Here is a 70463-nt window from a genome sequence, read left to right as displayed (position 1 = left end):
CATACCTTGCTATATTTGATCTACTTAATATATTATTTATATATATGATGCATATTTTGCTCTATTTGATCTATTCAATATATCATTTACATGTATATGATGCATATTTTGCTTTATTTGATCTATCCAATATATCATTTACATGTATATGATGCATATTTTGCTTTATTTGATCTATTCAATATATCATTTACATGTATATGATGCATATTTTGCTTTATTTGATCTATCCAATATATCACTTACATGTATATGATGCATATTTTGCTCTATTTGATCTATTCAACATATCATTTACATGTATATGATGCATATTTTGTTCTATTTGATCCATCCAATGTATTATTTACATGTAAGATATATATTTTGCTCTATCTGGTCTATCCAATGTATTACTTATATGTCAGATATATATTTAGCTCTATTTGATCCATCCAATGTATTATTTACATGTCAGATATGTATTTTTCTCTATTTGATCTATCCAATATATTGTTTATATGTCAGATACATCTTTTGCTCTATTTGATCTATTCAATACATCATTGACTTATATATGATCCATATCATCCTCTATTTGCTCTATTCAGTATATTACTTACAAATATGAGATATCATTTTTCTCTATTTGATCTATCCAATCTATTTGTTTATAGAATCAGTCAGGGCTGGAAGGGACCACAAGAATTATCTAGTTCCAAACCCCCTGCCATGGGCAGGGGCACCTTAGCCTAGAGCAGGCTGCCCACAGCCTCAGCCAGCATATGCATTCGATGTATATATATATATATATATACACACTCTATATGATCTCTCTATATATTTATATGTCTGATAAATAAATGTGCCTTAAACTGAAGTAAAAATTTCACAGTGCCTATAAATTTTCCTCTCTTTGTTCTCCCTTTTACTTAATTACTTAAATCCATATTAAAAAAACAAAACAAAACAAAAGAAGAAGAAAAACCAAAGTGATTTAACAAACAGAGAGAGTAGAGGTCTTGCTCTAAAAGCTGATGAATGAAGAAGCAAGCAGCAAGCAGGCTTCACAAATCTCTTTGTACTCCACATCAGCTCTCTCCCTGAAGTGGAAGGAAACAGGCTGCAACAGGGAAAAAAAGTGCCACCAAAAGTAATGTGAAGATGTTTGAAGGCAACCGAAACAAAGCAAAAATCCACTCTTGGTTGCTGTTCCATTTCCCAACTGGCAAACTCATCCAGATGAGGTTTTTTGCCTTCCCATGGCAACTCTGCACCTAAAGAGCTGAAGGTTAGAGTTAAAAACGTGCAGCAGCACTTACTTACCTTACTGCCTCCAAGCTGCTCTCCTTAATTCCCAGAGCAGATGCAACAGGGGACTCTATCGACCAATATATGCTGTAAACAGTGTCAGGAGGTAAGAATCTGCCAGATCCTCTGTGTTACAGAAGGGGGGGGAAGAAAAGCAAGGGGAAAAGGAGGAAAAAAAGGAAAGCAAGGGGGGGAAAAGAAAGTCAAGGGGGGGAAAAGAAAGTCAAGGGGGGGAAAAAAGGGAAAAAAGAAGGGGAAGAAAAAAGAAAGGGAGGGGAAGAAAAAAAAAAGGGAGGGGAAGAAAAAAAAAGGGAGGGGAAAAAAGAAGGGAAGGGAAGGGGAAAAAAAGTCCTAGTCACGCTGTGCTCTGAAGCTGCTATGTCATCATGGGGATCTTGTGGTGTGGCACGGCCAAAAAATGCAGCCCTGATGAAGTGCAGGTGGATCCCAGATTTGGTGGTAAAGGAGAAGCCATCTGTGAGTCCTGTGGGGTGGAGAGAAGCAGCAAGTGTGTCCCCGAAACCGGAGCCACTTTATGCCACTCAGCCACATAGCTTTAGACCAGGGGGTTTTGTGTGCGTTTTAAAGAGAGGGGGCAAAAAGCAAACCCTCTTTTTGTGTGTGTGTGTTTTAGAGAGAGGAGGGGGAAAAAACCCACAAAACCAAACAACAAAACCCTAAACCTTTTAGGTTGTAAACCAAATTACAAACAGACTTTTGTTTCCCAACATCTTTTATCCTGCTAGACGTGAGCTAAGGAACAGCGCTGGGAACCCAAGGCTGCTGCGCTCCCTCAGCCAAGTGACTCATTCATTTCTCTGCCTTCTCCTTTAACCATCTTATGGCCACAGCAAAATACCCCTGCAGAAAAAAAAAGCCCTTTTTTTTCCCCCCTCTTCAGCATCAGAACCAAAGCTGTGGGATTGCCTTTGAATACCTTTTCCACAGCAGCCACTGCTGAGTTGAAAGTTTCTTCTGTGCAAGCCTTTGGGGTTTATTTGGTCTGGAGGCGATTGAGTGTTTGCTTAATAAAAGCACAGCCCAGAAACTGGTTTGGGGTTTTGGGTTTGGGGTTTTTTTTTTTGCAGCAGCAGTTACTGTAAACTCAGTTGATGTTTCTGCTCATTTATTACTTTTTTTCCTTTGCACTTCCAGCTTTCTCTTGCTCCTCAGAATCTGGAACTACTCAGCTTTACGTTGTCTGTTTCTTATTCCGTGGATGTCGTTCAAGAATGCATCTTAAGGCCCGGATGAGAAGTTGTTTTCACCAGGCAGTGCCAAGAAAAGAATGCAGGAAGACAGTAACTGTTTAAAGTGGGTCTTAAGACCTTCCCTTATCTGCAAATGCTGGATGTCTTCCCTTTTAATGAGACATAAACTCCTTCTTACAGAGTTGGCTGGAGACAAATGTGAAACATGCATGCAGGAAGCTTGCAGAAGGCATTTTAAAGCCTCTTCTGTCTTTACTTGTGTTTTACTGTGATTGTGGGTGCAGGCTGAGGGGGTTTGGTCTGTTACCAACTCTGTCTTCATGAAAAGTCATGGACTGAGCTGGATAATCCTAGAAGCTTCCTAAGAAGAGGAAGCTGGCTGTAGGCTTCCCCCTGTAATCTGCTGCTATTGAATCTGGGCCTCCATTCCCAGGGCAGGCTGCTGGGATGGGGAAAGGTTTGGCATCATCCAGCGCCCTCCAGAGAGAACAGGGAAGATGCCAGATGATTGCAGACCTCTGAGCTTCTGCAACAGTCTGAACAGCAAACAAATTGGCACAGGACCAGAGTGCCAAGCAGGAATATTTCCAGGCTGAATAACCCCCATTCTCTGAAGGTGGGGAGAGTGAGGCTGGAGGTGAGGAGGAAGTTGTTGAGCAGGAGAGTGGTGAGAGGCTGGAGTGGGTTGCCCAGGGAGGTGGTTGAGGCCCCATGGCTGGAGGTGTTTGAGGCCAGGCTGGCTGAGGCTGTGTGCAGCCTGCTCTAGGGTAGGGTGTCCCTGGGCATGGCAGGGGGGTTGGAACTGGCTGCTCCTTGTGGTCCCTTCCAACATTGATTGATTCTCTGATTCTCAGCCTGTCTTCAGGTCAGGTGCTCCAGACCTCTGACCATCTTTGTGGCCCACCTCTGGACCCTTCTCCATCAGGTCCACATCCTTGTGGTGGGGGCCCCATAGCTGGCCCCAGCCCTGCAGGTGAGGTCTCCGCAGAGCAGAGCAGAGGGGCAGGATCCTCTCTCTCCATCTCTGCCCACACTGCTCTGGATGCAGCCCAGGCTGCCATTGGCCTGCTGGGCTGCCAGTGCCCATGGCTGGCTCCTGTTCAGCCTCTCCTCCACCATCACCCCCATGTCCTTCTCTGCCCCCATGTCCTTCTCTGCCCCCATGTCCTCTGCAGGGCTGCTCTCAATCTCATCACCCCCTACCCTGCATTGAGATCTAGGACTGATCCAAGCCAGGACCTTATAGGACCTTGCACTTTCTCTTCTAGAGCTCCATGAGGTTCCCCTTAGCCCACTTCTCTGGCCTGCATCTTGCCTGTGCAATTGATAAAGCTAAATGAAACCATTCAGCCAGACAGAAGTAGATGAATGGAAGCCTCAAGTGAACTCGAGGGGACCCAGGATCTTACCATATGTTAACTGTCAAACATCCTCACGTTTGTGCAGTCAGCTCTTTGAGCATGCTACAAAGACATCCATGCTTTGTGTTTCTGATGACAGGAGGAGAAGGAGGATGCACACAGACCTACAGAAACCCATGTCACAAACATCTGGTGCACAAATAATTCAGCCAAAAACATATCCAAGCCTTTGCTCTGCTGCATTTTGCAGCCAGTGTCCAATCCTATTAGTACCTCACATGTAAAACTACATCTATCTGACCCTGAAAGATCAAAACATCTATCAGTGTGCTGCAGCAGTGAGCAGACAGAGCTTTAGGCAGAGAAAACACAACCAAAGCCTTTCCTGGGGAGTTTAACATCCTCATTGCAGCTTTTACACTCCATTGCTCAGCTTGCTGTGCTCTCCTCCCCAGGGCAAACCTCAGCACCTCCTTCATGGATCATCTCCTCCTGCACTAAAAAACCTCTGCTCTGGTTTGCTGAATGCTTCTGCTTGCTACACACTTAAGTCAAGGTTACCACTGAGGTTTGTCTTGGTGTGCTGAAGCTAAAAGAAGCAATTTTCAGCTATCACACTGTGCCTGAGAAGCTCTGTCTGGTCTCCACTTGTCCAGAGGCAGGAAAATAACAGCTTTATCCACTTCTTCATTGCTGTTCCTGACCCCCTGCACGCTCCTGCACCTCCTGAGCTCAATTCACTGCTTCTCATCACTCAAACAGTACTGCAGTTGTGGTCTGCCTGATGGTATCTGCTTCCCTCCCAGACAAACCATCAGCTGCAGCAGGCAGCTGACTGTCCTCAGACACACCAGAGGTGCTGAAGAAAGCCCCAGTGGACCTCGTGAGGTTCATTAAGACCAATTGTAAAGTTCTGCACTTGAGTTGGGACAATCTCCATGATCAGTGAGATCCTGGGGTGCTGTAAGAACAGCAGATCCAGGGAGATTCTCTTTCCCCTCTGCTCTGCCCTGCTGAGACCTCATCTTGAGTGCTGACTTTGGTTTTGGGCTCCCCAGTTGCAGAGGGACAGGAACTGCTGGAGAGGGTCCAAGGGAGGGCAGTGAGGATGCTGAGGGGACTGGAGCAGTACCTGGTGAGGAGAGGCTGAGGGCCCTGGGGCTGCTTAGTCTGGAGAAGAGAAGACTGAGAGGAGATTGAATCAATGTTTATCAATCTCTGAGGGCTGGGGGTCAGGAGGGGGGGACAGGCTCTGCTCACTGCTGCCTGGCACAGGACAAGCAGCAATGGATGGAAGCTGCAGCACAGGAGATTCCAGCTCAGAACAAGGGGAAACTTCTTGCCTGGCAGGGTCCCAGAGCCTGGCACAGGCTGCCCAGAGAGGCTGTGGAGTCTGCTTGTGTGGAGCCTTTCCAGGCCTGTCTGGATGTGTTGCTGTGTGCCCTGAGCACACAGCTCTGGTGAGGGGCTTGGACTTGATGATCTCTTTGTGTCCCTTCCAACCCCTGACATCCTGTGAGCCTGTGGTCAATCCAGGCTGGGAGATAACAAGATTGAGAGCAGCCCTGCAGAAAAGTGTGAGTGAAAAGCTGGACATAAGCTAACAATCACAGAATCACAGAATTAACCAGGCTGGAAAAGACCTCTGAGATCATCCAGTCCAACCTATCACCTTCTAAGCAACTAACCCAGGGCACCAAGTGCCTCATGCAGCCTCCTCTTAAACACCTCCAGGGATGGGGACTCTCACAGTTTGAGTGCTGTGTCCAGCTGTGTGCTCCTGAATTCAAGAGAGATGTTGAGGTGCTGGAAGGTGTCCAGAGAAGGGCAGCAAGGCTGGGGAGGGGGCTGGAGCACAGCCCTCTGAGGAGAGATATAAGAGTATAATAGATGTAAGTTGATATGATAACGAAATAGATGTTCATATAAGTGATAAAATATGAGACTGACTCCAATCTGCACTAACCAATAACTGATAAAATATGAGATTGACTCCAATCTGTACTAATTATCAGTGAAAGGTCAGATATTGAGATATAAGAGTGTAATAGATATAGATTGATATGGTAATGAAATAGGTGTTGATAGAATTGATAAAATATGAGATTGACTCCAATCTGCACTAATTAATAATGGATAAAATAGGAGATTGACTCCAATCTGCACTAATTAATAATGGATAAAATAGGAGATTGACCCCAATCTGCACTAATCAATAATGGATAAAATAGGAGATTGACTCCAATCTGCACTGATTATCAATTAAATATTAGGTATTGAGAAATAAGAGTGTAATAGATATAAATTGATATGATAATTAAATAGGTGTTGATAGACTTGATAAAATAGGAGATGAGATTGACTCCAATCTGCACTGATTATCAGTTAAAGGTCAGATATTGAGATATAAGAGTGTAATAGATATAAATTGATATGATAATGAAATAGATGTTGATAAAATGGATAAAATATGAGATTGACTCCAATCTGCACTAATCAATAATGGATAAAATAGGAGATTGACTCTAATCTGCACTGATTATCAATTAAAGATTAGATATTGAGATATAAGAGTATAATAGATGTAAGTTGATATGATAATGAAATAGATGTTCATATAAGTGATAAAATCTGAGATTGACTCTAATCTACACTAATCAATAATGGATAAAGTATGGGGTTGACTCCAATCTGCATTAATCAGTTTAAAAGGATATATTGATATATCAGAATATATAGAAGTAATATATCTGTATTGTAATAAGATAGATCTTGATGTAATTGATAAAATGAGATGGAGTCCAGTCTGCACTGGAGTTTGAAATGATATATTGATGTATCAGAAAATAAAAGACATGGGATTATATATTTATGTTGTAATAAAATTGATCCTGATGTAATTGGTACAATGAGGTTGATTTAAATCTGCACTAATTAGTTTAGAGTTAAATGTGGATGTATGAGAAAATAACATACATGGGATTATATATTTATATTGCAATAAAGTGCATCTTGATGGAATTGATGAGAAATGAGATTGACTCAAATCTGATCTATAATTGGTTAAAGACTATATATTGATAGATATCCTTTCATATATACTAATATAGACAGAAGATTCTATCTATTGTGATAAAACAGATCTGGATGTGATTGATAAAATCAGATTGACTCAAATCTGCACTAATAATTAGTTAAAGACTATATATTGATAAATATCCTTTCATATATACTAATATAGACAGAATATTCTATCTCTTGTGATAAAACAGATCTGGATGTAATTGATGAAATGAGATTGACTCAAATCTGACCTGTAATTGGTTAAAGATTATATATTGATAGATATCCTTTTATACATTCTAATATAGACAGAAGAGTCTATATTGTAATAAAACAAATCTGGATGTAATTGATAAAATGAGATTGACTCAAATCTGACCTATAATTGGTTAAAGATTATATATTGATAGATATCCTTTTATACATTCTAATATAGACAGAAGAGTATATATTGTAATAAAACAAATCTGGATGTAATTGATAAAATGAGATTGACTCAAATCTGCACTAATAATTAGTTAAAGATTATATATTGATAGATATCCTTCTATATATCCTAATATAGACAGAAGATTCTATCTATTGTGATAAAACAGATCTGGATGTAATTAATGAAATGAGATTGACTCAAATCTGCACTAATAATTAGTTAAAGATTATATATTGATATAATATATATCCTATTATATATCCTAACATAGATGAAATAGGCTATATTTATATTGTAATAAAACAGACCTGGATGCAATTGATGAAAAATGAGATTGACTCAAATCTGCACTGAGTAGTTTAAAATTAAATAGGGATATATCAGAAAATAATATACATGGGATCATAAATCTGTATTGCAATAAAATGCATCTTGGTGTAACTGGTGAAAAATGAGATTGACTCAAATCTGCACTAATAATTAAAGCTTATATATATCCATATATCATAACACATAGAAGAGGTGGTGTATTTATAGTCTAATAAAACAGATCTTGGTGTAATTGATGAAAAATGAGATTGACTCAAATCTGCACTGATAATTAAAGTTTATATACATCCATATATCATAATGCATAGAAAAGGTTGTGTATTTATAGTCTAATAAAACAGATCTTGATGTAATTGATGAAAAATGAGATTGATTCACATCTGCACTAATAACTAAAGCTTACAAATCCATATATCATAATGCATAGAAAAGGTTGTGTATTTGTAGTCTAACATAACAGATCTTGATGTAATTGATGGAAAATGAGATTGATTCACATCTGCACTAATAATTAAAGCTTACAAATGCATATATCATAATGCATAGAAAAGGTTGTGTATTTACAGTCTAATAAAACAGATCTTGATGTGATTGATAAACAATGAGCTTGATTCAAATCAGAGAGTCATAGAATCAGTCAGGGATGGAAGGGACCACAAGGATCAGCCAGTTCAAACCCTCCTGCCATGGGCAGGGACACCCTACCCTAGATCTGCACTAAGAATTAAAGCTTATATATCCATATATCATAATGCATAGAAAAGGTTGTGTATTTATAGTCTAATAAAACAGATCTTGATGTGATTGATAAACAATGAGCTTGATTCAAATCAGAGAGTCATAGAATCAGTCAGGGATGGAAGGGACCACAAGGATCAGCCAGTTCAAATCCTCCTGCCATGGGCAGGGATGCCCTACCCTAGATCTTCACTACTAATTAAAGCTGAAATATCCATATATCATAATGCATAGAAAAGGTTGTATATTTACAGTCTAATAAAACAGATCTTGATGCAATTGATAAACAATGAGCTTGATTCAAATCAGAGAGTCATAGAATCAGTTAGGGTTGGAAGGGACCACAAGGATCAGCCAGTTCCAACCCTCCTGCCATGGGCAGGGACACCCTACCCTAGATCTGTACTAAGAGTTAAAGCTTATATATCCATATATCATAACACATAGAAGAGGTGGTGTATTTATAGTCTAATAAAACAGATCTTGATGTGATTGATAAAGTGAGATTAATTCACATCTGCACTGAGAATTAAAGCTTATTTAACCAGATATCATAACAGATAGAAAAGGTTGTGCATTTATAGTCTAATTAAACAGACCTTGATGTGATTGATAAAAAATGAGCTTGATTCACATCTGCACTAATAATTAAAGCTTATATATATCCATATATCATAATACACAGAAAAGGTTGTGCATTTACAGACTAAGAAAACAGATCTTGATGCAATTGATAAAGTGAGATTAATTCACATCTGCACTAAGAATTAAAGCTTATTTCTCCATATATCATAACACATAGGAGAGGTTGTGCATTTATAGCCTAATAAAACAGATCTTGGTGTGATTGATAAAATGAGATTGACTCAGATCTGCACTAATAAAGATTTATATCTCCATATATCATATTTATAACCTGCTATATTTATGTTCTAATAAAATACATCTTGACATCATTGATAAAGCATGAGATTGACCCAAATCTGCACTAAAAACCCCTTAAATGTTGGGGTTGTTTTTTTTTGTTGTTTTGGGCGAGGTCCTGCAGCCTTTTGTAAGTATTATTTAAAGCTGACTCACATCCAAACCAGTTCCACCAAAAACAGTTCAGTTCCAGCTTCTGTAGGGGCTTATTATTTTGAGTCTATATATATAACTTTTGTTTCAGCTGCAGAACTTGCATCCCTCCAGGCTGAAATCTGTTTCCTTCAGCCCCCCCTGGGCTGCACATTTTGCATGGTAACTGGAAAGTCTTCCAGCACATACTGGAAGCATTACAGGATCTGTGGTGATCCCCAAAGCCCTTTTATTCCTAAAAAGGAAAGAACAGCTCTGGAAAATTACAAAAATGGTCAAAGGGCTACAAGCTATGAGCAGAGCACAGCAGATATTTTGGTGGAGCATAAATCCTTGGGTTTTTGTCAGGCTGAAGAATTCCTCCCTGCTTTGTTTCAAACTTGACAGGGTCCATACTGCAGCACTGTTGGGCTCTTCTTCCTTGCTGTTCAGCCTTGGGTTGTGCTAGACTAAGATTTATAGAATGGGTTGGGTTGGAAGGGACCTTAAAGCTCATCCAGTTCCAACCCCCCTGCCATGGGCAGGGACACCTCCCCCCCAGCCAGATTGCTCAAAGCCTCATCCCACCTGTCCTTGAACACCTCCAGGGAGGGAGCATCCAAACCTGGCCTTGAACACCTCCAGTGAGAGAGCATCCAAACCTGGCCTTGAACACCTCCAGGGAGGGAGCATCCAAACCTGGCCTTGAGCACCTCCAGGGAGAGAGCATCCACAGCCTCCCTGGGCAACCTGTGCCAGTGTCTCACCACCCCCACTTTCTTCCTAATCTTGAGTCTAAATCTGTCCTCCTCAAGCTTCAATCCATTCCCACACTGCAACTGTTGTGTTCAGTTTGGGGCATCGCAACAGAAGAGAGATGTGGAGGTGCTGGAGCAGGTCCAGAGGAGGGCAATGAAACTGGGGAAGGGCCTGGGGAATAAATCTGATGAGGAGTGGCTGAGGGAGCTGGGGATGGGTAGTGTGAGGAAGAGGAGGCTGAGAGGAGACCTCATTGCTGTCTCCAACTAGATGAAGGGACATTGTGCAGAGGCTGCTGCTGGACTCTTAAGGTAATTGAAGACAGAACAAGGAGGGATGGCCTCAAGCTGAGGCTGGGGAGGTTTAGATTGGACATTAGGGAAAAGTTCTCCCTGCTGAGAGTGGTCAGGGACTGGAAGGAGCTGCCCAGGGAGGTGCTGGAATCCCCCAGCCTGGCTGTGTTTCAGGGTGGTTTGGATGTGGTGCTTAGGGCTAAGGTTGAAGGTGAATCTTGTAGAGTAGGGTTCTAGGTTGGACTTGGTGCTCCTGAGGGGCTGTGCCAACTTAGATGATTCTGTGAGTCTAATTCTATCACAATAAGCCCTTGTGAAAAGTCCCTTCCCAGCTCCACTGCACCTCCCTACAGGTACTGGAAGGATGCTCCAAGGTCTCCCTGGAGCCTTCTCCTCTCCAGGCTGAACAACCCCAACTCTTCCAGCCTGTCCCCATAGGGAAAGTGCTGGAGCCCTCTAATCATCTTTGTAGCCCTCCTCTGAACCTGCTCCAGCAGTTCAAAGTCCTTTTGTACTGAAACAAGCAAGCTCATGGCTCAATTTGCCCTTTTCTGGGGCGGGGGGGGGGGGGGGGGGAGGGTTGTAAAACCAGGAGGGAAAAGCTATTTGAGGACAACTTCTGAAGGGCTTTTCAGAGTGTAATTATTCCTATTTTTCTTCTCAGTTTTTCCTCCCAGACAGAATTCCTCATCCTTTTCCTGTTTGAGAACATTGAGCTCCTCTGAAATAATGACTGCAAATATGCTGCTGACCAGATGGAGTGGTCTGCTTTGGCTACCACCAGATTCCAATCTGGTGATGAAGTTGTCTCTATCCATCATCAGGAGGCCCAGAGTGGATCTACCTTGTGCTGCATGCAGTAACTTCTCTCTTAGGCATTGTGTGGTGTCAAGAAACTCCACTGGCACTTAACTCTGGGCTGAATGCCACTGCCAGCAACAGTGACAAGATAGTTCAAGATATCACTGCAGCATATTCACTTTCCCCTTCCTTACAGAAATGATGAGTATGGATGGGGAGGAAGCTCCTCACAGGCAGAGTGGTGAAATACTGGAACAGGTTGCTCTAAGATAATGGTTGAGACCACATCCCTGGCAGTTCAAGGCAAGGTTGGATGTGGCACTTGGTGCCATGGTCTAGCCTTGGGCACTGTGGTAAAGGGTTGGACTTGATGATCTGTGAGGTCTCTTCCAACCTTGGTGATACTGTGATACTGTGATACTGTGATACTGTGATACATTCAAGATCAAACTTGTGGCCCTGCTTTAGTTGGAGGTGTCCCTGCTGAGTGCAGTGGGGTTGGCTGAGATGCCCTTTGAGGATCTTTTCCAACCTGATGCATTCTGTGAGCCTGAGAGATGTCACTGCTGGGTGCAGGGGGGTTGGCCAAGATGCCCTTTAAGGATCATTTCCAGCCTGATGCATTCTGTGAGCCTGTTAGATGTCCCTGCTGAGTGCAGGGAGGTTGGCTGAGATGCCCTTTGAGGATCATTCCCAGCCTGATGCATTCTGTGAACCTCTGACAAAACTGTGAAGGATTATTCTGAGGAATTAACAAACCTTTGGAAGCAGTTCAATTGCCTGGAACTTCTAGCACAGACAAACAATATTTAGAGTGACTGGCTGGGGCACTTAGTGCCATGGTCTGGTTGATTGGCCAGGGCTGGGTGCTAGGTTGGGCTGGATGAGCTTGGAGCTCTCTTCCAACCTGCTGCATTCTATGATTCTATGATTGGATAGGTCTGGGTGCTAGGTTGAGCTTGGAGGTCTTTTCCAACCTGACTGATTCCATGGGTTTATGTTTCTATGAGATCTTTGCTGTGCTGCCTGCTTGTGGATTCAGGCCCCTGATCATCACAGAGCAGATTCCCTGATTTTGTTAGCATTCCTTTCCTTCTTTTTTTCCCCCTGAAGCACCAAGTGCTCAGCTAAAAAGCTGTGTGCTGTATTCCTGCATGTACAGAATTCAAACAATCCTATTTCTCAGGGATTTTCCCACTCTTCCACCCCCTCCCCAGACCTAAATCCCACTTGAAGCAGGCAGTAACAGACCATTAACATTCTTCTGCTCTGCTGATTTAAGATTCCCACATGGAGGTCATCTCCAGCAGCATAATGTCCACACTGAGGTAGGGAAGAGCCTGACAAAGCAGTTTTAAGGCACCACATCTCTGTGTGTCTCAGGAAGCAAAGTGTGGAGTTTAGCAGCCTCTGCAGTGCCTGAACCCAGGCTGATCCTCAAGCCCTTGGGGTGCATTGGCAGCCCTGAACTGCAAGAGCATGAGCAAAGATAGATTGATGGCAGCTTTAAAAGTATCTATTGCTGGATCCAGCTGTTTGAGTCTTTCTGGCAGTTTAAGTACTAAAGAAGTTTTTAGGCCTTTTATGAAAGAAAGGGAAAAAGGAAAAAGGGAGGAAAAAAACAAAACAAACAAAAAAAAAAAGAGAGAAAAAATGGGGGAAAAAAGAAGAAGGAGAGGAAGAAAGAGAGAAAGAGAGAAAGAGAGAAAGAGAGAAATAGAGAAAGAGAGAAAGAGAGAAAGAGAGAAAGAGAGAGAGAGCAAGAGAGCAAGGAAGAAAGAAAGAAAGAAAGAAAGAAAGAAAGAAAGAAAGAAAGAAAGAAAGAAAGAAAGAAAGGGAGGAAGAAAAAGAGATTGGAAGGAAGGAAGGAAGGAAGGAAGGAAGGAAGGAAGGAAGGAAGGAAGGAAGGAAGGAAAGAAGGAAGGAAGGAAAGAAGGAAGGAAGGAGAAAGGGAAAAAGAGAAGAAATGGGGAAAAAAGGGAAAAGAAGAAAATGGAAAAATGAAAACGTGAGGGAAAAGAAAAAAAAGAAAAAAGGAAGAAGGGAAAAGTAAAAAGGGATAAGAGGAAGGGGGAAATGGGGGGGGGGGGAAGAAAGAAGGAGAAAAAAAGAGAAGAGGGTAAGGGGGAAATGAAGGAATAAATTTAAAAGGATAAAAGGGAGAGAAAGGGGATGGAAAGAAAAAGAGGAAAAATAGAAAGAAAGGGGAAAGGGAGAAGTAGAAAAAAACGAAAAGAAAAAATGGAAAGGCAAAAAAAAAAAAGAGGGGAAAGGCCAAAAAAAAAAGGAGGGGAAATGCAAAAAAAAGGAGGGGAAAGGCAAAAAAAAGGAAGGGAAAGGCAAGAAAAGAAGGGGAAAGGTTAAAAAAGGGGGGAAGGTTAAAAAATAGATGGTTACCCCTCTAAGGGTAAGGTAAGGAAAAGAGAAGGAGACAAAAAAAGGGGGGGAAGACAAGAAAAAGGGGGAGAGGAAGAGAAAATAAAATATATTTTAATAGGGAAAGGAAAAGAGGAAAACTTAGAAAGCAGGAACTGAAAAAGTAGAAAAAATGAAATGAAAAAGGGGAAAGGCAAAACAAGGAAGTGAAAGCAAAAAAAAAGGGGGGGGGGAGACAAAAAGAAGGGTGGGGGGGAAGTGGGAATAAAATATTTTTTAAAGGGAAAGGAAAAGGGGAAAATAGAAAGCAGAGAGGAGAGGGAAAGCAGGGAAAAATGAAAATAAAAAAGGAAAGGCCAAAAAAAAGGGGGGGAGGGAGGAAGAGAAAACAAAATCATTTTAACAGCGGGGGAAAAGAAAGGAAGAAAAAGAGGAAAAGGTGGGAGAAGATGTTAAAAGCAGAGAAGTGAAGCGGCAGAACCAGAACATGAGTTAATGTTGCCTTTTTCTTTGCGTAAAGCTTCCTACAGACCTTTGGCTTCGGTGCCGCGGGAGCGGCGGTGTGGCCGCTGTGCCGCAGGGCGCCACTAGATGGCGCCTCAGAGCAGCGGTGCGCCGGCGAGGCTGAGTGAGCCGCTCCCAGCGCGCCCGCGGCTGCTGGGGTAGGGCTGCGCGGAACCAGCGCTTGCAGCCTGCCAAAGCAGCAGCTCAGCTCTCTGCTCATGCCGCTAATTGCGAGGCAGCAACGCGCCCTGCCTGGGAAAAGCAACAGTCAAGCAGAAAGGTTGACAGGGCACAAGCCCTGAGAGGAGAGGCTGAGGGAGCTGGGGGGGTGCAGCCTGCAGCAGAGGAGGCTCAGGGCAGAGCTCATTGCTGCCTGCAGCTGCCTGCAGGGAGGCTGTAGCCAGGTGGGGTTGGGCTCTGCTGCCAGGCAGCCAGGGACAGAAGAAGGGGACAGAGGCTCAAGCTGTGCCAGGGCAGGGTCAGGCTGGATGTGAGGAGGAAGTTGTTCACATCAGTGATGACTGGCACTGGAATGGGCTGCCCAGGGAGGTGGTGGAGTCGCCGTCCCTGGAGGTGTTGAAGCCAAGCCTGGCTGAGGCACTTAGTGCCATGGGTTAGTTAATTAGAAGGGTTAGGTGTTAGGTGTTAGGTTGGACTCGAGGTCTTTTCCAACCTGGTTAACTCTGTGACTCTGTGATTGCTATCTAAAACTAGCTGCAGGGACATTGTGCAGAGGCTGCTGCTGGGCTCTGCTCACAGCTAACTGGAGACAGAACAAGGGGGAATGGCCTCAAGCTGAGGCTGGGGAGGTTCAAATTGGACATTAGGAAGAAGTTTTTCACAGGGTGGTCAGGGACTGGAATGAGCTGCCCACGGAGGAGGTGGAGTCCCCCAGCCTGGAGGTGTTCCAGGGTGGTTTGGATGTGGTGCTCAGGGCTATGGTTGAAGGTGAATCTTGTGGAGTAGGGTTCTAGGTTGGACTTGGTGATCCTGAGGGGCTGTGCCAGCCTGGATGTTTCTGTGTTCACCCTTAAACCACATCCTCAAGCACCACATCCTAACAACTTTTAAACACATCCAGGACTGGTGACTCCACCACATCCCTGAGCAGTACATTCCAATGCCTGACCAGCCTTGACAGGAAAAAAAACATAGATTCATAGAATGGTTTAGGTTGGAAGGGACCTCAAAGCTCAGCCAGTTCCAACTTCCCTGCCATGGGCAGGGACACCTCCCACTACAACAGATTGCTCAAGGCCTCATCCAACCTGGTCCTGAACACCTCCAGGGAGGTCATGGAGCACAGAAGCACAGAATGTGATCAAAGAGCACATCTTCCTTCCTCCCTCTCTCTCTCTCTCTCTTTCCATTCCTTCTTCCTTCCTCCCTCCCTCCCTCTTTCCCTTCTTTCTTGCCTCCCTACCTTCTTCCCTCCATTCCTTTTTCCCTCCTTCCCTCCTTTACTCCCTCCCTGTTTTCCCTTCCTTCTCCTCTCCCTTCCTTCTTCCCTCCCTTCCTTTTTCCCTCCCTCCCTGTTTTCCCTTCCTTCTTCCCTCCCTTCCTTCTTCCCTCCCTTCCTTTTTCCCTCCCTCCCTGTTTTCCCTTCCTTCTTCCCTCCCTTCCTCTCTTCCCTTCCTTCTTCCCTCCCTCCGTTTCTCTTTCTCTCCCTCCCTCACTCCGTTTCTCTCTCCCTCCCTCCCTCGCTCTCTCCCTCTTTCTCTCTGCCCCTGTTCTTGGGTGGGTTTGTTCTGCAGAGGCAGATGCATCTGTTCTGCATTTCCACGAGAAGCTCATTTGAAGTCTGGAGCTCCCTCCTGCTTTGAAGTCCTTGCAGCTGCAGCCCGCGGATGGGCTCCTGTCAGCCAGACCCTGCAGGTATGGCTGCAGAGTTCAAGGAAATACAGCAGTGTGTTCACCTCTGGAATCTGCCTCGGTCCTGCTGAGCTCTCATCTCACAGGATTTGCTTATTCTGTGTTCTTGGGCAGGCCTGGGGATAAGGAAAGTCCTACAATATCTCTGCAGTGTCAGTGGGAGGCTGCTTCATGAGGAACAGCTCCTGATTAACACAGGAGGAAAGCAGAAAGCTTGCTATGGGACATACCAGGGGGATTACAGAAGAGGACCAAGCTCAGCTAATTTCTTCTGGACATAAAATTAGCTTCAGAATTGAATGAAAAGCCTCAATGTGGAGAAATCCAAAGCCATGGCTGCTAAAATGGGGCATGAAGTTGCTTCTGAATTGAGTGAAAAGCCTCAACATGGAGAAATCCAAAGCCATGGCTGCTAAAATGGGGCATGAAGTTGCTTCTGAATTGAAAGCAAAGCCTCAACATGAAGAGATTTAAAGGCAAGGCAGGAGAAATGAGCAGGTTGTGCTTATATTTAAGTGGAGTTCTATGCAGTAAGCAGTTGTCCTGATGCATTGTGTAAATCTCTCCCTGCAAGTTCCATCTGTGCCTGCTCATTTGAACATTTCACAGTCCTCTTTTGACTGGCAAAGACCTTGAAGGTTGTTGAGTCCAACCACTCTCTAATTTGCCCAGGTCTGGTGCTAAATCATGTCCCTGTCTGCCTCTTTGAGCAGCTCTTGCCTTGCTTTGCCTCTGAGCAGAGTTTAGCCCTGGCAGCAGTGCCTTTGAGAGGCAAGCAGGGCCAGGCAGGAAGGTGATCTGCTGCTGTCTGAAGGCAGTGGGGAGGGCAGGATTTGTGTGTAGGGTGTCCCTGGGCACGGCAGGGGGGTTGGAACTGGCTGTCGCTGTCCCTGGGGCAGTTCAAGGCAGGACTGGACGTGGCACTTGGTGCCATGGTCTAGCCTTGAGCTCTGTGGTAAAGGGTTGGACTTGATGATCTGTGAGGTCTCTTCCAACCTCGATGATACTGTGATACTGTGATCCTTGTGGTGCCTTCCAACCCTGACTGACTCTATGATTCCATTCCATGATTTGCAGACATCAGTCAGATCCCCTCTCAGCCTTCCCCTCTCCAGACAGAGCAGCCCCACAGCTCTCCAGCTCTCTTCAGCATCCTTGCAGCCCTCCTTTGGACTCCCTCCAGCAGATCCCTGTCCCTCTTGAACTGAGGAGCCCAGAACTGGGTGCAACTTTGCAATATCTGCCCTCAGCAAGGCAGAGCAGAGGGGTTTTTTTTGCCACATTTTGTTATGCTATCGAGAAGAGAAAATAAAGACAGAGGCTTGAGGGGGGAGGTTGCCTGTATTAGATTATTCTTTAATATAAATGACATATAAGTTTTACAAATTAAAGAGGTTGACCTTGGAGCATTAAGAGGCTGCAGAAGAATCTTTTTAAGGTGACTTTTTTTTTTTTTTGTTCTTTTTTTTTTACATTTTTTGACACTTTTACTATTGAGTATATGTTCAGCTTGGTAGGTTGGGCAGTAGAAATGGGCAGCCTACCTTCGGGAGGATGATGATGATGATGATGATGTGCTTGCTTGCCCGAGGGTATGGCTTGAAGAATCCCAGCTGGCAGAAGGGCTGCAAATCACACTTTGCCTGAATCATGGCCCAGCAATGTCCAGCTAGGCCTGGCAGTTAGATCACTTTGTGGTTTTTGCTCAGAATCTACATCCCATTAATTCAGGGCGGGTTGGGGAGGGGGTGGAGGGGAGCCTGAATATCTCTGCTTGACAGGAGAAACCTTACTCAAACCCCCACACCAGTAAAGGAGGCTGGCAAATGGGCACTGCAGAAGAAGGGGAGAGTGAACTGCTCTAGTTTGAGGGGTAGAGCTCTACCTGGCTCCTTAGCAATGACTAAAGCCCAATCCCATGCTCTGCAAGGCAATCTCCATGGAGCCACTGCAGTGACTAAAGCCCAATCCCATGCTCTGCAAGGCAATCTCCATGGAGCCACTGCAGTGACTAAAGCCCAGTCCCATGCTCTTCAAGGCAATCTCCATGGAGCCATTGCAATGACTAAACCCCAATCCCATGCTCTGCAAGGCAATCTCCATAGATCCATTGCAGTGACTAAAGTCCAATCCCAAGCTCTGCAAGGCAATCCCTCTGAAGCCATTGCAGTGACTAAAGCCCAGTCCCATGCTCTGCAAGGCAATCTCCATGGAGCCATTGCAGTGACTAAAGTCCAATCCCAAGCCCTGCAAGGCAATCTCCCTGGAGCCACTGCAATGACTAAACCCCGATCTCATGCTCTGCAAGGCAATCTCCATAGATCCATTGCAGTGACTAAAGCCCAGTCCCATGCTCTGCAAGGCAATCCCTCTGAAGTCATTGCAGTGACTAAAGCCCAGTCCCATGCTCTGCAAGGCAATCTCCATGGAGCCATTACCACTGTTTCCCTGGGACTAAGGTGAGATTTGCCTTGCCAGAGGCAAGCTCCAGACACAGGTTGCAGGTTTGGGTGGTTTTAATCTTTGTACTGCAGACTACTCCTCCTTTTGTTCCACAGGATTGGGTTAGGCTAGCCCTGAACTGCATTGCTCTAGAAGATTGGCAAACTTGAAAGAACTACTGTGCACCATAGGAATTCCTTTTTCTCCTCCCTCAAAATCATGCCATCAGCAACAGCTTGATTTGCCTCTGCTAAATAGATTGCATTCAGAACTAGCTCAGTGTTAGAGTGGATATTTTAAACCTCCAGGGCTCAAAAGATATCTGAAGGAGGTGACCCTTCCCCTTCTCAAGTCTTAAGATGATCTGAGAGTCTTTTTTTGGCCCTCTACTCTTCTGTGTGTGTGGCTATAAAAATAACCTCAATCATTAACTTCTCTTTTCCTCTCTTTTTTTTCCCCCTCCCCCCCTTATATCATACTTTGACCAATATTTACTCCAAATCTCATATACAGTGGAATCTGGCAGACCTGTAGCATTCAGCAGGCTGAAAAACACCCCAGAAAGCATGCTGGAAGAGAAGGCTGAGCTAAGTCACTTTAAAGCACAGTTGGCAGTTGGGTTTGGTTTTGGTTTGGGTTGATTCTTTTTCCCTTCGGGGCTATGCTTGACCTCCTACACCTGCAACGATTCCTTTTACTCTACGGCAGCGGATTCGCCTCCGCTGGCAAGTGAAGCTGCTGGTATTTGGCATTCGTTTCTCTTTGGAACAGGCCTATTAAGAGCCACTTTAGCTGCAACACCAACCGACACACCCACCCCACCCCCTCCCCCGCCCCCTCCCCTTCCATCTGTACAGCTCCTATTTGTAGTTGCCGATCTGTACTGCGGAGCGTTCGTGGATGCATCGGAAGGCGGAGGGTGGGATCTCCCAGTACTGCACGGGGTTGCTGAAGAGGCTGACCCCAGAGTAGCTGGCCTTCCTGGTGTTGTAGCCTGGGGGGCAGAAGTCGTTGATGCCAATGGAGGCAATCTTGTTGTTGTGGAGGTAGACCACCTGAAAGGGACAGGAGGCGCAGAAGTGAGACCTTAGAGTGACTTGGCCCTGCTGGAGCGGCTCCAGAGGAGGCCGACAGGGATGCTGTGCTGGTTTGAAGCTGGCTAGAGTGTTTTGGTGAGAAGGACTAGATTACAGGCTGTGCAAAGGAAACAGTGGTGATGTCTACTTTGCTCATAGGCTTGCTGAGATGTATAAAAACTTAGGTCAAAACGTAGATAAGACACTCAGCATCGCTCTCACTCGGGCTGCTGGCTGAGCAGCATCTCTCCAACCTCACCCTCCAGTTTGGACTAAGCACTTTGCTTCCTAACCCCCCTGGCCAAACCTCCATTCTTCCTTGGGACTGGGGTAGGGGGAAGGTGCAGGGTGGTTGAGAGCCCCTCCTGGGGACTCAGGTTTCTGGGAGGGGAGTTGTGTTGCTGTATTCCCTTTTACCTTGTGTATTTCTGTCTGTAACTGTATAAACTGTAAATATCTGCTTGTACATTGTGCTAGCTGTAAATGTAAGCTTCACTCAATTTCCAGAGCTGACTGAGTCTAGTCTGGGTGATTTCTAAAGTTGGGGGGGGGGGGGGGGGGGGGGCAGGGAACACCCAAACCATCAGAGATGGGCAAAGGGTTAGAGCAGCTCTGCTACGGGGATAGGCTGAGGGAGTTGGGACTGTTCATCCTGGAGCAGAGAGGACTCCTTCCTTAAAATGCAGCTTGGACTTGGTTGGTGATCCTGAGGGGCTTTACCAGCCTGGATGGCTCTGTGGTTTTGTGTGATTCTGTGATCAGAGGGCTGGGGAACCTCTGCTGTGAAGACAGCCTGGGGCTGTTGGGGCTGTTCAGGCTGGAGATGAGGGACCTTAAAGCTGCATTTCAATATCTGAAGGGGACCTACAGGAAGGCTAGGGAGGGACTGTTCAGAAGGGCTTGCAAGTGATAGGATCAGGGCAATGGTTTGGAACTGAAGCAGGGCAGAGTTAGGTTGGACTTCAGAAGGAAGTGATTTGCCGTTGGAATGGGCTGCCCAGGGAGGTGATGGAGTCACTGTCCCTGGAGGTGGTCAAAAGAAGACTGGATGGGGTGTTTAGTGCCATGGTCTGGTTGATTGGCTAGGGCTGGGTGCTAGGTTGGATTGGATGAGCTTGGAGCTCTCTTCCAACCTGGTTGATTTTCTGATTCTATGAAGTTCTTTGCCATGAGAGTGATGAAACACTGGAACAGGTTGCCTGGGCTGAGCAGCAGTGGTGGGGTTGTGAGCTCTGGCTGAGTGGTTGGACTTGATGATCTCAAAGATCTCTTCCAACCTCAGCAGTGCTGTGTTTCTATCTGTAGACCTCCACATCCACATGGAAATCAGAGTAAGGCAATGCAGCTGTTCCGTGCCTCTGCCAGAGGTTATGAACCAAGCCACCTCATGCACAAGCTCTTGGCTATGCCTCTGCTTGAGGCTGCATAAGCACAACACAAAGGTCACTGGCATGGCCAAGCTTACCTGGACATATTTGTGGTCTGCCAGCCCAACAGGCACTCTGGGAAGCTCGTTGTTGTTCAGATGGAGCTCCCTCAGGTAAGGAACGTTGTTGAGAGAGCCGTTTTCAAATGAGGAGATGCTGTTGAAGCTAAGCCCCAATCTGGAAACAAACAAGCAAGCAAGAAATGTTCAACTTGCCCACATGTTGGGGGGCTGGGGAGCAGCTCTGCTATGAGATCAGGCTTTCTTTGTACAAACAGCTCAGAGGAGCCCTTGCCCTGGACATGCACCACTCACAAGTGAGAACAGCTGGAAAAGTGTCCTTAGGAAAGACCCAAAGTGTTTTGCCCTCTGAAATCAACACCCAAAGCTTCTCCTGCTATGTGCTGCTCCCCTAATGATAACAAAAAGATGGAATTCAGCTGTCTGGTTGTCAGTGTGGTGGTTACAGTTTCACCTGAGGTATGAGAAGAGGACACAAGTTCTTACTTTGCCAAGTTAGTGAGGCCAGACAGACTTTCAGCATCAATTTTGCTGATTTTGTTGCCATCCAGGTGAAGCTCAGTGAGAGATGTAGGAAGGCCTGGAAGAGAGAATATTATCAAATTACTTTTGGATCAAAGTACATGAATTGTTACATTAACTGTTATATATATATTATATATATAATGCTGTCCTTGTGTTATACTGAGGCTTTTTTTGCAGTAACAAAAATGGACCTTGAGTGCTGGGTCCAGTTCTGGGCTCCTCCATTACAGAGAGATGCTGAGGTGCTGGAAGGTGTTTGGAGAAGGGCAGCAAGGCTGGGAAGGGGCCTGGAGCAGAGCCCTGTGAGGAGAGGCTGAGGGAGCTGGGGGGGTGCAGCCTGCAGCAGAGGAGGCTCAGGGCAGAGCTCATTGCTGCCTGCAGCTGCCTGCAGGGAGGCTGTAGCCAGGTGGGGTTGGGCTCTGCTGCCAGGCAGCCAGGGACAGAAGAAGGGGACACAGCCTGAAGCTGTGCCAGGGCAGGTCTAGGCTGGCTGTGAGGAGGAAGTTGTTGTCAGAGAGAGTGATTGGCATTGGAATGGACTGCCCAGGGAGGTGGTGAAGTGCCCACAAGCAGGACATGGAAGTGTTGGAGGCAGTGCAGAGGAGGCCACCAAGATGCTGAGAGGGCTGCAGCAGCTCTGCTCTGAGCACAGGCTGAGAGAGTTGGGGCTGTGCAGCCTGCAGAGGAGAAGGCTTCCAGGAGAGCTTGGAGTGGCCTTGCAGGATGTGAAGGGGGCTGCAGGAGGGCTGGGGAGGGACTATTGACAAGGTCTGGTGATGAGAGGAGGAGGAGGAATGGGTTTGAAGTGGCAGAGGGGAGATTGAAAATGGATGTGAGGAGGGTGGTGAGACACTGGCACAGGTTGAGGGTGGTGAGACACTGGCACAGGTTGAGGGTGGTGAGACACAGGCACAGGTTTCCCAGGGAGGTTGCAGAGCACAGAAGCACCCAATGTGATCAAAGATCACATTGGGTGCTTCTGTGCTCTGCAACCTCCCTGAAGGTGTTCAAGGCCAGGTTGGATGAGACCTTGAGCAACCTGTTCTAGCAGGAGGTGTCCCTGCCTATGGCAGTGTGTTAGAACTGGCTGAGCTTTGAGGTCCCTCCCAACCTAAACCATTCTGTGATTCTATGTCTGAGGCAAAGAGCTTCCATAATCATCTCTTTCCAGTTGCCTATAAGCCACTTTCTTACACCTCTGCCAGATGAATTGGGTGCCTTACCTTTGGGGATGCTGGTGATGTTGGTGTCAGCGATGCGGATGTAGGAGAGCCGCTTCATGCCCTGGAAAGCTCCGTTTTCCACACCTGAGCTCTTGATGGGGTTGGTGCCCAGTTCTGCCAACAAAACCTGCTGGTGAGCTGGGCTGCAGGGTAGGGATCTACACCCTTCAGGTCAAAGCAGAGCCACCAAAAAATAGTGAAGGGAGTGGAACATCTTCCTTACGGGGAGAGCCTGAGGGAGTTGGGGCTGTGCTGCTTGGAGAGGAGGAGACTGAGAGGTGACCTCAGCAATAAAAATGTAAAGGTGAGTGGCAGGAGGCTGGAGCCAGGCTCTGCTGGGTGATGCCCAATGCCTAGGCAAGGGGCATGGGTGGAAGTTGAGAGCTAGGAAACATGAGGAGGATTTTTTTTTCTCTGTGAGGGTGACAGAACCTTGGGACAGGCTGATTAGGAGCACTGCGGAGTCTCCTTCTCTGGGGATCACAGCTCACAGATGTTAGGGGTTGGAAGGGACCCAAAGAGCTCATCCAGTCCAAGCCCCCTGCCAGAGCAGGACCACACAATCCAGCTCAGGGCACACAGCAACACATCCAGACAGGCCTGGGAAGGCTCCACAGAAGGAGACTCCACAGCCTCTCTGGGCAGCCTGTGCCAGGCTCTGGGACCCTTCCAGGCAAGAAGTTCTCCTTGTGCTGAGCTGGAACCTCCTGTGCTGCAGCTTCCATCCATTGCTGCTTGTCCTGTGCCAGGCAGCAGTGAGCAGAGCCTGTCCCCCCTCCTGACCCCCAGCCCTCAGAGATTTAGAGACATTGATTCAATCTCCTCTCCGTCTTCTCTTCTCCACTCCTGACACCCAGTCCTGCCTGGATGTGTTCCTTCGTGACCTGCCCTAGGTGATCCTGCTCTGGCAGGGGGATTGGACTGGATGAGCTCTGGAGGTCCCTTCCAACCTCTGACATTCTATGATTCTGTGAAAGTTAATTTGGAGGCAGAATTCATTGGAGCATCCCTTGGTTTTCTACATCAAACCACTGCCTGAACTGAAACCAACTTCAAAAGAAACCAAACCAAACCAAATGAAATCAAACCAAACTGAACCAAATGAAACCAAACAAAAACAAACCAAATGAAATGAAATCAAACCAAACCAAATGAAACCAAACCAAACCTAACCAAACCAAATGAAATGAAACCAAATCAAACCAAACTGAAGCAAATGGAACCAAACAAAAACAAACCAAATGAAATTAAACAAAATCAAACCAAACCAAATGAAATAAAATCAAACCAAGCCAAACAAAATGAAACCAAAACCAAACTAAAGGAAACCAAACCAAACCAAATGAAACTAAATGAAACCAAACCAAACCAAACCAAACGAAATGAAATGAAATGAAATGAAATGAAGATGAATGAAACCAAATGAAATCAAAACAAACTGAATCAAATAAAACCAAGTGAAATTAAACCAAACTGAACCAAATGAAACCAAACAAAATCAAACCAAATGAAACTAAATGAAACCAAACCAAACTAAATGAAACCAAACCAAACTAAATGAAACCAAACCAAATGAAAGCAAATGAAATGAAATGAAATGAAATGAAATGAAATGAAATGAAATGAAATGAAATGAAATGAGATGAAACCAAATGGAATCAAACCAAACTGAACCAAATGAAACCAAGCAAAATCAAACCAAATGAAACTAAATGAAACCAAACCAAACTAAATGAAACCAAACCAAATGAAAGCAAATGAATTGAATGAAATGAGATGAAATGAAACCAAACCAAATGAAACCAAACCAAACTAAATCAAACCAAACCAAAGCACAGCTTTGATCTGGCTTTAGATTCTCAAGCTCATACCTAAGACAATCACTTGGTTGAGCCCATTAAAGACAGCTTTCCTCAGCTTGGAGATGTCGTTCTCATGAGCCCTGATTTCCTGCAGAGACTTGGGCATGTTCTCTGGGAGTTCCTTCAGGTTGTTCTTGGACAGGTAAAGCCTTTCCAGTTTCTTCAGAGGAGCAAAAGCCATGGGGCTGATTTTGCTGATTTTGTTGTTGACAAGGATCAGAGCCTGTGGAGCAATAACGGAGACAGATTTGGGGTGAGCAGCAGGGAAATTACATTGGGAATGAGACAGCTGAACCTTGGATTTCTTATCTGTTGGCTTTTGATGGCCCAGCAAGGGAGTTGGAATGCAGTGCAGGTATAAAACAGCCTAAGAACTTCTGAACCAGTGCAAGAAAGACACAACCCACATAACAAAGACAAATACTAGTCCATTCCAGATGTGATTGCAGCTGCTGTTAACATCCATCAGTTGGAAGCAAGAATAAAGACAAAGCTCCCAGGTGAAAGCTGTGAAGAACAGGACAAACACATACAAAATGAACCCTATTAGTTCTTAAACACAGAGAGAGTGATTGGCATTGGAATGGGCTGCCCAGGGAGGAGGTGGAGTGCCCATGGCTGGAGGTGTTGAAGCCAAGCCTGGCTGGGGCACTTAGTGCCATGGTCTGGTTGGTTGGGCAGGGCTGGGTGCTAGGTTGGGCTGGCTGAGCTTGGAGCTCTCTGCCAACCTGCTGGATTCTATATGATTGATCCTGATTAGTTTATTGTGATGCATTTGATTTGATTGATTTGATTTCCTTTCTATGAATTTATTCCATTTTATTTTATGGGTTTTGTTTTATTTCCTTTTATTCTTACTTCAGTTGATTTGTTTACTTTTAATTTCATACTTCTATTTCTATATTTCTTTGTGTTATGTTCTTTATGTTATGATCGATTTGATTCCTTTCAGTTTAAGTGTGTTGATTTCAAGTTGTTGCTTCTATTTTTATTCACTTGATGTTGTTGATTTTATTTGTGTTTATTTTATTTTATATTATTTAATGTCTTGTGGTTTAATTTCCTTTTATTATATTACTTTTATTTTCATTGCTCTTATGTGGTGATATTTATTTTATTTTAACTTATTTTAATGTTATTTGATTTGATTTCCTGCAGTTTAATTTCCTTTCATCTCACTATATTTATTTTTATTTCTCTTATTTTATGGTATTTATTTTAACTTCTTTTAATCTTATCCTATTTGATTTCCTGCAGTTTAATTTCCTTTCATCTCACTATATTTATTTTTATTTCTCTTACTTTATGGTATTTGTTTTAACTTCTTTTAGTCTTATTTAATTTGCTTTCTTGTATTTAAATTTCCTTTTGTGTCACTGTTTTTATGTTTATCTTATTTGATGTTATTTATCTTATTTTAACTTCTTTTAATCTTGTTTGATTTGCTTGATTTTAGTTTAATTTCATGTTATGCATTTTATTCTTATTTATATGATGTCATTTCTTCTATTTTAACTTATTTTATCTTATCTGCTTTGCTTTAATTTCATTTAACTTTATATTATGACTCTTAGTTTTATTTCTTTTTTTAGGTTATTTTATTTGCATTAATTTAATCTTCTGTGATTTGATTTATTTTATTTTAATTTAATGTCATTTTATGGCACTGCTTTGGGGTTCATTTATTTTATTTTACATTATTTTACTTATTTTACCTTACACAATTTGATTTATTTTTACTTTTACTTATTTTCCTTTACTGGATTTCATTTATTGTAGCTTAATTTAATTTTATGCTATTAATTTTATTTCTATTTCTTTTACAACATGATGTTTATTTTATTTTAACTTATTTTATCTTCTATAATTTTATTTCTTTTCTTTTCTTTTTCTTTATTTTATCTTCTACAATCTGATTTCTTTTCTTTTCTTTTTCTTTATCTTCTATAATTTGATTTCTTTTCTTTTCCTTTATCTTCTACAATTTGATTTCTTTTCTTTTTCTTTATTTTATCTTCTACAATTTGATTTATTTTCATTACTTTTCCATGTTTTGTCATCTACAATTTGATTTCTTTTCTTTTCCTTTATCTTCTACAATTTGATTTCTTTTCTTGTTCTTTATTTTATCTTCTACAATTTGATTTATTTTATTTTATTTTCCTTTATTTTATCTTCTACAATTTGATTTCTTTTCTTTTCCTTTATTTTATCTTCTACAATTTGATTTCCTTTCTTTTTCTCTATTTTATCTTCAAAAATTTCATTTATTTTCTTTGCATTTTCTTTGTTTTATCTTATTTGATTTGATTTATTTTAGCTTAATCTCCTTTTATAGCATTACTCTTATTTCTATTTATTTTATGTTATATTATTTCTTTTAACTTACTTTATACAATTCAATTTCTCTTCTTTTCCATTCTTTCATCTTATTTGATTTATGTTAGTTCCATTTCATTTCATGTTATTACTTTCCTTTCTATCCATTTTTTGTTACATCCTTAATTTTATGTTAACTTATTTTATCTTCTATATTTTGACTTATTTGATTTATTTAATTTATTTTCTCTTATTTGATTTGATTTTAGTTCAATTTAATTTTCTGTCATTACTTTTCTTTCTATTTATTTTACATTATGATATTTATTTTGACTTCATTTTATACATTTGATTTCTTTTCTTTTTATTTATTCTCTCTTATTTGATTTGATTGGTTTTAGCTTAATCTAATTTTCTATTACTACTTTTATTTCTATTTCTTTTACAATATGTTCTTTAGTTTATTTTATACAATTCCATTTCTTTTCTTTTTATTCTCTCTTATTTGATTTGATTTCTTTTAGTTTAATTAAATTTTACATTATTACCTTTATTTTTATTTCTTTTATTCTATGTTCTTTATTTTGTTTTAACTTATATTAAACAATTCAATTTCTTTTAGTTTTTATTTCTCTTATTTGATTTGATATATTTTAGTTTAACTTTACATTATTATCTTTCTTTTTATTTATTTTATTTTATGTTCTTTATTTAATTTTAACATAATTAAATTTCTTTTCCTTTTTTATTCCTCTGATTTGTTTTATGTTAGTTTAAATTAATTTTATGTTATTACTTTTATTTCTAATTATTTTTATGTCCTTTACTTTCTTTTAACTTATTTTATCTTCCACAATTTGATGTATTTCATTTTAATTTCAGTTCATTTTATATGCTTACTTTTATTTCTCTTTATTTTATTTCATGTTATTGATTTGATTTTTATTTATCTCATCTTATTTGATGTGATTGATTATATTTTTATTTCAATTTATTATTTTTATTTCTTTTGTTATGTTACTCATTTTATTTTTACTTCTTTTATTTGATTTGATTTAGTTTAGGTTTATATTAAATTCTATTTTTATTTGTTATTTTTACTTTTAATTATTTTATTTTGTTTTGTTTTATTTTGTTTTATTTTGTTTTGTTGTATTTTATTTTATTTTTTTTTATTTTAAATCATTTATTATATATAAATACTCCCTTTTTTTTAATATATCTTTTTTTTTTATTCCAATTGTATCAATTTTTTTTCTTCTTTTAATTATTTCCTATTTTATTTCCTCCCAGGACACTTTTATACCTGACCCACCACCATACAACCATGTTAACCACTTTTTCCTGACCAGAAAATTCTTCAGCTCATTACATCACAGCTCAATAAAAGCATCCACATCATGCTGGCTGCCTGGCAGCAGAGCCCAGCCCCACCTGGCTACAGCCACCCTGCAGGCAGCTGCAGGCAGCAATCAGCTCTGCCCTGAGCCTCCTCTGCTGCAGGCTGCACACCCCCAGCTCCCTCAGCCTCTCCTCACAGGGCTGTGCTCCAGGCCCCTCCCCAGCCTTGCTGCCCTTCTCTCAACACCTTCCAGCACCTCAGCATCTCTCTGCAATGCAGGAGCCCAGAACTGGACACAGCACTGCAGGGGTGGCCTGAGCAGTGCTGAGCACAGGGGCACAAGAACCTCCCTTGTCCTGCTGCCCACACTGCTCCTGAGCCAGCCCAGGATGCCATTGGCTCTGCTGCCCACCTGGGCACTGCTGCCTCCTCTGCAGCTCCTCTCTGCCAGCACCCCCAGCTCCCTCTCTGCCTGCCTGCTCTCAGCCACTCTGCATTACTCATTGCTGTCTGCACCTACCTGAAGGGACATTGTGCAGAGGCTGCTGCTGGGCTCTGCTCACATCTAATTGGAAACAGAACAAGGGGGAATGGCCTCAGGCTGAGGCTGGGGAGGGTTAGATTGGACATTGGGAAGAAGTTTTTCATGCAGAGAGTGGTCAGGGAGTGGAATGAGCTGCCCAGGGAGGTGGTGGAGTCCCCCAGCCTGGCTGTGTGTCAGGGTGGTTTGGATGTGGTGCTTAGGGAGATGGTTGAAGGTGAATCTTGTAGAGTAGGGTTCTAGGTTGGGCTTGGTGACCCTGAGGGGCTGTGCCAGCCTGCATGGGTCTGTGACTCTGTGGTCTCATCAGGGCAGAGCAGAGGGGAAGGAGAAGGTGATGCTCTGCACTGCCACACAGCCGTAATGAAGCAGAGCTACACATCAGAGCTTGCAGGAGAAGCTTTGCTGCCTCCTGGAGCAGCAGCAAGTGCTGGGGTGAACCCAGCAGCAGAGCACCTGGCAAGCCAAACCCCTGAGGTCCTTCCCCACCTCACAATAGCTCTGCTCTAGGCAAGCCTTAAAGAGCCAAGTTATTGGCCTTGGAGCGGTGCTGGTTTGCTCTCCTCAGAAATGTGCCCCTTGTGCTTTGCCTGTAACAAAAGCTAAACCCAAACAAAAATAAGAGCAAATTAAAAACTCCTCAGGGGAATGCTGAGGTCAGTGAAAACAGGAACTGGAGGAGGCAAAAACCCAGGGAAAACAGCTGCAGGCAGAGCTATTGACCAAAGGATGTCAGGCAAAAACATGCCACATGGCCTGGCTGTCCTGAATCAAGCCCAGATGGCAGGAGGGGGCATGAGAGCAAACCCTCTTAAAGGGCAAGGAAAGGTTTTGTACAGGGGGAGGGGGGAGGGAAAGGCCTTTTTTTTCATTGCTTCCATTTTCAGTGGACACAACAGATCTGTTCCTGCTGAAATAAATGTCCTCCCCTTGCATCCTTCCCCCTCCCCACCGAATGTCACCAATGTGCAATCCAAAAGGCTGAGATTTCAGCATGGCTGCAAAGGTATTTAGCCATAGGCAAGGCAGGAGGCAAGGGGGGGTGGGAGGAAGAGAACGTAAAGAGGTACAAATAGATAAAGCATTAAGGATATCCACTTAGGCTGAGAGAGTTCATAGCCATTTCTGAGCAGAGGGCTGCAGCAGCTCTGCTGTGAGCACAGCCTGAAAGAGTTGGGGCTGTGCAGGCTGGAGCAGAGGAGGCTCCCAGGGGACCTTCTTGTGGCCTGCCAGCATCTGAAGGGGGCTCCAAAAAAGCTGGGGAGGGACTTTTGAGGCTGTGAGGGAGTGGCAGGAGTGGGGGGAATGGAGCAAAGGTGGAGGTGGGGAGAGTGAGGCTGGAGGTGAGGAGGAAGTTGTTGAGCAGGAGAGTGGTGAGAGGCTGGGATGGGTTGCCCAGGGAGGTGGTTGAGGTCCCATGGCTGGAGGTGTTTGAGGCCAGGCTGGCTGAGGCTGTGTGCAGCCTGCTCTAGGGTAGGGTGTCCCTGGGCATGGCAGGGGGTTGGAACTGGCTGCTCCTTGTGCTCCCTTCCAACCCTGACTGATTCTGTGATTCTGTGGGTAAGAGAAAAGTGTCAGCTCCTATCCTCTTTTTCTCCTGAGATAGACTTTTCCCCTTGTGATTTAGAGCATGTTAAACACTGACTCCATTCCAGGTGTAGGGCCACATCTGGAGTACCTAATCCAGTCCTGGGCTCCCTGGGTCATAAAGAACAGGGACTTGCTGGGGAAGGTACAGCAAAGCAGTGCAAAGATGATGAGGGGACTGGAACAGCTCTGCTGAGGAAAGGCTGAGAGAATTCACAGCATCACAGAATTAGCCAGGTTGGAAAAGACCTCTGAGATCATCCAGCCCAACCTAGCACCTAACCCTTCTCATTAACTAACCCATGGCACTGAGTGCCTCATCCAGCCTGCTCTTATAAAGCTCCAGGCACAGCCACTCCACCCCCTCCCTGGGCAGCCCATTCCAATGCCAATCACTCTCTCTGACAACAACTTCCTCCTAACATCCAACCTAGACCTGCCCTGGCACAGCTTCAGGCTGTGTCCCCTTCTTCTGTCCCTGCCTGCCTGGCAGCAGAGCCCAACCCCACCTGGCTACAGCCTCCCTGCAGGCAGCAATGAGCTCTGCCCTGAGCCTCCTCTGCTGCAGGCTGCACCCCCCCAGCTCCCTCAGCCTCTCCTCACAGGGCTGTGCTCCAGGCCCCTCCCCAGCCTTGCTGCCCTTCTGCAAACACCTTCCAGCACCTCAGCATCTTTCTTCGTGCTGTTTAGTCTGGAAAAGAGCAACCTGAAGGGGATCTCATCAATGCTGAGCAATGCTTAAAAGGCTGGGTGCAAGGAGGCTGTGTCCAAGCTTTGTTCAGTGGTGCCCAGTGCCAAGACAAGGAGCAAAAGGCACAGACTTGAACATCTAGGTTGGACTGGATGATCTTGGAGGTCTCTTCCAACCTGGTTGATTCTCTGCTTCAATCTAAACTTGTGGGTGAATTTCTTTAACTTAAAGGTGATGGATCACTGGAGGAGGCTGCCCAGAGAGGTGGTAAAGTCTCCATCTCTGGAGACATTCAAACTCCACCTGGATACTTTCCTGAGTGACCTTCTCTAGGTGATGCTGATCCTGCTTTGGCAGTGGAGTTGGATTTGATGCTCTACAGAGATCCAACCTCTGCCATTCTGGGATTCTATTCCAATCCTGCAGAGCCCCTTCCCAGGAGCCATGCTGAGAGAGGAAAGAAAGCAACCCAAGCTTTGCTCCAAAGCTGTTTTTTCCACTGAAACACCTCTGCTATGAGAGCAGTTAGGAAAAAGCAGAGTAAGAACTGACTGCAGGACAGGAATAGCTGCTGGCTCTGCTCGCTGCAGCCAGTGGGACTCTTGCCACTTTAGCTCCCTTTGGCCTGCTCTCTACCTCAAATATTTATTCCCCAAACAAAAAGGAGGATTCAGAATTCAGGGAAATTTTGGAACACTGCTTGGCAGCCTTTTGTCCAAGTAACACCCTGGCAGGCTGCAGAGGGAGCGTGTGGCAGTCGTGCAGCAGCTACCACAGAGCTCTTCTCCTTGGGCTCAGCAAAACTTGCAAGTTTTGTCCTGGCTGGGGTGGTCCCAGGGGATTGCCTTTTATGGGTGTGGGTGTGGGGTTTAAGTGCAATTTCAGTATGTGAGGATCTCAGAGGGTCGTTCTGAGGCTGCATCTGGAATCTTGTAGCCAGTTCTGGGCCCCTCAGCTCAAGAAAGACCTCAGGGAACTGCTTGAGAGAGTCCAGCCCAGAGCCCCAAAGCTGCTGCAGGCAGTGGAACATCTCCTGTGAGGCCAGGCTGAGGGAGCTGGGGCTGGGAGCTTGAAGCAGAGGAGCCTGAGGGCTGCCCTCTGTGCTGTGCTAAAGATCATGGAATCAGAGAGTGGTTTAGGTTGGAAGGGACCTCAAGGATCAGTCAGTTCCACCCCCATGCCATAGGCAGGGACACCTCCCACTAGAACAGGTCACTCAATGTGCAGGGCTGGAGCCAGGCTCTGCTCAGGAATGTCCAAGGACAGGACAAGGGGCAGTGGGGGCAAGCTGGAGCAGAGGAGGTGCCAGGGGAGCAGAAGGGAAAGCTTTGCCACCATGGGGGTACTGGAGGCCTGGAGCAGACTGCCCAGAGAGGTTGTGGAGGATCCCTCTCTGGACACATTCCAAACCCACATGGATGTGTTCCTGTGTGCCCTGCCCTGGATGATCCTGCTCTGGCAGGGGCAGGTGGGGGAGAGGTGTTGGACTGGATGAGCTTTTGAGGTCCCTTCCAAGCCCTCCCATTCTGTGAGGGGTTTTCACCTCTATTTCTTTTCCCTTAGCTGAGAACAGTCTGAAGCCATAAGACAGAGGTGATGCAGCTGGGGATGGTCCTGTTACCTAACTCAAGTCATGAATGATGCACGAGTCCCTCAGGGTCTAAAGGGAAAAGTCAATGCAGTGCCCCAGTGGAATGTCTTTAATTTCCTGGGTTCTGTGTGCCATTATTACCTGGGGTTTATTAAAGCTCTTCTACCAACAGAAATTGATTGAAAAACAATTTGCAAGCTGAGGATTCAGGCTTCCAAATGGCAATGAGAACAAATTTCATCCTGCTCTGTTCACCTTCTGTTTTCAGCTATTCAGTCAGGATCATGACCTGGACAAGGGTTGAAGGGCTGAGGGAACTGAGGTTGCTTAGGCTGGGGAAGAGGAAGCTGAGGGGAGACCTCATTACTCTCTACAGATCCTTGGAAGCAGATGGGAGCCAGGTGGGAGTTGGTCTCTTCTCCCTAGTCTCACAGAATCATAGAATCAGAGAATGCAGCAGGCTGGCAGAGAGCTCCAAGCTCAGCCAGACCAGCCTAGCACCCAGCCCTGCCCAACCAACCAGACCATGGCACTAAGTGCCCCAGCCAGCCTTGGCTCAAACATCTCCAGCCATGGGCACTGCACCACCTCCCTGGGCAGCCCATTCCAATGCCAACCACTCTCTCTGCCAACAACTTCCTCCTCACATCCAACCTGAACCTGCCCTGGCACAGCTTGAGGCTGTGTCCCCTTGTTCTGGTGCTGGGTGCCTGGCAGCAGAGCCCAACCCCACCTGGCTACAGCCTCCCTTCAGAGCAATGAGGTCTGCCCTGAGCCTCCTCTTCTGCAGGCTGCACATCCCCCAGGGATTGGAAGAGGCTGCCCAGAGAGATGGTGGAGTCCCCATCCCTGGAGGTGCTCAAGAAAGATGTGGTCATGGAACCTGGGGAGGTGGTTTAGTGGCCATGGTGCTGCTGGGTTGATGGTTGGGCTGGGTGATCTCAGAGGGCTTTTCAGTTCTGTGATTCTATTGATCAAAGATCACTTTCTGAGATTTTTGTCCTCCACAACCTCCCTGGAGATGTTCAGGACCAGGTTGGATGAGACCTTGAGCAACCTTTCTGCTCCCCTGGCACCTCTTCTGCTCCAGCTTCCCCTAGTGCCCCTTGTCCTGTTCTTGGACATCCCTGAGCAGGGCCTGGCTCCAGCCCTGCACATTGAGTGACCTGTTCTAGTGGGAGGTGTCCCTGTCTCTGGCAGGGCTTTGGAACTGGATGAGCTTTGAGGTCCCTTCCAACCTAAACCATCCTATGACCTCTTTGGTGCTGGTCTCTCCTGCCATGGCTCTGCAGACTTCTGCCAGCTGCCACTCACCGATGCTCCCTTTCATTTCAGACCAGTGATGCTTTTTGTCTCCTCTCCCTGCCATCAACCAACTCCCCCTTGGAAAAACACCACCAATTCCTGCTGTTTGTGCTGTTCTGGCAGTGATCTAACCCAAAGCAGCCTCTTTGCTGGTTTGCTTTGGCTTTGCCACACAGCATCCAATTCCTTGTGCTGTTTTCCATAGCCTCCTCCTTACACCCTGCAGGAGAGCTTACTCATGGAGTACTTTCTCCTGTGTGCAGCAGGTCAGAGTAGTGTACTCTCTCCAGAAGTCTCAGTCTGCCTGGAAAATTCTGAGAGCTTCACAGTAGACTTCATTTCTCCCCCCCCCCCCCCAGCCCCCACCTCCCCACTGGCTTTTTCCAGTAGTGCCTCTCTGATTGTTTTGCCACTGGTCTAAACCCTGAGCAAGGTTTCTGAAACTGCAAAACTCATTCCTGTGCCCTAAAATAAAGCACAAACACACACACACAAAACCTGTGGCAGGGTTCTTTCCCCCCCTCTATTCTCAGCAGTCCTCTGATGAAAAAGAAAAGGCAGCACACCAAGTAGGTCTGCATGGGACAGGTTGAGGGTGCTGAGACACTGGCACAGGTTGTCCAGGGAGGTGGTGGTGCTTCTGTGCTCCACCACCTCCCTGGGCAAGCTGTGCCAGTGTCTCACCACCCTCACTGCAAATAACTTCTTCCTCACATCCACTTTCAATCTCCCCTCTGCCACTTCAAACCCATTCCTCCTCCTCCTCCTCTCATCACCAGACCTTGTCAATAGTCCCTCCCCAGCCCTCCTGCAGCCCCCTGCAGATCCTGCAAGGCCACTCCAAGCTCTCCTGGAAGCCTTCTCCTCTGCAGGCTGCACAGCCCCAACTCTCTCAGCCTGTGCTCAGAGCAGAGCTGCTGCATCCCTCTCAGCATCTTGGTGGCCTCCTCTGCACTGCCTCCAACACTTCCATGTCCTGCTTGTGCTGGGGGCTCCAGAGCTGCCCCCAGGACTGCAGGTGGGGTCTGAGGAGAGCATTAGAACAAGAAGTTAAGAGGAAATTTGGAAGCAATTAAGGAGATAAAGTTCTACAGGATGAATATGCTGGTTTCTCCCCAAGTATGAGTGGCTGAATGCAAACCCTTGTAAGTGATGATTGTTTGGATGATGCTGTTGGCATCACAAATGGATAAAAAGTGGCAGTTGCCTTCTTGGTTGTCAATGGAAACAATAGAATAGAATGAGGCTGTAAAGAGCCAGGAGAGCAAAGTCACAGGATCACAGAATCATAGAATCAGTCAGGGTTGGAAGGGACCACAAGGCTCAGCCAGCTCCAACCCCCTGCCATGCCCAGGGACACCTCACACCAGAGCAGGCTGCACACAGCCTCAGCCAGCCTGGCCTGAAACACCTCCAGGGATCAGGCTTCCACCACCTCCCTGGGCAACCCCTGCCAGGCTCTCACTACCCTCCTGCTGAGCAACTTCATCCTAACACCCAGGCTGAATCTCCCCATTTCCAGCTTGGTCCCGTTCCCCCCAGTCCTATCCCTCCCTGGCAGCCTCAAGTCCCTCCCCAGCTTTCTTACAGACCCCCTTCAGATACTGCAAGGCCACAATAAGGTCAAGTAGTTCAGGTTGGTTATAATCTAAAAGGAGCAAGGGGAATCATGCAGAGAAGAAATTAGGTAGGTAAAAGGCTGGGGAAAGGATGTTCCCAGAAACATGCCTGAGCTTGGGTATTAATTTCAAAGGCAGGGCAGTTAACAGCCTTTTTTCTGGTCTGGAAAGAAAGAGATTCTTCACCAAAGCTGAGGCATGGCTATGAGGTGTGATTTTTAAGATGCCAATGTAACATATAGAAATCTGGGAGGAGAAGCTCAGACAGAGCAGCAGGAGTTTGGGAACACAGGAAGGTAGCTGTCTGATGGAAACTTGGACAAGAAGAGGTGAAGCAGAGGGGGGGAAAAAGAGCAGGCAGAGAAAGCAGGGAAGGAAAATATTTCAGCAGAGCAGAAAGTAGACCACAGGCTTGAAGAGCCAGGCAGGGCAGAGAGGATGAGGACAGACTCCTGCTAGGAGAAGGTTACTGCAAAAAGACCATTTCCTTGGGGTACAGGGGGCAGGAAATGGAGCTGATAAGAGCCTTGAACTGAAATGGGTGCAGAAGAACTGCTGACAAGCAGGAAATATCCAGAACTCTGCATGAGCTCAGAGGTGGGAGGGGAAGGAGCACAGAAATGACTGAATGGGGTGGCAGAGCCCAGGTGGTTCTGCCTGTTAACCATAGAATCATAGCATCCAGCAGGTTGGAAGAGAGCTCCAAGCTCACCCAGCCCAACCTAGCACTCAACCCTGGCCAAGCAACCAGACCATGGCACTAAGTGCCCCAACCAGCCTTGGCTGCAGCACCTCCAGGGATGCCAACTCCACCACCTCCCTGGGCAGCCCATTCCAGTGCCAATCACTCTCTCTGACAACAATTTCCTCCTGACATCCAGCCTGGCACAGCTTGAGGCTGTGTCCCCTCATTCTGTTGCTGGGTGCCTGGCAGCAGAGCCCAACCCCACCTGGCTACAGCCTCCCTGCAGGTATAACCAAGCCACTGCTTCAAAAGGTGTGACAAACAAGCAGGTGAGAGAAGTTGTGTTGGAGATCAGGAGACAGAACATACAGGAGACAAGTGCCAAGAGCTGGAGAGAGATGAGAGGCTTCTGTGGTGTGAAAAAAAAGCAGGCTTTGCCAGAGAAGAATGGGACAGCAAATAAATAGGCTGGGCTGGTGGAGGAAGATCACAGAGTATTCCAGCAGCTTGCCTTCAAACCCTGAGCCCCAGGCCAAGGCTACATCTCCTGCCCATTAGCTTCTGGTTCGTTTCTACACTTACATGAAGATTCTTCACGTTCTTGAAGTCTCCTTCTTTGATCTCAGTGATTTTGTTGTTCTGCAAGTCCAGCAGAGTGGTGTCAGGAGGGAGATCTTTAGGGACTCTTTCCAGACCTGGGGAAAAGGAAGAGAATGAAGAAATTGCCTTTGAAACTATCACAGGCTCACAGGATGCTAAGGGTTGGAAGGGACCCAAAGAGATCATCCAGTCCAACCCCCCTGCCAGAGCAGGGCAATCCTATCTAACACAGATCACACAGGAACACATCCAGACAGGCCTGGAAGGCTCCACAGAAGGAGACTCCACAGCCTCTCTGGGCAGCCTGTGCCAGGGCTCTGGGACCCTTCCAGGCAAGAAGCTGCCCCTTGTGTTGAGCTGCAACCTCCTGTGCTGCAATTCACACCCATTGCTGCTTGTCCTATCCCAGGCAGCAGTGAGCAGAGCCTGTCCTCCCCTCTTGGCAGCCCTCAGATACTCATAAACATCGATCAAATCCCCTCTCAGTCTTCTCTTCTCCAGGCTAAGCAGCCCCAGGGCCCTCAGCCTCTCCTCATCAGCCATGCCCTCCTGTCCCCTCATCATCCTCACAGCCCTCCCTTGGACCCTCTCCAGCAGATCCCTGTCCCTCTGCAACTGGGGAGCCCAAAACTGAACACAGTGTTCAAGATGAGGTCTCAGCAGGGCAGAGCAGAGGGGGAAGAGAACCTCCCTTGATCTGCTGGACACACTCTGCCTAATACAGCCCAGGCTCCCATTGGCCTCCTTGGCCAGCAGGGCACATTGCTGTGCCATGGGGAACTTGTTAGCCACCAGCACCCCCAGCTCCCTCTCCTTGGGGCTGCTCTCCAGCAGTCACCTCCCAGCCTGTGCTGGTGCAGTTTATTAGCACAGCCACCATTGTCATGCTGCTCACAAGGACACTTCTCCTGCCCCGTGGCAGTGATGGGTGCTGGCAAAACATGAGCTAGTGCACCAGTGCCATGCCCCTGGAGCACACTTTGGGACTGTCACACTCCATTCCACGTGAGCCACTACAGCTTGCAGTACAACACCTACCACCACTTTGCTTAGATGCTCCTGGGGAGCATCAGCACCACCTCTGCATTCAGTCCAGCCACTGAAAGCAGTGATGGAATTGGTGCTTCAGGGGTGGGTGTCAGGAGGATGGGACCAGGCCAGTGAAAGGACAAGGGGTGGTGAACACAAACTTCAAGATAAGAAGCCCCATCTAAATGTGAGGAGGAAGTTCTTTGATGTTAGGGGGACAGAGCACAGGCACAGGCTGCCCAGAGAGGTTGTGGAGTCTCCTTCTCCTGTGTCATTCCAAGCCCACCTGGATGTGTTCCTGTGTGGCTTTCTGTAGGTGAACCTGCCTTGGCTTGATGATCTCCAGAGGTCACATCCAACCCCTACCACTCTTCTGGGATTCTGGGTATTTTTAATGGCACAAAACACCTGGACTATTGTGTCCAATTTGGGCCTCCCCAGTTCAAGAGAGACAGGACCTGCTAGAGAGACTCCAATGGAGGGCCACGAGGATGATGAAGGGACTTGAGCATCTCCTCTATGAAGGGAGACTGAGAGACCTGGGACTGGCTTAGTCTGGAGAAGACTGAGAGGGGATCTGATCAGTGTTTAGAGGTATCTGAGGGGTGGGTGCCAAGTGGATGGGGCCAATCTCCTCTCCTTGGTGCCCAATCTCCTCTCCTTGGTGCCCAGTCTCCTCTTCTTGGTGCCCAATCTCCTCTCCTTTCTTCTTGGTGCCCAGTCTCCTCTCCTTGGTGCCCAATCTCCTCTCCTTGATACCCAGTCTCCTCTCCTTGGTGCCAGATCTCCTCTCCTTGATACCCAGTCTCCTCTCCTTGGTGCCAGATCTCCTCTCCTTGGTGCCCAGTCTCCTCTCCTTGGTGCCAGATCTCCTCTCCTTGGTGCCCAGTCTCCTCTCCTTGGTGCCAGATCTCCTCTCCTTGATGCCCAGTCTCCTCTCCTTGGTGCCTAATCTCCTCTCCTTGGTGCCCAGTAATAAGACAAAGAACAATGGACACAAACTTGAACACAGAAGGTTTCACCTCCACATGAGAAGAAACTACAGTGAGGCTGCTGGAGCCCTGGAGCAGGCTGCCCAGAGAGGTTGTGGAGTCTCTTTCTCTGGATACATTCCAAAGCCCCCTGGATGCATTCCTGTGGGATGCATCCCTGTGGGATGCTGCCTTGGCGGGGGGGGGGGGGGGGGGGGGGTTGGACTCAATGACCTCTGGAGGTGCCTTCCAACCTCTAACTTTCTGTGCTTCTCTCAGTCCTGAGCTTAGCAGCCTTCACCTCTCAGTAAACACCATTCCTAGAACTCATTTCCTGATGAAGCTTATGGAGACTTATCTGAAAGTATTTCTGTCTCCAGCCACTCAAAAGGAGTTTTCATTTGGCTGTGTCAGAGCAGAGGTTGTTTATGCACCTCACCATTGTGCCCCTTGGCTGAGAACGGAGCTGAGTTCTAGCTTGAAGCAAAGGATGGAGTTGGGCAGGGGGTGGGAAGAGAAAGCATTTCCAAGGCATTTTAATGCCACTGAGCTGTGTGAAGAAAAATTGCTTTCAGGCAGAGGCATGGGGTTTAGTCATTTCCCTGGGTCCTAGCTGCTGTGGGCACAGAACATTTCCTGCTGTTTGAGAGGTAGGAGGCATGGTCTTGGAAGAAGTTCAGCAGTTAATTAGCATCGTTTCCAGAGGCAAAATAAATTAGTCATTGAATGCAGCAGGTAGGCAGAGAGCTCCAAGCTCAGCCAGTCCAACCTAGCACCCAGCCCTGCCCAACCAACCAGACCATGGCACTAAGTGCCCCAGCCAGCCTTGGCTGCAACACCTCCAGCCATGGGCACTCCACCACCTCCCTGGGCAGCCCATTCCAGTGCCAATCACTCTCTGCCAACAACTTCCTCCTAACATCCAGCCCAGACCTGCCCTGGCACAGCTTGAGGCTGTGTCCCCTTGTTCTGTCCCTGGCTGCCTGGCAGCAGAGCCCAACCCCACCTGGCTACAGCCTCCCTGCAGGCAGCTGCAGGCAGCAATGAGCTCTGCCCTGAGCCTCCTCTACTGCAGGCTGCACTCCCCCAGCTCCCTCAGCCTCTCCTCACAGGGCTGTGCTCCAGGCCCCTCCCCAGCCTTGCTGCCCTTCCCTTACACCTTCCACAATTGAGGAGCCCAGAACTGGACACAGCACTCAATAAACCAAGCAGTTTGCTTGACTGCAGAATTCACACTGAAGTCCACCTTAAGAACCCTTCCAACCACCTCCCCTCTCTTTTTCCTGCCTTCTGAAACCAGGTCCAAGTTTTCTGGAGAAGAAATCTGTTGGTTTCACTACAGCTGCCAAAAGAACATCAGACAGTTTAAATTAAAGACTCTCTTTGGGACTATTTTCTTGCCTAGCTGATATGTAAGTCCAATGAAGTCATGGAAATGAAATGACTTAGTGTTAAGTAACACTTGCCTTACGCAGCTCTGCTTTCACACTGAGACTTGGAGCAGAGGAAGTCTTTTCAGAGCCCTTCTGATTTACCACAACATTCAAATCTTCTTTCCTTTTCCCTTAATTATTTCTTATTTAGCTCTATATTATTATTATTATTATTATTATTATTAATATTATTATTATTATTATTGTTTTTCTTTTTTAACAGAAAGTAAAATGCTAAAGGGAAGGTTGGGAGGAAAAGCTTAGAGAAGACAATGAGGTCTTGGCTGGACAGGAGTGGGTTTCTCTGGATAGAAGAATCATAGAATCAATTAGGGTTGAAAGACACCACAAGGATCAGACTGTTCCAAGCCCCCTGCCATGCCCAGGGACACCTCACACCAGAGCAGGCTGCACACAGCCTCAGCCAGCCTGGCCTCAAACACCTCCAGGGATCAGGCTTCCACCACCTCCCTGGGCAGCCCCTGCCAGGCTCTCACCACTCTCAGGCTGAACAACTTCTTCCTCACGTCCAGGCTGAGCCTCCCCATTTCCAGATTTTTCCATTCCACTCACTCCTGGCACTCCTTGACAGCCTCAAAAGTCCCTCCCCAGATTTCTTGTAGCCCCTTTCAGATCCTGGAAGTTATCAATAAGGTCACCTGGGAGCCTACTCCTCACCAGCCTGCACAGCCCCAGCTCTTTCAGTCTGTGCTCACAGCAGAGCTGCTGCAGCCTCTCAGCATCCTCCTGGCCCTGCTCTGGACCCCTTCCAGCACCTCCACAGCCCTCCTGTCCCAGGGGCTCCAGAGCTGGATGCAGTACTCCAGGTGGGGTCTCAGCAGCGTGGAGCAGAGGGGCAAGATCACTTCCCTCTCCCTGCTGCCCACACTGCTCCTGCTGCAGCTCAGGCTCTGCTTGCTCTCTGGGCTGCACAGGTGGAGGGTGCTGAGACACAGGCACAGGTTTCCCAGGGAGGTTGTGGAGCACAGAAGCACCCAATGTGATCCAAAATCGCATTCTGTGCTTCTGTGCTCCACAACCTCTCTGGAGATGTTCAGGACCAGACTGAATGAGACCTTGAGCAACCAGTTCTAGTGGGAGATGTCCCTGCCTATGGCAGGGGGGTTGGAGCTGGCTGAGCTTCGAGGTCCCTTCCAACCTAAACCATTCTATGACACAGATCAACATTCTCCATTTCCTCCAACTCACTTTTCCTCTCCCAGACATGGATTTCATTGCCCTGAAGGCTGTTTGCACAACTCCCCTCACTTTCAGAAGTGCAGGACAAGAGGTCCAAATAGGTAAAAAAGTGATGCTAGTGTATAATTGGTTTGTTGGTTGCCTCTGGACATGGGTTTATTTTATCCTCAGCAGACAGCAATGATGTCAGCAGCTAAAAATTCCTGCCCTCAAGAGCAGCACTTTTTCAAGACCAGCATTTTGTTGCAAGCAGTTCTTAGATGCTAACAATTTAACTTAGATGATAGCAACTTAGATGCCATCCAAAGTGACCTGAGCAGACTGCAGAGGTGGGCACAAGCCAAGCTCAGGAGGTGCAACAAGACCAAGGGCAAGGTCCTGCAGCTGGGTCAGGGCAATGCCAAGCACCAATGCAGGCTGGGCAGTGCCAGGCTGGAGAGCAGCCCTGAGGAGAGGGACTTGGGGGTGCTGCTGGAGGAGAAGCTCAGCAGGAGCCAGCAGTGTGCACTTGCAGCCCAGAAAGCCAAGCAGAGCCTGGGCTGCAGCAGCAGCAGTGTAGCCAGCAGGGCAGGGAGGGGATTCTCCTCCTCTGCTGTGCTCTGCTGAGACCCCACCTGGAGTTCTGTGGACAGGACTAGGGGGAATGGAGCAAAACTGGAGATGGGAAGAGTCAGACTGGAGGTGAGGAGGAAGTTCTTCAGCATGAGAGTGATGAGAGCCTGGAGTGGGCTGCCCAGGGAGGTGGTGGAGTGCCCATGGCTGGAGGTGTTGAAGCCAAACCTGGCTGGGGCACTTAGTGCCATGGTCTGGTTGCTTGGACAGGGCTGGGTGCTAGGTCGGGCTGGATGAGCTTGGAGCTCTCTTCCTGCCTTCTGGGTTCTATGATTCTATGATCACTCAGTCCTGATTGCCACCACATTTATATTACCAGAGTGATGCCTGTAAGTAGCTGCTGACAGCAGAATCTGGGGCACATCAGAGCTGTGGTGGTTCCCCTCATGTGATGCTCATGGAGCATACTTTGGATTGCCACTGAAGAGGGAGTATTTGCCAGGGATTAGACTTCAAGCTGAATATCCATCTCTGTCTTTCAAGCTTCAGGGAGACACAGAGAATTATATCAGAGAAGCACAAAAGCAATGAGTGATAAGGGTTGGAAGTGACCTCTGAAATCATAGAATCACAGAGTGTCAGGGGCTGGAAGGGAGCTCCAAAGCTCATCCAGTCCAACCTCCCTGCCAGAGCAGGAGCACCCAGAGCAGATCTCACAGGAACACATTCAGACAGCTCTTGAATGTCTCCAGAGAGGGAGACTCCACAGCCCACCTGGGCAGCCTGTGCCAGTGTTCACATCAGCAGCTGAACAACTCAGGACTAAACTGCCTTGCAAGTGTGGACTGGATCCAAGTGTTTCACCACTTGTCACATCTGTATTGGCTCTAAGAGCTGTGCAGGTCCAGGTGTGTCTGCAGGTGTAAAGACAGAGGAGGAGCCTTGGTGCAGGGAGAATCAGTTCCTGTGCTGGAGATTCAGTGCCTGGAGAGCAAACCTGCTGAGGTCAGGGCAGGTCACCAGACAGGCAGCTCAGATGAATGGAGGAGCCTGAACCAACATGGCAGGGCTTGAACTGAGTGAAGGAAACTGTAATCCTAGAAGCTGAAATGGCTCTTGGCTCCTGGGATAGAATTGCTGCTTCCCAGGGGAATCCTTGGATTCCTCTGCCCAGGAGACTGCCAGACTAGAGAGGAGCTGCTCACTGCTGGGAAGCTCAGATGAGTCCCATTCACTTCTGCAATCATCTGGTACAGTATGACAGCCTCCCAGGGCCTTCCACTGCTTTCCAGTGAAACTGATGCAATACCAAGTGGAAGAAGAGGAAGTGGTGTTGGGAAATGTCAACTGAGTCACTTCTCAATCATTTTTAAGGGCAGTCTGCACACAGATTCCAGCTCTTGGCTGGGATGGTTTTATTTAACTCCTGAAAGTTTCCTTCTCAAAAAGCCATGACAAAAATCTCTGCTGATATCTGTGGTTTTGTGTGAATGTATTCAGCCCCCAGGTGAGGGAGCTGGGGGGGTGCAGCTTGCAGCAGAGGAGGCTCAGGGCAGAGCTCATTGCTGCCTGCAGCTGCCTGCAGGGAGGCTGTGGCCAGGTGGGGTTGGGCTCTACTGCCAGGCAAGCAGCAACAGAACAAGGGGACACAGCCTCAAGCTGTGCCAGGGCAGGTCTAGGCTGGATGTTGTTAGGAAGTTGTTGTCAGAGAGAGTGATTGGCATTGGAATGGGCTGCCCAGGGAGGTGGTGGAGTGCCCATGGCTGGAGGTGTTGCAGCCAAGCCTGGCTGGGGCACTTAGTGCCATGGTCTGGTTGGTTGGGCAGGGCTGGGTGCTAGGCTGGGCTGGCTGAGCTTGGAGCTCTCTTCCAACCTGCTTGATTCTATTCTATCCTATCCTATTTTGCTCTATTCTATTCTATTCCTTTCCATTCCATTCTACTCTACCATACAACTGATATTTCAAGATCCTAAGCTTAACTTATAACTGATCAAAGACTTAAATTCTTCTGCTTCTCCCACTGTGTCTTAAACTGAAAACACCTTTTTCTTTTCCCCACATCCAGTCTCCTCTTAAACACCTCCAGCCATGGGCACTCCACCACCTCCCTGGGCAGCCCATTCCAATGCCAATCACTCTCTCTGGCAATAACTGCCTCCTAACATCCAGCCTGGCACAGCTTCAGGCTGTGTCCCCCTGTTCTGTCCCTGGCTGCCTGGCAGCAGAGCCCAACCCCACCTGGCTACAGCCTCCCTGCAGGCAGCTGCAGGCAGCAATGAGCTCTGCCCTGAGCCTCCTCTGCTGCAGGCTGAAATCAAGCAGAGGAGAGCTGGAGCTGGTATCATCCTAAGGAGAGACAAGGCAAAGCCCTTCTGCAGTCCCTGCGAGACTATCAGTCAGTGGCTAGCCAGCTGTGCAGCACCAGTCCAAGCAGCAGACTGCCACTGAGCCAGCCAAACAGGTGCAGGGGATGCAGGAAGGATTTGGGAACAGTGAGAGGAGCTAAGGGAGGTTGGGGTCTGGGGATACAAGAGAGGCTTTATTACTCCTGCAGCCGAGGGAGCAACTCGCTCAGCTGCAGGAGCTGTGACCGAGCGGCTGTGGAGCTGTTTAACCCCCCCAAAAGGAGAAGGGAGGCTTTTGAAACCCCCCCCACCCCCACCCCCTTCCTTTTGCTCTGGAGGGGTTTGACTCCAGTGCTCCAGCTTCTCAGAAGTGAGAGCCACGAGTCCGCTCTGCAGGCTGGCAGGGAGCCATCCCTCTGCTGAAGCCATAGGGCTAGGCAGGGAAGGAATGCAAGATTTATGGGGCCAGGGGAGGGAGACTGAGCAAAGAGCAGTCTGGGTCTGCAGCCCAGAGAGGAGGACATTTCCCTGACAATTGCATCTTTGCAGGGCTCTGAGACCACAGAGCCAAAATAATCCTCGGTGGGCAGTGCCAGTCAGGAAGCAACTTGAACAGCACAACGCAGCTTGGGGGTTGAGTAGTTCTTTTCTCTCCCTTCTTTGTTTGTTTGGACCATTTTAGGGCTGGGTTCCCCCCACACACACACCACCTCTATTTATTCAGTTTACAACAAGCTGGGATGGGACTTATTCTTCTGCAGAAACCTCCTCCCCTTCCCCAGCTGGAGAGAAGGGGCCAAGAGGCAGGAAGACATCTGACCGCTGCAGCTCAGATACAAGTGTTATCCTATTGCAACACTCGGGGTTATTATCACAGGGGCCATAAAATGGGGCTCCTTTCAAGGCTCCTTCGGTTTCCACACACACACAGAGCTGCTGCCAGCTGAGGAATTTGGGCTGAGCTGCAGTGTAGTATCCCAACCCTGCTCATCAGTGGAGCAGCCTCTCCCGCCAGCTGCCTGCGTCGCCCCTGCGCTCTGCTGGATGCTCTAAAGCCCTGCTCTGCCTCATCCCACGGACAGGCAGCAGCCCTCCTGGGGCTGAAAACCTCTAGGAAGGCTCTGAGTGGACTCTGGGGTGAAGAAGGCAAATGGCAAGCCGATGGGGTCGGGATACTTAAGCCATGGAAAACAACAGGACTCAAGGGCTGCTTGCTGAAAGCTCAGCAAGGAGCTTAACTCAGCTCTGAGTGCCTTGACTTAGGAGAGCTCCCTGATGCTTTCCCAGGCTGTGTGCTTGGGTATTTACTGGAAACAAGTTCTCTGGTGGTGGTGTGGGGGGGGATTTCCAAACAGGAGTGGTCATTATTTGCATCCCACCACCCATGAAATAGGAAACCATTGTCTTTCTCTGCAGAGAAGTCTTCTCACAGCTTCCTTCTCTCTCCTACTTTCAGAGGGAAAGTTTGGTTTCCCCCCTCCCCCCTCCTCTGCCCTTGCTTGCAGTGCTGCTTTTCTCTCCCCTAAGAGATATGAAGCCAGCTGTGGCCACTGAAACCCACAGGCCTCTTAAAATACCTCTTCTTAAAGATGATTCACAACCACTTGTCAGGCTCCTTTGTTTTTTTGCTTTCTTTTCTTTTTCCTTTGCTTTTCAGTCTCCTCCTCCCATTAAGAGATCCATTTTGGGGCTTGTTTTAACCACAGGTTATTGTTTTTCTAGGCTCCTGACCCCTTCCCACAGGAAAGAACAAGAAAATGGTCTCCATCCCCTGCTGGGGTGGCCAGTCACAAAAGGTAGACCTGCTGCTAGTGCCACCAAGCTGGACTGTTTTGCCCCCCTCCCTCAAACCTTTGCAATATCACTTCTCAGAAGAGAGGAACAGGGGAAAACAGAGACAAATTTCCATCCTGGAGAGACATCCCCACCCCTGGAGACATCCAAGGTCAAGCTTGAGGGGGTCCTGAGCAACCTGATCTGGTTGAAAGCTCTCCCTGCTCACTGCAGGGGTGTTGGACAAGACTGACCTTTGGGGGTCCCTCCCACCCTGATGCAGCCTGTGTGAAATTCAGGCATAACAATCCTGGCCTCTCTCTCTCTGATGATGTTATTAATGAGTCCAAACCTCACAAATTCAAGGTTCTCTCCTGTTGGAAGCCCTAGCAAAGGTCTCAAAACGAAGGGAGAGCTTGAGCTGCTCTGTTTGCATTTCCACCCACTCTGTGTAATGAGCACATATTCCAGGGGACAACAGCCAGTGGCAAGCTGCAGATGTTAGGAATTATTTTGGAGTCCTACTCACATTGTTTTTTCCTCTGGTACAGATAGAAACAGCCTCCTGGGCTCCAAAACCTAATTCCTAACAGTAATGGTCCATGCCTGAAGCTGAAAAGCAAGCAGCTTCTGCTCTGTTCTTGTAACTGAGAAGCAGGCAACGTCTGGGATGAGACTGAACAAGGCCAAGTGCAGGGTTCTGCACTTTGGCCACAGCAACCCCAAGCAGCACTCTGGCCCCATGGCTGAGAGCAGCCAGGCAGAGAGTGCCCTGGGGGTGCTGGGAGAGAGGAGCTGAAGAACCACAGAATTAACCAGGTTGGAAAAGACCTCTGAGATCACCGAGTCCAACCTAGCCCCTAACCCTTCTAATTAACTCACCCATGGCACTGAGTGCCTCATGCAGAGAGTCCAATGGAGGCTACAAGGATGCTGGAGGGACTGGAAGCTGTGTGTGATGAGGAAGGGCTGAGAGCCCTGGGGCTGCTGAGCCTGGAGAAGAGAAGGCTGAGAGGAGATCTGCAGGGTGGGTGTCGAGAAGAAGGGGCCAGGCTCTCCTTGGTGGTGCTCTGTGACAGGACAGGGAGCCATGGGCACAAACAGGAACACAGGAAGCTCCATCTCAATATGAGGACAAACTTCCTTGTGAGTGTGCTGGAGCCCTGCAGCAGGCTGCCCAGAATGGTTGTGCAGTCTCCTCTGGAGACTTTCAAGCACCATCTGGATCTGCTCCTGTGTGGCCTGCCCTGGCTGATCCTGCTTTGGCAAAGGGGTTGGACTGGATGATCTCCAGAGGTCCCTTCCATCCTGTGATTCACATAATGGCAGGGATTCTACAGTCCAGTGCAGAATATTAAGTCATCCTCTCTGTTCTCTTGAACTCTTGAAACAAGCAAGACTGATCACCAGCAAGGTTCCTTTCATTTGTCTTTAAAGAGGTGTGATGCTGACAGCAGCTGGAACACTGCTTGCCCTTTGCTGACATCCGTCTCTCACCTTTTGGAGACCACAAAACCTCCACTGATGTTCATAGCAAAAGGGTTGGAGTGACTTAGAATCACAGAATCAGGCAGGGTTGGAAGGGACCACAAGGAGCAGCCAGTGCCAACCCCTGCCATGCCCAGGGACACCCTACCCTAGAGCAGGCTGCACACAGCCTCAGCCAGCCTGGCCTCAAACACCTCCAGCCATGGGGCCTCAACCACCTCCCTGGGCAACCCATTCCAGCCTCTCATCACTCTCCTGCTCAACAACTTCCTCCTCACCTCCAGCCTCACTCTCCCCACCTCCACCTTTGCTCCATTCCCCCCACTCCTGCCACTCCCTCACAGCCTCAGAAGTCCCTCCCCAGATGTTTTGGAGCCCCCTTCAGATGCTGGGAGGCCACAAGAAGGTCCCCTGGGAGCCTCCTCTGCTCCAGCCTGCACAGCCCCAACTCTTTCAGTCTGTGCTCACAGCAGAGCTGCTGCAGCTGCCTGTGTCCTGTGAAGTCTCCAGGGAGGGTGATCTCATGGCACCCTGCAGGCACTGCTCACTTCCATGAGGGGCTGCCAGACTTGCCTGAAGTTGAAATAGAGCTCTGACCACCACCTCTGGATGCACTTCTGGAGCACTCTGCATCTGCTGCAGCGTTGTGTAATCACTCATCTGACCTCCTGCCTACCAGAGAGCTCTGGGAGGAACCTTTCCTTCAGCCTCCCTTTGGGAGGATGAGGCTCTGAGTGGTACAGTTAATCCTTGCTAGGACTTTCCCAAGGCTTGGCCACCAGGCTGCTCATCTTCCCTGCATTCATTGGTTCAGAGCATGAGGTGCTGCACCTGGGCACTTAGATCAGCGACTCCCCAGCTGCAGTGGCTGCTAACAGCGAAGGGGTTTGCACCCCTAGGAGCCTTGCAGAGGATACCAAGCTGAGTGGTGTGTTTGATAAGGTGGAAGGACAGGACAGGTGCCCTCCAGAGGGACCTGGACAGGCTGGAGAGGTGAGCTGGGGAGACTCTCATGAGGTTAAATAAGGCAAGGTGCTGCAGCTGAGTCAGGGCATTCCTTATCCAGTGCAGGATTGGGGTGGTGAGACTGAGAGCAGCCCTGCAGAGAGGGACTTGGGGGTGCTGGTGGGTGAGAAGCTGGACAGGAGCCAGCAATGGGCACTGGCAGCCCAAGGGCAGCCTGGGCTGCATCCAAAGCAGCATGGTCAGAGATGGAGAGAAGGGATCCTGCCCCTCTGCTCTGCTGTAGTGCTGTGTCCAGCTGCAGAACCCCCATATGGACCTGCTGGAGTGGGTCCAGAGAGCACAAAGGTGGTGAGAGAGCACAAAGATGGTCAGAGAGCTGAAGCACCTCTGCTATGGAGACAGGCTGAGAGAGTTGGAGCTGTTCAGCCTGGAGAAGAGAAGGCTTCAGGGAGACCTTAGAGCAGCATTTCAGTATCTGAAAGCAACCTACGGGCAGGCTGGGGAGGGACTGTTTAGATGGTCCTGTGGTGATAGGCTGAGGGCAGTGGTTTGGAGCTGGAGCAGGGCAGAGTTCGGTTGGACATCAGGAGGAAGTTCTGCACCATGAGAGTGGTGAGAGACTGGCACAGGCTGCACAGGGAGGGGATTGAGGCCTCATCCCTGGAGACATTGAAGATCAGACTTGATGTGGCCTTGAGCAACCTGATCTGGTTGGACATGTCCATGCCCCACCCCCACCCCAGCTCAAGAAGGACAGGGAGCTGCTTGAAAGAGTCCAGTGCAGAGCCACAGGAATCAGTCAGGAAGTTGAACATCTTTATGAGGAGAGCCTGAGGGAGCAGGGGCCTGGAGCTTGGAGAGGACATGACTAAGGGCTGACCTCAGCAATGGCTATCAATGTGTGCAGGATGGGTGCCAGGAGCTGCAGCCAGGCTCTGCTGGGGGATGGCAGTGCCAGGAGGTGCAGCCAGGCTCTGCTGGGGGATGCCAGTGCCAGGAGCTGGAGCCAGGCTCTGCTGGGTGATGCCAGTGTCAGGAGCTGGAGCCAAGTTCTGCTGGGGGATGCCAGTGCCAGCACAAGGGGCACTGGGTGGGAGCTGAGGCAGAGGAAGTTGCATGGAAACATGAGGAGGAATTTTTCCCTGTGAGGGTGCCAGAGCCCTGGCACAGGCTGCCCAGGGGGGCTGTGGAGTCTCCCTCTCTGCAGATATTCAAGAGCTGTCTGGATGCATTCCAGTGTGATCTGCTCTGGGTGCTCCTGCTGTGGCAGGTAAGTTGGACTGGCTGAGCTTTGGAGCTCCCTTCCAGCCCCTGGCATTCTGTGATGAGGCACTTAGTGCCATGGTCTGGTTGACTGGCCAGGGTTGGGTGCTAGGTTGGACTGGATGAGCTTGCAGGTCTCTTCCAACCTGGCTGATTCTGATTCTCTGGTCTCAGAGCAGGCACATGGGGCTGTGCTCTGGAGCTGTCAGTAGCTGCAGCTCAGAGACAACTCCTCTTTGGGGTGTGAGAAGAAGGCAGCCTCCTGCTTCCTGCTCACTCAGCTCTTGGCCTGGGGGCAGAAGAACTTCATTCTGAGGTATGTGCTGAGGAGGATGGGACTGCAGCTTAGCAGCAGAGGAATTCCAAACCCCAGCTGATGAGGCTGTAATAAGAGCACTGAGTTCTGCTGGGTTTTTTCCAGTGCTTTTACTGACTTTGGGTTGTTATTTGCTTTGATTATTCCCTTCCAGTGCTCACGACACAAGGTGCAAAGCTGATCTCTGGGCCCTGGAGGTGATGGTTCTCCTGGTGGTTATTCCTGTAACTGGGCTGGCATTTCCCTTAAGCAGGGCTTTACAAAGAGCAGATGTGCCTTTGGGCACAAAAGGAAGCATGGTGAGGAAGAGGAGACTTAACCAGACCGCGTTAGGGTCCTTCAGCTGCTTTGCTCTGGACGTGCCCTCTGGACCCAGGGGCTGGAGGCTGCAGAGAGCCTTCCTCCACCCCAGGGAGAGAGTAAAAGAAGGGATACTCACCCAGATTTCCACCCTCCTACGTGGGACTTGTCTTAGTGTCTTAAACATAGCCCTGGGAGGAGTCTTCTAATTGCCTGCAAGTTTCCTTGGCACTAGATGCCTAAATCCAACCATTTGGGTGGGGGGGAGGGAGACAGCTCCTTTAGCTGAGCTGGAAGTGCCTGGAGCTGAGTGAAGAGTGGGTCAGGAGAGATGGGTAACAGAGCAATGGAAGTGTCAGTACTGGCTGATGGCTGCTGTGTGCACGTTGCCTTCCCAAGCACCCTTCACCCCACAGCCTCAAGCTGTGCCAGGGCAGGTCTAGGCTGGATGTCAGGAGGAAGTTGTTGTCAGAGAGAGTGATTGGCATTGGAATGGGCTGCCCAGGGAGGTGGTGGAGTGCCCATGGCTGGAGGTGTTGCAGCCAAGCCTGGCTGGGGCACTTAGTGCCATGGTCTGGTTGGTTGGGCAGGGCTGGGTGCTAGGTTGGGCTGGATGAGCTTGGAGCTCTCTGCCAGCCTGCTGCATTCTGTGATTCTGTGATTAATTGCTAGACTTAGAATCATGGAACCAATCAACCAGGCTCAAGAGACCTCCAAGATCATCCAGTCCAACCTACCTATTTCTGAGGCTCTTCACCACTATGGGGCCCTAAAGGAACCCCGAAGCAGTTAGACTGCAGAGAAGCCACATGAAGGGGATCTGAAGGAGCATGGGAGCAAGCACAGCAACAAAGGCTCCCTCTATGACTGTCTCTGCTTGCCTATTTGTTTTCCCAAGTGAAAGCTCCTTACAGTCTGCAGAATTGAAACAGGCTGGGGACAAGCTCCCAAAATAACTTAAATTCCATTGGCATTAGCCAGTTGAACAACAATAAAACCTAAGGCCCTCCTGGCATGTGGAGCAACCTCTCCCCCACTCCCCACTCCCTGTATGCTACTGCCCAGCACTTACATGGTAAGAGAAAACAGAAATCAAAGTATCTTTCCACAGGGAGGAGTACAGTGAGAGCTGTGTGGGTGCATGTACTGTGTCCAGTGCTGGGCTTCTCCATTGCAGAGAGATGCTGAGGTGCTGGAAGGTGTTTGGAGAAGAGCAGCAAGGCTGGGGAGGGGCCTGGAGCACAGCCCTGTGAGGAGAGGCTGAGGGAGCTGGGTGGGTGCAGCCTGCAGCAGAGGAGGCTCAGGGCAGAGCTCATTGCTGCCTGCAGCTGCCTGCAGGGAGGCTGTAGCCAGCTGGGGTTGGGCTCTGCTGCCAGGCAGTCAGGGACAGAACAAGGGGACACAGCCTCAAGTTGTGCCAGGGCAGGCTCAGGCTGGATGTCAGGAGGAAGTTGTTGTCAGAGAGAGTGATTGGCATTGGAATGGGCTGCCCAGGGAGGGGGTGCAGTGCCCATGGCTGGAGGTGCTGCAGCCAAGCCTGGCTGGGGCACTTAGTGCCATGGTCTGGTTGATTGGCCAGGGCTGGGTGCTAGGCTGGGCTGGGTGAGCCTGGAGCTCTCTGCCAACCTGCTTGACTCTATTCTGCTCTGTTCTATCCTATCATATCCTCTCCTATCCTCTCCTCTCCTGTCCTATTCTACCCTATCCTGTCCTGTTCTGTTTTCTTCTCTCCTGCTGCCCTGACAGGGGATGTGAGGGAGGAAGGGGAGTTGCTGAGAAAGGTTCTCATGCTTCCAGCTTGAGCTGTGTCTAAGAAGGATTTCTTTTTCAATAAGCAGCTCCAAAATGTGTTCATTGTTTTGGGAGTCCTTCCAAGCTCTTGGCTCCAAAGGGCTGGTTCCAGTATATATGATTCAGAGCTGGAGACTCCACACTCTTGTGTTGCAATGGAAAAGTGAGGCTCTCTCTGCTGAGGTAGTAGACAGCACAATTAAGAGTCTTATAGCTTGGGCCCTGCAATTTAGAGCCATTTGAAATGTTTCCATCCCACACATCTGCCCTCACTTGAATTTATGGAGCAGGCATCTGAAGGAGCAGCCTTGAACAGTTCCTTTCCCCCTGACAGAAATCTGTGGCCTCTCAAAGAAGTGAAGTGTACAGACCCAGGGTATGCATTAAAGAAACTCATCAAACTTTCTCTGTGATCACAGCAAATGTCCACATCTGCTCAGGGCTTTGTGGCCTCCTTCAGCAGAGCCAATGGCATCCTGGGCTGGCTCAGGAGCAGTGTGGGCAGCAGGACAAGGGAGGTTCTTGTGTCCCTGTGCTCAGCACTGCTCAGGCCACCCCTGCAGTGCTGTGTCCAGGTCTGGGCTCCTCAGTTGCAGAGAGATGCTGAGGTGCTGGAAGGTGTTTGGAGAAGGGCAGCAAGGCTGGGGAGGGGCCTGGAGCACAGCCCTGTGAGGAGAGGCTGAGGGAGCTGGGGGGGTGCAGCCTGCAGCAGAGGAGGCTCAGGGCAGAGCTCATTGCTGCCTGCAGGGAGGCTGTAGCCAGGTGGGGTTGGGCTCTGCTGCCAGGCAGCCAGCAACAGAAGAAGGGGACACAGCCTCAAGCTGTGCCAGGGCAGGTCTAGGCTGGATGTGAGGAGGAAGTTGTTGTCAGAGAGAGTGATTGGCATTGGAATGGGCTGCCCAGGGAGGTGGTGCAGTGCCCATGTCTAGAGGTGTTGAAGCCAAGCCTGGCTGGGGCACTTAGTGCCATGGTCTGGTTGGTTGGGCAGGGCTGGGTGCTAGGTTGGGCTGGCTGAGCTTGATTCTATGATCCTTTGATATGGTCCATTCAGTGAATCACAGAATGGGAGGTTTGGAAGGACCTCTGGATCATCCAATCCAACTCCCCTGGCAGAGCAGGATCACCCAGGGCAAGGCACACAGGAACATATCCAGATGAGGTTTGAACATCTCCAGAGGAGGAGACTCCACAACCTCTCTGTGCAGCCTGCTCCAGCATCCTTGCAGTAAAAAAGTTTTTCACCTCACTGAGGTGGAGCTTCCTGGGTTCCAGTTTGTGTCCACTGCCCCTTGTCCTGTCACAGGACATCAGTGACAAGAGCCTGGCCCCCTCTTCTTGGCATCCTGCATACCTTCATAAACATTCACTAGATCTCCTCTCAGCCTTCTCTTCTCCAGGCTAAGCAGCCTCAGGCCTCTCAGCCTTTCCTCCTCACACAGACTCCCCAATCCTCCTTTGCTCTTGCTGGCTTTCCTGACACTTCTCAATCCCTTTCTAGCTCTCACTGTGGTCACCTAGACCTGGTTCTGAGTTATCTCCCCATGCCTTTCACAACCCATCTTTCTTCCCCATGCACAGGGAAGCAGCAGTAATCTCTGCTCACCATATAAACACTGCTCATTCCCTGGGAAAAGAAGTGAGGCTGCCCAAGAATTGGGCTCTTTAAGCCACCAGAAGGTTCCCAGACAGATTAAAGGCGAAATATCTGAGCTGTAAACCCTGGCTAGAATGCAGACAGAAATCCTGTGAAGAGAGCTTTGGGCTTACCCCAGCTGCAAAGCTCTGGCTGGAAGGCAAACATCAACCCTATGAGGAGAGTCTTGGGCTCAGCTGAGCTGCAATGCCTTGGCTAGAAGGCAAACATCAACCCTATGAAGAGAGTCTTGGGCTCAGCTCAACTGTAAAGCTCTGTCTAGGAGGCAAACACAAACCCTATGAAGAGAGTCTTGGGCTCAGCTCAGCTGCAAAGCCCTGGCTAGGAGGCAAACACAAACCCTATGAGGAGAGTCTTGGGCTCAGCTCAGCTGCAAAGCTCTGGCTGGAAGGCAAACACAAACCCTATGAGGAGAGTCTTGGGCTCAGATGAGCTGCAATGCCTTGGCTAGAAGGCAAACATCAACCCTATGAAGAGAGTCTTGGGCTCAGCTGAGCTGCAAAGCCCTGGCTAGGAGGCAAACACAAACCCTATGAGGAGAGTCTTGGGCTCAGCTCAGCTGCAAAGCCCTGGCTAGGAGGCAAACACAAACCCTAGGAGGAGAGTCTTGGGCTCAGCTCAGCTGCAAAGCCCTGGCTAGGAGGCAAACACAAACCCTATGAAGAGAGTCTTGGGCTCAGCTCAGCTGCAAAGCTCTGTCTAGAAGGCAAACACAAACCCTGTGAGGAGAGTCCTGGGCTCAGCTGAGCTGCAAAGCCCTGGCTAGGAGGCAAACACAAACCCTATGAGGAGAGTCTTGGGCTCAGCTCAGCTGCAAAGCCCTGGCTAGGAGGCAAACACAAACCCTATGAGGAGAGCCTTGGGCTCAGCTGAGATGCAAAGCCCTGGCTAGGAGGCAAACACAAAGCCTGTGAGCAGTGCTGGGCTCAGCTCAGCTGCAAAGCCCTGTCTAGGAGGCAAACACAAACCCTAGGAGGAGAGCCTTGGGCTCAGCTGAGATGCAAAGCCCTGGCTAGGAGGCAAACACAAAGCCTGTGAGCAGTGCTGGGCTCAGCTCAGCTGCAAAGCTCTGTCTAGGAGGCAAACACAAAGCCTGTGAGCAGTGCTGGGCTCAGCTCAGCTGCAAAGCCCTGGCTAGGAGGCAAACGCAAAGCCTGTGAGCAGTGCTGGGCTCAGCTGAGCTGGAAGGCCAAGCCAAAGCCCGGGAGCTGAGTGCTGGCTTACCTAGGTCGGAGCACTGCACCACGCGGAGATGGCACTGGCAGCGGAAGGGGCACACTGGTCCGAATCCAGAGGTGCCCATATCGTCTGTGGAAGGCAAATCAGCTGAGCCTTCATCTTCCAGCATAAAGTCAAAGAGGCCTTGCTGGTGGAAGGGCTTGGCCAAGCAGCTTGGCAGTAGCAGGACGAAGAAAAGAGCCAGCTTCATGGTTTAGTTCATCGATTCTGGGCAGGACCTGGGGATCAAAGCAGGAGATTTACAACCAAAGCAGCAAATTCCCATGGCTGCAGAGTTCCTGCTGGAGGAGGTCCAGCACATCCACCAATTGCATAACTGTTCCTTCCAATAAATGAAAACTGAACCCTTGAAAGTAGGGCAGTTATGTGATAGGAGCTTAGGAACTGCTGCTCAATAGGCTCGGTGGTGGCTGTTGTTGTGGCCAGGCAGTCTGAAGGCAGCTGTAAACACATCTGTCTGCATCCTTGGGGTAATGCTTATTAAGAACAGGCAGTGCTGTCAGCTTTGTTATGCAAAGCAGTCGAAACAATAAGCCACATTTTTCCGTGGGCCTGTGTCCTGCCAACCTCGAAGTCCACTGGAGTCTCTCAGCATTTTGTATCAGAGCAAGGAGAGCATCCCCTGGGCATCAACCTGAGGAGCCCCAAACTCCTTCTGGTGCAGCCTTTCGTGGCTTGAGAAAGGTAGAGGCATATATTACTTTTGTTTGTAAGAGCCAGCTTGGAATTATAGCCTAGGAAAACTTACTGGGAAAGAGTAGGACCTAGTGACAGGGTGGAGAGAGAGAGAGAGAAGGGAAGATCCTGGGCTGCTGAAACGAGCTCTGCTTCTTAAACAGCACAATGCAATCATAGACTCAGAGCAGGGGGATCCTGCTCTGGCAGGACTGGATGATCCAGAGGTCCTTCCAACCCTCCCATTCTGTGATTCAATGGTTCTATGAGGAGGCTATGCCCCCCCCCCAGACTGTTACTGAGGTTTTGCCAAGGAACTGTGCATTCTCTTAGCTGGAATGAACCATATCACAGAATGCAGCAGGTTGGAAGAGAGCTCCAAGCTCATCCAGCCCAACCAAACACCCAGCCCTGCCCAACCAACCAGACCATGGCACTCAGTGCCACAGCCAGGCTTCACTGCAACACCTCCAGCCATGGGCACTCCACCACCTCCCTGGGCAGCCCATTCCAATGCCTATCACTCTCTCTGCCAACAACTTCCTCCTAACATCCAGCCCAGACCTCCCCTGGCACAACTTGAGGCTGTGTCCTGTTACTGGTTACCTAAGAGAGTAAAATGGAATAAAACTGCCTGCTGCTTAACCAGCACAATAAAATGGACTAAAATGTCATGTCCCATTGGATAGTCTTGGCTTGCTCTCCACATTTTTAGCCAGGGGATTTTATGAGAGCAGAGAATTCACCCTGAAAGTCCTCTGCTTTGCACATTTTAATTGATGCTTGTAGAGTTGTCAGCAGGCTTTCTAATGGGGCTTCATGGATTCATTCTGCAGGCTGTCATGCTGAGGAGCAGCTTCATACAAGTGCCTTGTGCTGTAGAGATTAAGAAGGGCAACTCCTTCAAGCTGTGTTCTCAGGATCTAGTCCTAAATGAGTTTTAACCCACAGCCTCAGCCAGCCTGGCCTCAAACACCTCCAGCCATGGGGCCTCAACCACCTCCCTGGGCAACCCATTCCAGCCTCTCACCACTCTCCTGCTCAACAACTTCCTCCTCACCTCCAGCCTCACTCTCCCCACCTCCACCTTTGCTCCATTCCCCCCACTCCTGCCACTCCCTCACAGCCTCAGAAGTCCCTCCCCAGCTGTTTTGTAGCCCCCTTCAGATGCTGGAAGGCCACAAGAAGGTCCTCTGGGAGCCTCCTCTGCTCCAGCCTGCACAGCCCCAACTCTTTCAGTCTGTGCTCACAGCAGAGCTGCTGCAGCCTCTGAGCATCCTCCTGGCCCTAGGGGTGGTGCAGCATTTTTTGGAACCTATGGAAAGATGAAACAAAAACCTCAACAAAACAACCTTGGGGAGAGGCAGAGGAGAGGAACTGTCTCCCATGAGCAGGGATACTTTCCTCTAGCCCAGGTTGCTCAAGGTCTCACCCACCCTGGCCTTGAACACTTCCAGGGAGGGAGCAACCACATCCTCCCTGGGCAACCTATTCCAGGGTCTCACCACCCCCACTGGAAAGAATTTCTTCTTAATATCCAGGCTAAATCTCCCCTCCAAACCTCTCCTTCCTCCCTCCCTCCAACACTGTGGCTGTGTTTCTTTCTCCTGTAACACCCCCATGATGCATACAGAGTGGACAGAAACAAGCAAGAATGTCACAGCAAAGTGGTGCTGACATCACTGTGGTGAGGTGTAAGACACCATGGTGGAAAGAATCATGGAACTCACTCACAGAGTTGTCTGCATTGGAAAAGACCTCCAAGATCCACCCAGTCCAACCAGCAACCCAATACCACCATGGCCACTAAACCATGGCCCCAAGTGCCATGGCCACAGGTTTCCTGACCACCTCCAAGGATGAAGAATCCACCACCTCCCTGGGCAGCCTGTGCCAAGCCCTGACCACTCTTACAGCAAACTAATTGTTCCTAATGTCCAACCTAAGCCTCCCTTGGCACAATTTCAGGCCCTTGCCTCTCCTATCAGCTGAGGCTAGGGAGAAGAGCCCAGCTCCCACCTCACTCCTTCTCAGGAGCTGCAGCAGTGATCATTAGGAGGCACAGATTTAGTGTAAAGTGACAATGCAATTAAGGAATAATCTGCAATGGGAAGAGCAATCTGCTGAATCTTCACCACTCACTGCAAGAAGATGAACTGGGGAGAGGTGGGGGGAGAGATACCAAACAGTACCCACAACTTTCAGCATGTACTTTAAGAGCAAGAAGCAGTGGCAGTGCTGCACACTAACCTTGGAGTGGCAATGGCAGTCAGTAGGCTCTAAAGGGCTTCCCCTAAGCTCTCTTGTAATGCATGACCACACCAAGCTGTGTGGTGCAGCAGCCAGGCTGGAGGGCAGGATCTATCCAGAGGGACCTGGGCAGGCTGCAGAGCTGGGCACAAGCCAAGCTCAGGAGGTGCAACAAGACCAAGGGCAAGGTCTTGCAGCTGGGTCGAGGCAACGCCAAGCACCAATCGAGGCTGGGCAGTGCCAGGCTGGAGAGCAGCCCTGAGGAGAGGGACTTAGGGATGCTGCTGGAGGAGAAGCTCAACAGGAGCCAGCAGTATGCAGCAGCTCTGCTGTGAGCACAGAGTGAAAGAGTTGAGGCTGTGCAGGCTGGAGCAGAGGAGGCTCCCAGGGGACCTTCTTGTGGCCTGCCAGCATCTGAAGGGGGCTAAAAAACGGCTGGGGAGGGACTTTTGAGGCTGTCAGGGAGTGGCAGGAGTGGGGGGAATGGAGCAAAGGTGGAGGTGGGGAGAGTGAGGCTGGAGGTGAGGAGGAAGTTGTTGAGCAGGAGAGTGGTGAGAGGCTGGCAGGGGTTGCCCAGGGAGGGGGTTGAGGCCCCATGGCTGGAGGTGTTTGAGGCCAGGCTGGCTGAGGCTGTGTGCAGCCTGCTCTAGGGTAGGGTGTCCCTGGGCATGGCAGGGGCTTGGAACTGGCTGCTCCCTATGGTCCCTTCCAGCCCTGACTGATTCGATGATATTTAACAGATATGTTTTTAAACCTTTAACAGTGCTTCCCTGGCACATCCCTCCCAAGAATCTATGAGCAGGATTTTATCCTAGACGTAAATCCTGCACAACTCCCACCCCAAAACAACACAAAGGTGCTTTGGAAGTGTCTTCTCACTTGTGGGTCACACTCATTTGGATGCCTTCGTTTAGCTCAGTCAAAGCCTGCAGTTGGCCTTTCCCTTTGGCCCCTGCTTTGTCAAAACTGGAATGAAATCACTAAAAGCTGTGTCTAAAGGAAAACTGTAGCAGAACAAAGGCTATCAAGGATCTAATCTGAGGACAAAGCAGAGAATAGAGCAGGGACAAGCTGCATGTTAATCAGGAGAGAGGAACAGGTAAGTGTCTGCAGATCCTGGTTCCTATACAGGCTCTGCTCCTGCTGTTTGTGTGGCTAAAAGGGCATAAACAGGGAAAAGTCTAAGTGCAAAGCTGTGCTGGCAAGAAGTGTTTGCACTTCGTGCACAAAGCAACTCCCAAACAACAAAAGCAGAGGAGGGAAAAAATCAGAGGAGGAAGGGAAAAGTATCAGAGGAGGAAGAAAGATCAGAGGAAGGAGAAGCAATATCAGAGGAGGAAGAAAAAATAGCAGAGGAGGAAGAAAAATCAGAGAAAGAAGAAACAATATCAGAGGAGGAAGAAAAAATATCAGAGGAGGAAGAAAAAATATCAGAGGAGGAAGAAAAAATATCAGAGGAGGAAGAAAAAATATCAGAGGAAGGGGAAACAATACCAGAGGAGGAAAAATATAAGAGGAGGAAAAAAGAATATCAGAGGAGGAATAAAATAATAAGAGGAACAAAAGTAATGAGAGGATGGGGAAAATAAGAGGAGGGGGGAAAATAGGAGGGAAAAATAAAAGCAGGGAAAAATAAGAGGAGGAAAAAATAAGAGGAAGAAATGAATAAGAGGAAGAAAAATGTAAGGGGGGGAGGGGAGGGATGTAAGGGGGAAAATGTAAGAGGGGGAAATACCAGAAGGGGAAATATAAGAGGGGGGGACATAAGAGGGGGGGATATAAGAGGGGGGGATATAAGAGGGGGGGATATAAGAAGAGGGAGAATGAAGAGGGAGAATGTAAGGGGGGAATGTAAGGAGGGAAATATAAGAGGGGAATATAAGGGAGGAGAATATAAGAGGGGGAAATATAAAAGGGGGGATATAAAAGGGAGGAATATAAGAGGGGGGAGAATATAAGAAAGGGGACTATAAGAGGGGGTAATATAAGAGGAGAGAATGCAAGAGGAGGTAATATAAGAGGGGGGAATATAACAAGAGGGAGAATATAAGGGGGGAATATAAGAGAGGGACTATAAGAGAGGGACTATAAGAGGGGGACTATAAGAGGGGGACTATAAGAGGGGGACTATAAGAGGGGGACTATAAGAGGGGGACTATAAAAGAGGGGGAATATAAAAGAGGGGGAATATAAAAGAGGGGGAATATAAAAGAGGGGGAATATAAAAGAGGGGGGAAATACAAGAGGGGGGAATGTAACAAGAGGAAGAATATAAGGGGGGAATATAAGGAGGGGATATAAGGGGTGAAATATCAGAGCGGAATATAAGAGAAGATAATATAAGAAGGGGAAATATAAAAGGGGGGGATATAAGAGGGAGGAATATAAGAAGAGGGAGAATATAAGGGGGGAATATAAGAAGAGGGGGAATATAAGATGGGGAATACAAGAGGGGGGAATACAAGAGGGGGGAATACAAGAGGGGGGAATACAAGAGGGGGGAATACAAGAGGGGGGAATACAAGAGGGGGAAATACAAGAGGGGGAAATACAAGAGGGGGAAATATAAGAGGGGGGAATATAAGAAGAAGGTTAATATAAGTGGGGAATATAGGTTGGGGAATATAAGTTGGGGAATATAAGAGAAGAGAGTATAAGAGGGGGGAATATATAAGGACAGAATATAAGATGGGGAATATAAGGGGGGGGAATAGGAAGGAAAATGTAAGAGGAGACAAAAAAATGTAAGAGGAGAATAATATAAGAGCAGGGAAAATACAAAGGAGGGGGAAGTGAAAGAAGAGGAAAAACACAAGAGCAAAAAAAATATAAGGGAGGAAAAAACACAAGAGAAAGAAATATAAGAGGAGGGGGGGAAAAGTATGAGGAGAAAAAAGTATGAGGGGGGAAAAAAAAAGCTAATCTGAATTCGTAAAGGTCTATGACACAATATTTATGTCTGCAGGACCTGGCTGTTTAAAGCTGCTTTAATGGTGTGTTTACAGTGAGGAAGACTTTTCCACAAACAGAGGGAAGTGTAGCACAGAGCTGGCCACATTTCCAGCTGCAGACAGCGCTGCAAACAGCCTGCAGCCGCTCACGTCACCGCTCTATTGGTGGTCTTCTTGCTGCTTCCATGCTGACTTCTCAGTTATCAGCTCACCTACTGTCAGAAAACCCTCCCAGTGCCACCAAAACCGAGTTAAACAAAAGGGGCACGTTGTTAAAGAACAAAAACAAGCCCCAAAACCGACAAAATCAAAGAGATATTTACATCGTTTAGGTATTTTAGCCATTATTGAAACATTTTAGCTGCTATCGAAACATTTTAGCCACTGCTGAAACATTTTAACCACCATTGAACCATTTTGGACACTACTGAAACATTTTAGCCACTACTGCAACATTTTGGACACTACTGAAACATTTTGGACACTACTGAAACATTTTGGACACTACTGAAACATTTTGGCCAGTATTAAACTATTTTGTGCACTACTGAAACATTGTAGCCACTACTGAAACATTTTAGCCACCACCGAAACATTTTAGCCACTATTGAATCATTTTGGCCACTACTGAACCATTTTAAGCCACTACTGAAACACTTCAGTCACTATTGAACCATTTTGGACACTACTGGAATATTTTAGCCACTATTGAATCATTTTGGTGACTACTGAAACATTTTAGCCACTCCTGAAACACTTTAGTCACTATTGAACCATTTTGGACACTACTGAACCATTTTAAGCCACTATTGAAACATTTTTAGCCACTATTGAACCATTTTGGACACTACTGAAACATTTTAGCCACTACTGAAACATTTTGACTACTACTGAAACATTTTGGCCAGTATTAAACTATTTTGTGCACTACTGAAACATTGTAGCCACTAATGAAACATTTTAGCCACCACTGAAACATTTTAGCCACTATTGAATCATTTTGGCCACTAGCAAACCATTTTAAGCCACTATTGAAACACTTCAGTCACTATTGAACCATTTTGGACACTACTGAAATATTTTAGCCACTATTGAAACATTTTGACTACTACTGAAACACTTCAGTCACTACTGAACCATTTTGGCCACTACTGAAACATTTTAGCCAGTCCTGAAACACTTTAGTCACTGTTGAACCACTTTGAACACTACTGAACCATTTTAGCCACTACTGAACCATTTTAGCCACCACTGAACCATTTTAGCCAATACTGAACCATTTTAGCCAACAATGAAACATTTTAGCCACTATTGAATCAATTTGGCCACTGCTGAAACATTTTAGCCATCACTGAAACATTTTAGCCACTACTGGAACATTTTGGCCACTACTGGAACATTTTGGCCACTACTGAACCATTTTGGACACTATTGAAACATTTTAGGCACAACTTAAACTTTTTGGCCACTTTTTTAGCCACCATCAAACCATTTTGGCCACTACTGAAACATTTTAGCCAGCACTGAAACGTTTTGGCCACTACATTTTGTACACTACTGAAACATTTTAGCCACTACTGAACCATTTTGGACACTATTGATACATTTTAGCCAGCACTGAAACATTTTGGCCACTACTGAAACATTTTAGCCAGTACTAAAAGATTTTGGCCACTATGAAACATTGTTTGGCCACTACTGAATCATTTTAGGCACTACTTAAACTTTTTTTAGCCAATACTGAAACATTTTAGCCACTATTGAAACATTTTAGCCACTACTGAAACATTTTGGCCACTAACGAATCATTTTGGCCACTAATGAAACACTTTCAACACTATTGAAACATTTTAGGCACTACTTAAACTTTTTGGACACTATGAAACATTTTTAGCCACTATTGGACCATTTTGTACACTACTGAAACATTTTGGCCACTATTGAAACATTTTGGCCACTACTGAACCATTTTAGCCACTACCGAACCACTTTGGACACTATTGGAACATTTTAGACACTACTTAAACTTTTTGGCCACTACTTAAACTTTTTGACCACTATGAAACATTTTTAGCCACTCTTGAACCATTTTGTACACTCCTGAAACATTTTAACCAATACTGAAACATTTCAGCCACTATTGAACTCTTTTGGACACTACTGAACCATTTTAGCCACTATTGCAACATTTTGGCCACTATGAAACCTTTTTTTAGCCACTACTGAAACATTTTCAGCCAGTAATGAAACAGTTTGGACACTCCTGAAACATTTTTAGCCACTCTTAAAACATTTTGGACGCTACTGAAACATTTTGAACACCACTAAAACATTTCAGCCACTCTTGAAACATTTGGGTCAGTATTGAAACACTTTGAGCCAATCTTGAAACATTTTGGTCAGCATTGAGACATTTTTAGCCACTATTGGAACATTTCAGCCACTCTTGAAACATTTGGGTCAGTATTGAAACATTTTTAGCCACAACTGAAACAGTTTTACTCACTGATGAAATATTTTAGCCCGCTACTTAAATATCTTACCCCTTACTTAATTATCTCACCCATCACTTAACAATCTCACCTATTACTCAACAATCTCACCTATTACTCAACAATCTCACCCATCACTTAATAATCTCACCCATCACTTAACAATCTTAGCCATCAATTAACAATCTCACCCATTACTCAACAATCTCACCCATCACTTAATAATCTCACCCATCACTTAATCTCACCCATTCTTCTGTAATAAAGCCTAAATATCCACACCTAAAAGTTTTCCCAAGAGATCTAAACTCTGCCAGCAACAGTTTTCTGCTCCAGGAATTCTCTTTTCTGTTAATTCATTCATAGAAACTTCCTTTCCCTGAGAGTTTTAAAGGAGAGGTAAGCGAGAGTCCCTGGCTCCTGCGCCGCGACACAGAACGAACCTTTCAAAGCCACACACTCAGCCCCTCTCAGCCGCTACAGAAGTGTTTTATTTCGTCTGCAATTAAATATCTTCACTAAGAGTTGGAGCCCAGCTGAAGAAATCCGAAAGAAAGAGGAACTCACAGAGTGCAGCTTAAAAGAGGAGCGCAACAACTGAGTTTTTACGCTCCCTCTACGCACAGGGTTGCAAACAGAGAATGGAAGTGCTGCAAGGGGGGGGGAAAAAGCTTAGAGTAAGGGGGGGGGGGGGGGGAGAAAAAAAGAAAGGATTAAAGCAGTGCTTCTACAATCCAAACAAGAGATAGAGCAGTCAAATAAACAGGAGGAAGTCTGCGGAGTCCTGGAGAATGCAGTCTCACGTTCCCCAGGAACAAAAGTGCTGGACACAAAGCTTAAAGCTGCTAAAGGTTCGAGGAGAATTCCTTTAACTTGCTTCCCCTTGCAAATTCAGCTACTCTTTGCCGTAGACTTGCCTGAAGTTGTATTAGTGCAGCGACCGAGTTGAAGGAGAGTTACTGAAAACCATACCTTTTAATCCCGGGATTTGCAACAGGAGCTCTCAAAGCTGAGATGTAATTAAAGGAAATATTCGAGCCAGGCAAAAAAAAAAAAGGGGGGGGGGGGGGGGGGGAGAGAAAAGAAAAAGAAAAAAAAAGAACGAAAAAAAAAGGAAGAGAAGAAAAAAGGGGGAAAAGGAGAGAGAAAAAAAAAAGGAGGAAAAAAAAGAGGGGGGGGAGAATGGAGCTTGCAGGTGTGGAAAGGAGGAGGGGGTAAAGCTCTGCTCAGCGACTGTCACTCGGTGGAAAAGCCTCCTGCTTCTATCCCATAGCACAGCTCAAAAATCAGCTTTCTCTCAATGAACACAGTCCAGGCTGACACCCACATTAGATCATATGGTAATGATATGTCTCCTGTATGGCAGCCAGCAACTTTATCAGCTCTTTTGCTTTCTTTTCCTCCTTTTCCCTTTTGCCTTTGCTTGCTTTTCTTTTTCAGGCTCCCACCCCCAACTCCTTTTCCACTGCGAAACAGATGCTGAGCTGCAATTCATCTTCCTTCCTTTTATTTATGTCCCTAAGACACATATTTAAGAAGGGTTTTTTGGGGGTTTTCTTTTTCTGTCTGGTTTTAACCCTGTGGGGTTATGATTTTGTTTGGGGGTTTGTTTTTTTTCTTTTTCCCTTTTCCTGACTCATTACTGAGAGAAGAAAAAAAAAACAAAACACAAACCTGTTTGGTTCTTTCTCTCCTTTCTAAGCCTTTGCAATTCAAGGCAATGATATAAAATTCATCTTGGAGTTAAAAGTGGAGATGAATATCAGAGAGAGGTGGGGGGGGGGGATAAAGGAGGGGGAGGGTTAGGTAGAACTGTTTCAACAGACATCAACCTGCCTTTGCTCATGGCTGGAATCGCTGTCAACCCAAGCAGCCTGGGGTGCAATCTGCAATTATCCTGGCTGATAATAGGGGAGGGGTTGGGGGTGGGGGAGGGTTATGTATTTCTTCAGCCTGCAGCATGGTTTTGCTAGAGAGGGAAACCATGGAATGATGTTTTCATTAGGAGAACCATTTCTGACAGCCGTGCTCAGAGCTGCTCCGCCGCAGCTTTGCTTTGGGTGGGTTTTTGTTTTTCCTTTGCCTGCTTTCTCCCCGGGACAAGAGAGCGGAGAGGAAATTAGCTTGGGGGGAAAAAAAAAAGGGGGGGGGGGGGGTTTGGAGGTGGAGTTTTTTGTTGTTATTTTCATGTTTTAAAGACAGTGGAGATTTCACAACGCCTCCCCCCCCCCCCCCCCCCCCCGCTTTTTCTTTAGTGGCATGAAAGAAAAGCTGTGCCTCACTCGTGAGACTTTGTCTGGGTAAGGGCTGCTCCAGTGGAAACTGGAGTGCCTTTGGGCTGCTCACAAAGGAAGCCAAACTGCATTTCTGCTCTTTGAAAAGGAAGCTGAGCTTCATTTCCTCGATTTAAAGGGGAAATTGAGCTGCATTTCCCCTATTTTAAAAGAGAAAGTCAGCTGCACTTCCTCTATTTAAAAAGGAAAGTGGATTTCCTCTGTTTAAAAAGGAAACTCAGCTGCATTTCCTCTGTTTAAAAGGGAAATTGAGCTGATTTCCCCTGTTTAAAAAGCAAACTGAGCTACACTTCCTCTATTTAAAAGGAAACTGAGCTGCAAACCCTCTATTTAAAAAGGAAACTGAGATGCACTTCCTCTATTTAAAAGGAAACTGAGCTGCAAACCCTCTATTTAAAAAGGAAACTGAGCTGCATTTTCTATATTCAAAAGGGAAACTGAGCTGCACTCCCTCTATTTCAAAAGGAAACTAAGCTTCACTTCCTTTGTTTAAAAGGAAAATGAGCTGCAAAACCTCTATTTAAAAAGGAAACTGAGCTGCATTTCCCCTGTTTAAAAGGGAAACTGAGCTGCATTTCCCCTATTTAAAAGGAAGCTGAAATGCATTTCCCCTATTTAAAAAGGAAACTGAGCTGCATTTCCCCTGTTTAAAAGGAAGCTGAGATGCATTTCCCCTATTTAAAAAGGAAACTGAGCTGCATTTCCCCTGTTTAAAAGGGAAATTGAGCTGAATTTCTCCTATTTAAAAAGGAAACTGAGCTGCATTTCCCCTGTTTAAAAGGAAGCTGAGATGCATTTCCCCTATTTAAAAGGAATCTGAGATGCATTTCCCCTATTTAAAAAGGAAAGTGAGCTGCATTTCCCCTGTTTAAAAGGGAAATTGAGCTGCATTTCCCCTATTTAAAAGGGAAACTGAGCTGATTTCCCCTATTTCAAAAGCAAACTGAGCTGCACTTCCTCTCTTTCAAAAGGAAAGCAGAGTGATTTCCTCTGTATAAAAGGGAAGCTGAGCTGCAATTCCTCTGTTGCAAAAGGAAGCTGGGGTGCACTTTGCCTGTTTAAAAGGGAAACTGAGCTGCACTTCCTCTATTCGGGAAGGAAACAGAGCTGCGTGTCCTCCCCTGAGAAAGCAGCCTGAGCTGCATGTCGCCTGGTTTAAAAGGCCAGCAAGCTGAAAGGAGAGCAAGTCCAGCAAGGGCAATTCCTTCGGTCACCCCAAGCACACTGTGACCATGAGCAGCTGCCCTCTGCTGTCAGCTGCCCTCCCTGACTGCTGGAGGCCTCTGCCTCTCTGTTGTGACTTGCATCCTTTTTCTTTCTGCCCTAGGCTAAGGCCAGGTGCAGCTCTCCGAAGTAAAGCCTGCAGGTGGGGAATGGTGTGGAAACAAAGCCTGGAACTCATAGAAAGACCAGTGGAAGCTCTTTGCTGAGAGAGTTGTCAGAGAGAGTGATTGGCATTGGAATGGGCTGCCCAGGGAGGAGGTGCAGTGCCCATGGCTGGAGGTGTTGCAGCCAAGTCTGGCTGGGCACTTAGTGCCATGGTCTGGTTGGTTGGGCAGGGCTGGGTGCTAGGTTGGGCAAGCTGAGCTTGGAGCTCTCTGCCAGCCTGCTGGGTTCTATTTTATTCTATTCTATTGAGCACAGATCCTGTGAAGAACAGCTGAGGGAACTGGAGTTGCTTAGCCTTCAGAAGAGGAGGCTGGGGAGAGAACTCACCACCCTCTACAAGTCCCTCAAAGGAGGCTGGGCTGAGGTGAGGTTTGCTCTCTTCTCACAGCAGCAAGCAACAGCAAGAGAAGAAATGGCCTCGAGCTGTGCCAAGGGAGACTCAGGCTGGATACTAGGAAAAGGATACTAACAGAAAGGGTTCTCAGGCACTGGCACAGACTGCTCAGGGAGGTGGTGGAGTCATCATCCCTGGAGGGACTTAAAGGATGCACGGATGTGGTGCTGAGGGATGTGGTTTAGTGGCAGTGGCTCAGCAGCAGTGGTGGGGCTGTGAGCTCTGGCTGAGTGGCTGGACTTGATGATCTCAAAGGCCTCTTCCAACCTCAACACATTTCTATGATTAAGTATTCCTTCAGCCCCACTCTTGGCCCCCTGCTCTGTCACTCAGAACATCAACAACTTCAAACAAAAGCAACCAGTAAGGTTTAAGGCCCAGGAGCACACAGAGAGCCTGACAGGGAGAAGTCCTTCCAGCTCTGACCTACTTTGGCTGCAGCTTTGTCGCTATTAAGAGAAGATCACGATCAGACCAAGCTTGGTTTCTAGATGATTGCATTGCTCCAGCTTAGCAAGCTGAAGAGGGCTGCCTGCTGCTCCAAATACTGCTTCCCAGGAAGGTCCAGGCAGCTGCATGCTAATGCTATTTATCTAAGAGTGCCTTTTATTACATTTTGATGGATAGCATCTGCTGAGCTGCCCACAGCTCACTGCCTGCACCTCTGCAGCAGCAGGGGCAGCGGGGAAGGCAGGCAGCCTGCCTCCTGCTGACTGCTCTGCCTGGGGCCACTGCAAGTCTCTGCCGGAGAGATGCAAGGAGCAAACACAGCCTGGGGGGGAGAGCTCCTGGAGCATGGGACTAGGCTGGAAGAGAGGCACATCCACAGCACTTCCAATACCAGCACAGGGGCACGTCCACAGCACTTTCCCCCTCCCCCTCTCCTCTCTTCCAGTTCACTCTCCCCTCTCCTCTCCTCTCCTCTCCTCTCCTCTCCTCTCCTCTCCTCTCCTCTCCTCTCCTCTCCTCTCCTCTCCTCTCCTCTCCTCTCCTCTCCTCTCCTCTCCTCTCCTCTCCTCTCCTCTCCTCTCCTCTCCTCTCCTCTCCTCTCCTCTCCTCTCCTCTCCTCTCCTCTCCTCTCCTCTCCTCTCCTCTCCTCTCCTCTCCTCTCCTCTCCTCTCCTCTCCTCTCCTCTCCTCTCCTCTCCTCTCCTCTCCTCTCCTGTCTGCTCTCTTCCCCTTTTCTCTCCTCTCCTCCTCTCCTTTTCCCTTCCTGCTCCTCTCCTCTCCTCTTCTCTCCTCTCTTCTCTCTTCCCCTTTTCTCTCCTCTCCTCCTCTCCTTTTCCCTTCCTACCCCTCCCCTCTCCTCTCCTCCCCTCTCCTCTCCTCATTCATGCACAAGAATTCCCTCCAGTCACCCGTAGCAAACTGTTTTTTACCACAGCAGTGGAGTTCCCCTGCTCAAAATGTGAGCAGACACTGACCCAAGCTTGGTAAACATTGCTACTGGTAAATATTGACTCAGGCACAGCCTAACAAAGTAGCCAAAGAAACAGAAATGTCATTTCTGGGTATTCTGAGCATCAAAGTTTCCTTCAGCACTCAGCAAGGACAGTCCTCAAGTGCCTGACATTGCCACAGCTCCAAAGGTTCAGCTGATCACACTTCTGGACCTGTGCCTCCAGCAGCATCCTTTTCCATGTGGCTGTCAAAGTGCTTCTTGGCTAATTGGACAGAATGCAACCAAACGTCCCAGGAGGGAGCTCTCTCTGGAGGAGCACTCCCTTCTCTCCCTGGCTGTCTTCCTCCCTCTCTCTGCCCACGCTGAAGGGTACATTCTGTGAGCCTCTTGCAGCCATCTCTTTTCTGAAGGGAGTCTCTGAGGTCTGCAGGTCACTGGAGGACACTAACACAAATTGTCTTCAGATGAAGGAGGCTGAGGGAGCTGGGGGGGTGCAGCCTGCAGCAGAGGAGGCTCAGGGCAGAGCTCATTGCTGCCTACAGCTACCTGAAGGGAGGCTGTAGCCAGGTGGGGTTGGGCTCTGCTGCCAGGCAACCAGCAACAGGACAAGGGGACACAGTCTGAAGCTGTGCCAGGGCAGGTCTAGACTGGATGTTAGGAGGAAGTTGTTGGCAGAGAGAGTGATTGGCATTGGAATGGGCTGCCCAGGGAGGTGGTGCAGTGCCCATGGCTGGAGGTGTTGAAGCCAAGCCTGGCTGGGGCACTGAGTGCTATGGTCTGGTTGGTTAGGCAGGGCTGGGTGCTAGGCTGAGCTGGGGGAGCTTGGAGCTCTCTGCCAACCTGTTTGATCCTATGATTCTGTGTGGAAGGAATGAAGAAAGGAAGGCAGGCTCAGTTCTATTTGATCAATTCCATTTGATGCTCCTTAGGTCATGCTCTGGCCAAGCTTCATCCTCCCAGCTGGATTGCACAATGGCCTAGCAAAGAATGAGAGTAGCTCATGCAAGGGCTGGAACTCTGCTCCGTGCATGTCCTCTGTTACTCAGGGGTTATGAGCCAGCATTCAGAATGAGACACATCCTGTCCAGCTCTGAACAGCCCATTCCCAGATTATGAAACACATGTGAACAGCCAGGTCATCCTTCACTTCCACTGCAGTCACCACAGAGAAGAAATGTTGTCACAGGGAGTTCATGACTGGAATGATTAGGAAAGTCCTTGGGGGGGAGGGGGGGGGAAAGAGTGGAGCAAGAACCCATTCCCCCTCCTCCTCCTCCTGTCATTACCAGACCCTGTCAATAGTCACTCCCCAGCCCTCCTGCAGCCCACTTCACATCCTGCAAGGCCACTCCAAGGG

General features: G+C 47.8%; 2 protein-coding genes across 3 annotated transcripts in view; both read right to left on the bottom strand.

The window, feature by feature from the left end:
- Window positions 1–1813, bottom strand: part of LUM (lumican) — a 13281-nt gene extending 11468 nt beyond the window's left edge. The window contains exon 1 of the mRNA XM_064154921.1: window positions 1306–1813. The gene's annotated coding sequence lies outside the window, so the exon portion shown is untranslated. The remainder of the gene's footprint in view (window positions 1–1305) is intronic.
- Window positions 1814–18582: 16769 nt separating this feature from the next.
- On the bottom strand, window positions 18583–65062 carry DCN (decorin). Of its 2 annotated transcripts, none has more exons than XM_064154919.1 (8): window positions 64956–65062; window positions 55246–55478; window positions 36922–37034; window positions 24669–24882; window positions 22798–22911; window positions 21536–21629; window positions 21068–21206; window positions 18583–19581 (listed from the first exon to the last, which is right to left on the bottom strand). In XM_064154919.1, exons 2-8 carry the CDS (start codon window positions 55448–55450, stop codon window positions 19387–19389), a joined length of 1074 nt encoding a protein of 357 aa, XP_064010989.1. In that variant the 5' UTR covers window positions 55451–55478; window positions 64956–65062; the 3' UTR covers window positions 18583–19386. The 2 variants fall into 2 exon arrangements, with proteins under 2 accessions (XP_064010989.1, XP_064010988.1); XM_064154918.1 differs by lacking the exon at window positions 64956–65062 and adding an exon at window positions 64601–64685.
- Between the last annotated feature and the right edge of the window lie 5401 nt (window positions 65063–70463).

This window comes from Pogoniulus pusillus, chromosome 15, assembly GCF_015220805.1.
Source record: "Pogoniulus pusillus isolate bPogPus1 chromosome 15, bPogPus1.pri, whole genome shotgun sequence".
NCBI lineage: Eukaryota > Metazoa > Chordata > Aves > Piciformes > Lybiidae > Pogoniulus > Pogoniulus pusillus.
The sequence above is the reverse complement of the archived record's forward strand: the minus strand, read 5'-3'. Positions and strand labels throughout refer to the sequence as shown.

What these genes read in the sequence shown, in the direction of transcription:
- DCN (XM_064154919.1), bottom strand. Translation starts at nt 55,450, where the DNA reads ATGAAGCTGGCTCTTTTCTTCGTCCTGCTACTGCCAAGCTGCTTGGCC. An exon ending in GGTGCAGTGCTCCGACCTAG is followed by an intron (nt 37,035 to 55,245) that starts GTAAGCCAGCAC and finishes CCTTTTCCCCAG; the next exon opens with GTCTGGAAAGAGTCCCTAAA. An exon ending in GGCCTCACTAACTTGGCAAA is followed by an intron (nt 21,207 to 21,535) that starts GTAAGAACTTGT and finishes GTTTGTTTCCAG; the next exon opens with ATTGGGGCTTAGCTTCAACA.